The sequence below is a fragment of the Pavona decussata genome, unplaced genomic scaffold (assembly GCF_977016875.1).
Source record: "Pavona decussata unplaced genomic scaffold, jaPavDecu1.1 SCAFFOLD_49, whole genome shotgun sequence".
Classification (NCBI taxonomy): Eukaryota; Metazoa; Cnidaria; class Anthozoa; order Scleractinia; family Agariciidae; genus Pavona; species Pavona decussata.
The window spans coordinates 399602-471690 of record NW_028145471.1 but is presented as its reverse complement, the minus strand read 5'-3'; the positions used below and the strand labels follow the sequence as shown (position 1 = coordinate 471690).

General features: G+C 38.8%; 4 protein-coding genes across 5 annotated transcripts; 2 read left to right on the top strand and 2 right to left on the bottom strand.

Annotated features, from left to right (window-relative positions):
• The first annotated feature begins 1789 nt into the window (after positions 1–1789).
• LOC146481475 (uncharacterized) lies at positions 1790–19372 on the top strand. Its single transcript, XM_085108240.1, has 15 exons — positions 1790–2042; positions 3198–3773; positions 4790–4839; positions 4979–5464; positions 6116–6395; positions 7460–7640; positions 7982–8065; positions 8235–8459; positions 9266–9382; positions 10911–11190; positions 12283–12568; positions 13704–13926; positions 15674–15960; positions 16890–17070; positions 18065–19372. The coding sequence occupies exons 2-15, from the start codon at positions 3322–3324 to the stop codon at positions 18458–18460; spliced, it is 3528 nt and encodes a 1175-aa protein (XP_084964366.1). The 5' UTR covers positions 1790–2042; positions 3198–3321; the 3' UTR covers positions 18461–19372.
• A 4533-nt stretch (positions 19373–23905) lies between these two features.
• On the bottom strand, positions 23906–67692 carry LOC146481472 (ephrin type-B receptor 3-like). The gene is made up of 18 exons (XM_085108184.1): positions 67574–67692; positions 60166–60283; positions 58795–58868; positions 46814–47474; positions 43278–43427; positions 42350–42691; positions 33011–33307; positions 31916–32221; positions 30984–31325; positions 30221–30410; positions 29761–29963; positions 29287–29471; positions 28937–29029; positions 28421–28678; positions 27715–27926; positions 26817–26857; positions 26535–26631; positions 23906–24846 (listed from the first exon to the last, which is right to left on the bottom strand). The coding sequence occupies exons 2-18, from the start codon at positions 60233–60235 to the stop codon at positions 24645–24647; spliced, it is 3723 nt and encodes a 1240-aa protein (XP_084964310.1). The 5' UTR covers positions 60236–60283; positions 67574–67692; the 3' UTR covers positions 23906–24644.
• Positions 38095–39024, top strand: LOC146481474 (uncharacterized). Its single transcript, XM_085108281.1, has one exon. The coding sequence runs from the start codon at positions 38165–38167 to the stop codon at positions 38699–38701; it is 537 nt and encodes a 178-aa protein (XP_084964407.1). The 5' UTR covers positions 38095–38164; the 3' UTR covers positions 38702–39024.
• On the bottom strand, positions 51417–58372 carry LOC146481473 (uncharacterized). 2 transcript variants are annotated; one of them, XM_085108250.1, is made up of 8 exons: positions 58223–58372; positions 57757–57804; positions 57093–57334; positions 55928–56395; positions 55159–55383; positions 54326–54554; positions 53953–54005; positions 51417–53252 (listed from the first exon to the last, which is right to left on the bottom strand). In XM_085108250.1, the coding sequence occupies exons 1-8, from the start codon at positions 58269–58271 to the stop codon at positions 52290–52292; spliced, it is 2277 nt and encodes a 758-aa protein (XP_084964376.1). In that variant the 5' UTR covers positions 58272–58372; the 3' UTR covers positions 51417–52289. The 2 variants fall into 2 exon arrangements, with proteins under 2 accessions (XP_084964376.1, XP_084964375.1); XM_085108249.1 differs by lacking the exons at positions 57757–57804; positions 58223–58372 and having other exon boundaries at positions 57093–57675.
• Positions 67693–72089: the final 4397 nt, after the last annotated feature.

Here is a 72089-nt window from a genome sequence, read left to right as displayed (position 1 = left end):
TTAACTGCTTAATTTATTCTAGGGTAATCTTTTGGTATTTCAGTGAGAGTTGGGAAAATTTGCAGTTTTATAGACATTGTACTATAATTAAATCTGTTATTCTGTACAACTACAATTTAGCTTTTTATTGGACTTGATTAAATCCAGGTTGCAATTTTATTGATTGTGTGTAAACGAATGCTTCTAATATTACATGTTTCTGTATCATAATTTATTTTCTCAAGTCATTGTTGATAATTATTTATGAAGAGCAAACAAAGGAAATCACTGCCATGAAGGCAGTTTTGAGAAGTGAGGTTAATTATTAATTTTATTATAAAATTTAGTGAACTTTGCTCTGAATTTCTATAAGAGTAATTTTGAATGGTTTGAGAAGCTATATCACTGGAAAGAGTGTTTCATACAATTTCCAAATACCAAGAAGTAGGGAGGGGTTCAGAGCCACCTTAAATGTTCGAAAAATAAGGTGACTCTTAACCCCTAGGCTCGATTTCCACCGCTCCCTCGCGTCTCGTTTTCCTCCTCTTTGAGTGATGAGTGTGGGCTCATTTCCTGAACAGTGACTGGTAATTGAGCCTTTTCCTTTTTCGTTTTTCTGTGTATCCCCCACCTTTTGTTTTTTTAAATAATACGACTAAGTTCTTGAATGAACTGCCCAGCTGAGTTGCATGCCAAAACCTGAGAGTAATCCAGAAAATCTAAAATTTTGAATTTTAAATTTGTAGCTCAGTGATTTCTTTGGATTGTCCTAATTTTGTCATATGGTCTACGACAGTTCATTCTGGAAGCTGCGGCCTATTTTCTTGCAATTTCGTTGTATCTTCAATACAACCAAATGCCAACCTAAAATTCGACTTGAGCCTATGTGACGCCCCAATCTCCTTCATTTCATTTTTTTTTTTAATGATTCGTTTCTGCTCCTTAAGTGGTCTTAATTTTTACCCTGTAAACCCCAATAGCCAGATCAGTATTTGATTTCTTCTCACATTATCACTGGTTGATCAAATATGTTGGTCACGAGAATGTGGAAAATGGTCCACAAAGATCGGGGGAGGGAGGGGGGGGGGGGGGTGAGGTACTTCCTATAATTAACAATTATTCCACTCGCGCTTGTTGGATATGAGATGATAGATAGCCAACAAGGCGGGTAGCGCCGAGTTGGCTATAATCAGACCTCAAATCCAACAAACGCGAGAGGAATAATTGTTTTATTAAAAACAATCAGAAGTATCGCTAGCTCTTGCTGATTTCGCTTTGCAAGTACAACCAGAAGATAATTTAATGGCCGCTATTTCTCGGGCATTGTATAATGGCTCATATACCATGGCCGCTAAGCCAATCAAATGCCTTGAATTGCGTTATACAATGATCCAGTGTTTAATGATGGAGTATATATAATGGAGCCTCCAAGTATAAAATTTTCTTAGTTTGTTTTACTGATACAATTTTGTTAATAACTGCAATTTTTGGCAAAATGTGGCGTTTGAAGCTTCAGCCAATTCTAAAACAACTGTTCCAGGCCAGCATGCCCCTATTCGACCTAAACGGAAGGACTAGGTGACAATTCGGCGCTTGCAAGTTTCAGGTTTCAGCTGTGGACCAGATTTTCATCAGACTGGTCATACACTTCCGGCCTTTCGAACGTTGCCGAGCAACGTCAGGTTTCTGTGTAGGTGGACATCACTTCAGTTGATTAATTATCATATCTAAAAACTGAAAGCCGCAAAGCGGGAATATTGGCCTTGTCCGTGGCTTAATTGAATATTACGTCGTGAATTTCATAGGCTGTGATGATGAATTCATTTATTGTTATATACTAATAGGATCTTCGTTTAGTTAGAGAAGACGCAATTCATCTGTTTTGAGAACACCAAAAAGCGGTTGCATTTCGAGAAGCAACATGAATGGTTTGTATAAATGTGCATAATAGGTCGTCACCAGGAAGACATGAATCGACTTTCCGATTTGCATTTGTGGGCCAATATATGAGTCACACATTATCGGAGTTACAGCAAGTGGACCACGGCTGCATGTTGAATAAGGTAATCCTGAGCACTAAGGCTATGGAACTATGGGGTACAATTTATGCTTGCTAAATTAGCTCTGCTATTCTGCATTTGAATAGCTATGGATTCATTGCAGATTTCTAAATTGAATCACTATAGTGTTACTTCCCTTCCTCGAATTGATCAACACCATGGAGGTTTTCGTCCAGTTGTTTTTCCCACCGATTTCAGCGTTTAAACCATGTTTAGTGAACTTAATCTGTTAATAGCGGGGACGTTTCCAATCTAACGTCAAAGACCAATACGATTTTGGTCACTTTGCCATGAAATCGTGTTCTTCGAAATCAGCATTTGTCTGACGAACTTTTAGTTCCGGTTTTGCGATTTGAGTTCGTAACTGCAGAATTGACCACATAAGCCGCAAACAACGTCTGGTATGAGAGAAAAGGGGAACAAACCATCTAGAAGTCGGGAGAGTGGATGAACAGAATTAAAGAAGATAAACGTTTGCACACACTGCAAATTCACATCGATGAAGATTATTGATCAAGCGTGACCCCTCAACTTGAACTCTATACCATAAAAGTACGAAGTATTACCCTATGGATTATATTTGTTCAAACGACTATTTCAGCTTGCAGGGTGGACTTTTCCGATTTTTTTTTGTTGGGGAACTCCGCGATATTAAAGGGAATTTTAAGTTTCAAAATCAGTTCAGCTTGTTTATTTAAAGCAATGTGGAACACTGCATGTGAAGACAACGGTCTAAGAGAGCTATTTAATGCTCGCCAGTTAAGTCAATGACACTTTGCTTTTTTCATTCATTTATTTATTTTTACACTTTATTTTACCTCAACAGCATTAGCTAGCGTCTTTGCTTAACGTAATTTCCCTGGCACTTGTTCAATGATGTAGACACCATGCCGTAGCTTCGCCTTTGTTCATTAACATTGCAAGGGGGAGGGGATGAGTGAAAAAGCTTGAAAACTTGTCTAGATCGGCCGCAGCGAGGTCTCTGTCCTGAACAATTTGGCCAGTAGTGTTGGCTTAACAGTGTATGAACTTATATTTGGAAGTGCTTGTTATCTGAAGAATGTCTGTCTGGGATTCCGCAACATTTACACTATTCCTACAAAGTTGCAGCTATTGTGTACTTAAGAAACTGTATTTACTTTGTTTCCGACTCTACAGGACCTATAAACTCTCCAGCCGAGATACCTCTCTTGCATTTTAATTCCCTTGGGCTGCAAGCCTCAAATCAGCGCCATCGACAGAAGATCCAGAACTGGTTACAAACGGAAACTCCCCAAATGCAATGTCGGGGGCTCCAGCGAGAGAAGAAGAAGAGCCAAGAACCAGGCCTACTCTGGACGTTAGTGCCTCCGCTAGTTCTCCCATATTTTCATTCTCGTTCTCTGTTAAAATTACTGACAGGCTGTTGGCTGCAGGTGCCTTAGCTGGATTTGGCGTGGGTTTGGCAGTGCTTCTGTACCAGAAGCCGGACCTGGTTGGGAACGCAGTTAGGGGAGCCTTGGAAGGACCAGGGCTTCAAGTGGAGAGGATTATCCCTGGCTCGATTCTTGTCGAGTTACAGTGTGATAGAAAAGAGAGTTTTCTCTCATTCATCGAGGACTTTGAAACGATGAAAGTGAAGCAACGAATTGAAGAGGAATTTTACAAGGTTGGACTGATTGGAACAATCAAAGATCAATTGGTAGTGAGTATCGAAAATCAAGAGGAAGTGTATGAAAAGTTGGACCTCATAAGGTAACGATTCGAGGGAAAACAAAACTAACAGTTTTGCGAGGGAACCGGTAAAGGGAAAGTGTTTTGTTATATTGTTGGAGTTTCGTACGTGAACTAATCTATCTTATTTTAACGCGCATAGAATTTCTCTCTGTAAAATCGCCTGTCTGTCTTCTGTTCGCCTTCCTCACAAAATTCTGTGTGAGAACGAGTCATTTTACGGTTCAGTGTTATTCATATCCGCTTTTCATTGCTTTCACGCAAAATTTCTCAATTGTGAGGCTGCAAAACCGCTTCTTTTCCGACAACTCTATTTTGAGGAAAATTAACGTGAAGAAAAACAACGGCAAATGGGTTTTTCGCCTTTCAGAGACGTGAGACGTGTGTACAAAAAGTAGCGCATCATCTCGTCACGACGTAAACACGTGCTTTTCATACACACACCTGAAAGTCCACTAAAACCCAAAACGGAAAAGATTTTGGTTCCCTTTCATCCTACTTTGGGCTGAAGCGAACTATAATTTTCGTAATGTAGCCCGCGCAAACTACATTTGAATTTAGCTTTTTCCACGTCAGCAAAATTTCTTGATTGCAGTTTAAAGTAAAAGAATAATTCCACTCACGCTTGTTGGGTATTCGACGATTGTTGGCGTCTTCTGGGGCTCCTTCAACCTCGGCGCTACGCGCCTTGTTTGGCTATTTATCATCTCATATCCAACGCACACTCGTCATCTGGGCTGGACATATTCACTCTGAACACGACATACGGAGTCAAAATCGTGCATGATGGAGTGTTTTTTCTAGTGTATTTTTAGCTTTTAATAAGCAAAGGCTACAGGTGCTTAGTTTAAATTTCAGCACAGTTTTAAAACAGAAGAGTGCCAATGGACGATCCCACTAGGGTCCTCGTTAAGGAATAAAGCGACTAATGTCAGTGCTTTTTGAAGGATTGTAGTCAGCAAACATGTTAGGTTGTCTGAAACTGATTTCAAATTATGTAGCATACAAACTTTTCAAAAACTAACATTCATTTTCAGAAAAGAAACCAGCAAGAGCTGGGAGGAAACATCGGTCCTGGATGAGGATGGTAGGTGTTCTGTTCTGTTCTGTTCAAGTGACTTTCAGTGTATACCTATCAGGTTTTTTCATTTTACCTTTTGTTTGTTTGTTCTTTACATTTTTCCACAGTTTTCTTAAATAACATTTTCCATTGTTTGATTCTCAAGGTGTAAAATCCAAACGAGACTTATCAACGAGGCTTTGTGTTGGAGTAGACGTTGGCAGTACAAACACTGACGCGGTAATCTTAGGAATCATTCTAGAACAAAAGAAAGTGCTATGCTCGGCAAAACTTCTTACAACGGAAGACATCACCTCTGGAGTCGTTGAAGCCATCGGAGTGGCCCTGGGGAAGCTTCCGGATGAATTTCAACCTAGTCCAGCTCGATATGTTGCAAGAGTTAACATTGGCACCACTCATTTTGTAAACGCCATCGTCCAGAGAAAGGGATTGGCAAAAGTGGCGGTACTTAGGTTATGCGGACCAGCTACAAGAGCTATTCCACCTTTTAGCGAATTTCCTGCTGATCTCAAGAATGTGATAGGTGGAATGTACTTCTACCTGAATGGAGGATATCAATATGATGGCTCAAGCATAACTGATATCGATGAGGAGGAAGTAAAGAAAGTGATTGAGCAAGTACACGAAGCAGGTTGGTTACCAATTGCCACCTTTTTATGTTATAGATGTGGCTGCGTTTGGTCATTTTAAGTGGGTCCGTTGTTTTTAGTTTTAGATGTATCGTGGATATGAGAAATCCATTCCACCGTAGGATTTGAGAGTTAAACCTGAGACCACCAAAGGCAATACTGCCGAATAAATTGAACCTACATTTATTAAGACGTTTACTACCTTCTTTAACTTGGAACAAGTTCGGCGTTAATCCTGTAACATAATTCACCTCGACACACTTAATTAAGTACTCACGAATAGAGATTAAGAGGCCATTCTCTTTAATACTTCACCCCTAACCTTGCATTTTAACAGAGTAGGGAAAACGGAATTGCAATTCCAGTAACGTGAATGACTTTGAGGAAATAAAACATTAGCCGACTGGTACTACAGCGGACCACTGAGGGAACGGTCGCTAGTCAAACAATGGCAATTGGAATACTCAAAATACCAACAAAAACAAGGCAGTGATCGAAATGTGCCAATCTCTAACAGGCATATCATAACGTGAGCTGTCTTTAGATCGTTAAGCATCTTTTGTATTTTCCCCGCTAACGTAACATTTATATATTAACGGCATGTCACAAAAAATAACGCTATTGAATGACATTTTCATGTTCAATATGCTTAGGTATCAGAAACGTGGCGATTGTTGGAGTTTTCTCGCCTGCTTTTGGAAAACAGGAAAAACAAGTTGCAGATATCATCAAATCTACATGCCCAGACGTAAGTATGACGCTATCCCACGAGGTCGGCCTCATTGGACTTCTAGAGCGCGAGAATGCTGCTGTTCTTAATGAGAGTCTGAAGCCACTTTGTCATCGGACAGTCTCTGCGTTCTGTGTTGCTTTGAGTAAACTTGGCTTGATCTGTCCTTTGTATTTGACGCAAAATGATGGCACCATTATAAGGTATATATATAGGGAGACACTTGCTGTCGCAAACTCATTACACTCTTAACAAACCGTTTACTAAGTTGTTGTTAAGAAATATGTCTGCATCGAGGCGAAGAAACTGTGAACAAAAATAACAGTATTGAATAACGTCTTAATGCCAAGCAAACGTCTAACCTGAGAACAAAACCAGGACTTCGTAAATGATCCTAATGTGTTCAGAAGTAACCTCAGACCTGGCGAATTTGTGCCAAGGACAATTCAATCCTGAGTCTTCTTAGGGGGCCTGTCATCAAGTCTCAAAAGCACTTCTTGGGTTGGAAAGAATATTAGGACTGGTCTCAGGGTAAAACTTCATTCTTAAAAGACTGCTCTAAATCATAATAATATACCAGTATAAAACTCTTACCATCAAGCTGCGGCTTGGGGTTGTGGGCCAGGCGCCAGGGGTACGTTAAGATCCCTGTGTTTCGAAGGATACTTTTTGTGTTTCAATTGTTTGTAACATTCCAATCTGCAGCTTAGTTCTTACCAGTTATCATGAGAAATTGCTGGGGGTGAGGAGGGTTTTCAAACTGTTTCATTCACAGGGAAAGGGGCTTGTTAGGAAGGAGGCGTCAATAGGAAGGGAGTTTAATAGAACGTATACGGTTGATCCAAGAGCATACGACATCATGATCTCTACTTCGAACAAATTACAATGTTTGCAATTATTTTCCATTGGGTAGCTTCACTTATGGTTATCTTAAAGATAACTGTATTCAATAGGAACTCATAACAAGAAGCGTCCATCTGTATTAATTTCTTGAGTTAACTCTTTCCCGAGAATATTAATTTTTAAAACCTGTCTATTGCTATTCAGACATTATTACAATTTAACAGTCATCGCTCTTCTTTGATTCGGTAATTGAACTGTGTGCGTTGTAAAGGTCTCCTAAGACCCATTCTAAAAAGGAATCTACTCGGAAAAAGATTGACTCTAACATGAAGACTAAGCATGCGAGATAAAGGCTCGGGGTCTTGGGTTTCTGCATTTAGTTAGTCTCTTTCGATGCACAATCCTACTCATTTTTGTGTTCCAGTGCGGAGCAGAGTAAGCATCTTCCAGTGTACACGTTTGCATCAGGTCCAACCAATAGCATGCGAGGGGCATCCTTTCTCTCAGGAGCTCACCATGCGATAGTGATTGACATTGGTGGAACGACCACAGACGTTGGAGCGATAACAGGAGGATTTCCAAGGCAAGCGTCTACAAGGGTGAAGGTAAGTTTAACGTTATAACTCTAAAACGAGTGCGGTGAACCCCATCTTTTATTATCGAACTGTGATTAGCAAGTTCAGATACAACGTTTTGTAAAGTTAAAAAAGATGAAGGAAGGGGTTCAGAGCCACTTAAATTTTCGAGCTGAAGACCATGAACAATGGTAACTTTCACCCTGTTTGTTGCATGTATCACCATATCGCCATTGTTACATCTATTTTTCTAGCTTTTGTTTTCATTATATTTGTGGTGATCGTTATACATGATGTGCGTAGAAAAGCCATTTTCAGACATCTCTAACCCCTCAACTTGCTAAATTAGGTTCACTGAATTTATACCGTAGATTGGAGGAGTCACAACCAACCTGCGAATGCCTGATGTACTGAGCGTGGCTCTTGGAGGCGGATCAGTAGTAGTACAGTCAAATGTGAGTACCATTCAACCTAATCCGTCTAAAACGGGCTCTGAGTGTCCGCGCGATGCTTGTGAAGGAAGTTGGCACCACTATCGATCTCCACCACGGAGAATAATGGTCAATTATTAGCATGATTATTTTTTTAATTAAACTTTTGCTTTACGATCTTCCCAACACCAAGGGAGGAATTACAGTTGGTCCTGACAGTGTAGGCAAAAACCTGACTTCTGAAGCGATGGTGTTCGAGGGAGGAAAGACAATGACATCCACTGACATTGCTGTGGCTTCAGGGTTTTGTGAAAATATCGGGAACAAAGAACGAGTAAGGCACATTACAGAGGACGTTAGGATTGGATCACTGGAAGATATTAAAAGAAAGATTGAAGCAGCGGTAGATCGGATGAAGGTACGTTTTGAAAATTTGAAGTTCTTACGAATCGATTCAGAGGTTAACCCTTAACCATTCTATGGCTAACCACTTTACTTTGTTTGTCAGCTGTTGCCGTTTATTGTAAATTGACCTTCCTAGCTGACAAGGATCCAATAAGTAAAAACTCAAGTACACGCTGTTGCAATAAACAAACCACACTGTGGTTGTACGTACTTATGACATTACTCCTCGGTTCAAACCATTTACAAACCACACTGTACATGTTAACTCATGTATTCTACAAGCAATTGCAAAACGATTTGACACACCCCTGTTATTGGGTACATTTTAGAAACACACCATTGTCTTGTTTGTTTCCTCCCCTCTCCCCCCTCCCTTCCTTATCAATGTTGAACGAAATTCACAATGACATTCAACCAAGCAAGCCTCAACACTGAAAGTTGGGACGCCGGCTTCAAGGGTATTACATTGTTCATTGGCCTTTAAGAGTGTGTTATTTGCAGGAAATAGGGAAAATGCTCAACACCTTTTTGCAACTGCTTGTAGCACTTTGGGATCAACTGAATTATAAATTTAATCAGATCAACATCAAACTCATACAGTCATCATCCTTATCTAAGTCTCACTTGAACCTGGGAAAATTTTGTGCTAGGTGAATTTCCTTGTAATTTAATTTATTTCTGTTATACCATATATTGCTAGTTACCCCCAACGCCTTCCTGAGCACGTTAGAGGTGCTTTAACTCGTAGTTAATTTCTCTTACATAACATGAATCATAATACTTAATAAAATGCTTACTCGTCGCCTTTTCGGCATACAGCTCAGTGTTGAGGATCAGCTGGTTGTTCTCGTTGGAGGCGGTAGCATTCTCGTCAAGCCAGAAGGGTCAGAAACCCTGAAAGGAGCTTCTAATGTCATCTGTCCAAAATACTGTCAGGTGTGGGTTTTTTTTGCAGCGCTTTGATAGTATTATATATTGTAAAATTTGCTTAATGTGTTTTATAGTCTATATCGCTATCGATATATCATGGACTATAAACATATTGTTAAATCGTTTTCACAACTGGCATACAAGTTAAGATTAAGAATGACGCCATAAACCTGGTAACTGGTATCGATAGATACTGGGAATGAGGGCACTCGTCACCAGGGTCTTGGCGATATTTAAAATGGCGGACGCGGTTGCCACAGTAATATAGGGGAATACACAACTTTTTACATTCAATATTAGAAAACTAATCTTGCATCTTGCGTCCGGGTTTTCTCTTTCTCTATTTGCCTGAGGTATCCAGAGAGCGGGCCGATATCCAGTGATAGTGCGTTAGTCAATTCCAGCAGTGTCCATCCTCCGGGCATTTGTGTGGCATTTTTCCTCACTGTCTGTCCCAAGTGCCGGTAATTAGTCCACCCCAAGGCATTTGACGGCCTCATGCTCGAAATTGTTCTCTCAAAAAGTGTGGGGGTTGTCTATCTCTAAACACTCTTGACGTAGAGAGATGAAACTTTGACAGATACAGACATTATTGATTTGCGGTAATTTGGTACTTTTAAATTATGCAAATTAGGTCACGTGACTTCCATCGGCTGAAAAAGCTTTATCTTAAAATGGCAACACTTTTTCTTGTGTCTTTAATTTATTTATCATTTTAATAATGTTAAGGGCGTTTAATATATTAATTCTGTGCTAGGCCTTCTTAAGATTTTTCTAAGTGAAGGCCTAACGTAGGGGGATAATTGCCTTGGGGGACTGGGTACTAATCGAAAAATTCGTGTATTTCAAAAGTTAATTAAAAATTCAACAGGTTCCAGGCACAGTTTTGTAGATGCATTTATTGCAAGTTGTCTTGTACCAATCAGGTTAAATATCTCACAACGAAAAGTGTTGCCATTTTTGCTTTTATTATTTTTAGTAAATTGTGGCCGGGCAAAGTCACGTGACAACATTTACATAATTAAAAAACACCAAATTGACACAACTTGTCAATATATGTATCTGGCAAAGTTTCAATCTTCTACTGCCAAAGTGTTCTGAGATAGATCACCCCCTTCACTTTTTGAGTGATAAATGGGGGGCCCATGCCTTAATTTACCTGAGTGGTTTTCACGTCATGGCATTCTCATTACCTTTTAAATGATTACCAATGTCTAAGGAGGATACTGGAACGATAATGAGAAATGAAACTGATTTGTTTCGTAATTGATCCTGAATTGGCTTTCAGTAGAGTGAAGGTAATCTTAGAAACATCGAAATCAACTTAACTTTTTAGTTGTACCCCTGGGCATTTGGACGCCTTATTTATTCCCAGCCGTGGGGCATTTGCCAGTTTGCTTTCAAAATAGCCTAATGTCCGAGGGTAGGCCGTTTGGTGAATGCATGCTAAAGCGTAACCTATAAGGCCAATTAAAACTTAATGTGGAAATTACAAGATCTCAGTAATGCCTTTTGTACCGTGTCAATTTACTAGGTTGCGAATGCTGTTGGTGCTGCTTTGAGCAAGGTCAGCGGAACGTTTGATCAGGTCATTCCCATGGGTAAAACAACACGGGAAGAAGCTCGTCAACATGCTGAGAGAGAGGCGTGCAGAAAAGCAGTCGAGGCAGGAGCTGACGAACAAACCTTAGAAGTGATTGACGTGATGGAAGTCCCGCTTGCATACCTACCTGGAAATGCTGTGCGTTATTATCTGAAGGTCGTGGGAGACTTAGCAGAGTCTAAGAAGACTCCAGGAGAATTTTTTGAGCCAGGTATACATACAGTTGTTGTAGAATGATTTTTGATTGAGTGTGAAAATTCTGTGATTGGTTTTAAAAAATCAGTAGCCAGTTTGTGAACCGATGAAAAAGAAAGGCAAACCTAATCGTGACCTGTTCACCTGTGTCTTCCCACACATTGTCCTTGTATTTACTCTGAGTTATCGGGGCAGTGTCACCTATTTGCATTGTGACTTTGAATGGCTGCAAAACATACTTGCATCCATGGAACATTAAAATAATGGTTCAGTTTTGTGAATAGTTACCCCACTGGTACACAGAAACAAGTATTAATTATCTGTGGCTGTGGATGACCAGGATGGAAATGGATTATAACTTGAAAAAATTCGTTCTTCCAGTGCATTTTGGAGAAATCGAGGAAACACTTGTGTAGTGTGTTCCTCACCGAAGAAATCGTTAGCGTTTCCCTCACTGTGATTTAAAAACAATTTGATGTTAGAGAAAAGGTGCCTTGTCCAATGCTTGAGCAGTTTTGACCAAAAAGCAAAGAGATATCCGCAACGGTGCTCCCTTAAATCCCGATTGAAGGTAATTGTTTTGTCTCTGTTACATTAATCAAGCTCTTTTCTTTGTTCCTACATGTGAACAAAAAACTCAAGAACGAAGGCAATTTTTTGACAAAGCACCATTACTCAGACCTCACAAATTTGTTAAACCAAAAAGATATCATTTCTCTTTCATGGCAAATTGAGCTATTTGGAAAGGTTGGTGGCTACTTTAACTACAAAAATGTTGGGACTCATGATTTTCAGATGATAAGTTAGGTAACATAAGGAATTAAAGGTAAGATAAGATATTATGGACGTAGAAAACTAAAGGGGGCCTATTAGCTCGTTCGATTTTCCTACCCAGCTGACCTCCTATATTATTTTCTGGTTGTATCGTCTAGGGATGTGTTTTATATAGCCCGAAAAAGCCGTTCTTGTGTCCGAAGTGAGCTATGTGGATCATGTGTTGAGTGTAGGCGAAGTGAAACCAGACCGGCTTAAATTAAAGTTGATTAAATTAATTTTTTTTGTCCGTTTTTATTTCTTCTGACCCTTTGAAAAACTTTCGTTTATTAAGGTAAGGGAATAAGTGGTCGTGAATCAACCGACGAGCCTCCTTCTATCGAAGAAGCCCCTTCCTTGGCAGTTCGAGGCATTGTAGAAGAAGACAGGATTGTGTTCAGAGACCCTTATGTAGATCCATCTTCTGGGGACTGGATTCTGAATGAGTTTGATATCGAGTGTATCGCTATCGGAGCAGGTATTATGGGATGTGGTGGAGGAGGCAGTACCTACCTTGGTAGATTGAAAGCTCTAGAAATCATCAAGGCAGGAAAGGAAATCCGAGTTATTCACCCTAACAGGTGAGTTTCAGTCATAAGATAAATATGAAAACAGAGGGAGATGTCCATTTATGAGAACTGGTCAGCCAGTTCAATCCTTTCGCAAGTGGAATGCATAATTTAAACATACCACGGTGCCACTTTTTTCAATTGCTTCAAATTGGTGCACACTAGTCGCAGAATTTGCCATTTTTGAAGAATCCAAAGAATCATATAGTCCTTCAAATTGGTACACTCCATTTACAGACCAACCGGGTCTGGCCGGCCAGTTCTGACAAATGGATAGCGCCCAGAGATTCACACTATAATTTCTCACGTTGAGTAGTCTCTAACTGCAAAGAAAGTAACTCCACCTTGGTAATAAACTCTACAACAGAAGTTCATTTGTCCTTATTAATTAATTTTATTGTTTGAATTTTTCTTTGGTGTTTCTTTAAAACCAAATTGTGTAAATTTGTTACATTAGCTACATTACAAAACCAAATGTTACATTAAAAGCTATTCTCAGTAGAAATGTAGAAATTATATTCATAATCGCTATTCATTAGTAATTAGGCTGCAAGATACTTTTCTATGACAGAAAAGTCAACCATACGGTAAAGCCAACTTGACCATCGCTCATAATGAAAACTAACTGTTTGAGGAAATAAAGAAATCATTGACGTCGAGAAACAAGGATAGTTATTTCGTAATTAAAAATAGCTCAAATAATGTTACTTTCTTAGCTTTGGACTGGGCACGCGTGGTGGTCTTTGAGCGAATAGTAGAGACCTTCAGATTTAACTACGAGTACGAGATTGAGTTTTCAGACCTCGGTAGCTTGGTTCAGATAAGCGCTTGTCACACCAGCCTTGTTTCTAGGGTCTCCTTATCTGCTGGTAAACAACAGAAGAAGCGAGATCTAGAGTTCTTTGAGATGCGACTGATTTGAAATTTGAAAGTTGTACCCATGCTCAATCTCGTACTCTTACTCTGAAGGTCCCTAATGAATAACGGTTTAGGCAGTAAAATTCGATTAATTCACAATAAGGCAAGTCACGTTGAATATTTGCTAACAATGTATATTTAAATATAAAAGCTACTCTGTCCCAAGTGTGATGCTGGCCTCTGTAAGTGGAAATGTCGTAATTTACTTCGTGATTTATTTGATTTTCAGATTGGGTTCATCTCCAGAGCTGACCGGTCCAGTGGCAATGCCAGCTCTCATGGGCGCGCCTGTGATCGATCTCGAGAAACTGTTCAACGGTCAGGAGACCTCTTCTGCGCTTCAAGCAGTTCAAGCGATTCTATTCAATGGCAGTAAAATTAAGGAACGAGATGTTGCAGTTGGTATAAGGATTGCTGAAAATGTCCAAGACTTGATGTCTCAAGAAACTGAGGTATGGAAGGCGGGCGCTGCGTTACCCTAATGTTCAGAAAAATGATCAAAACTCAAGTCCGCATTGCAAATAAAGACTTTCATTTGCAATTGTATTTCGGTGAGGCCAGAGATGTTGTAATTATATGGAAATCATGTTTAATCTTTTCATTTTTTCCTGACTGTGTGGATATTGCAATTGAGTTCATATAAGTATGATGGTGGATCTCTTTAATGTCTCCCTAAAGCTAATTATAAATATGGAAGTATGGTCAGGTGACAAGAATTTAAAATAACATTCAGACTTGTAGCGAAGGATGACACTTTAGTCTTGGCTTAATTGCGAAGTGAGAGGCTCGAAACGAAAGGGATTTCAAGGGTTAATGAACACAAATTGTAAGTGTTTCAACTGTTTCGAATCCCGTCACTGATTAGCAAACTGACGTAAATAATAACTTGAATTGTTTTCTAAGTTCACTGCGATTGTACGGCTGACGCTTCCCAAACACACCGTTGAAGGAAGAAAGCGACAAATTCAGAACAAATAAAATCTTAAACTTCACAAATCCCTGGCTAACGTTGACTGAGAAGTAACGTCTTCACACATAGGTGCGAATTAGACGGTGCCTCCTTTTGCCACTGCGCATACGTTCTGCACATCTCTGTATGGCCCGTGAAACTCAGTATTTAAAGGGGCAGTGTCACCTATTTTTAGTGTCACTATGAATAGCCAAAAAAAAACATATTTGTTTCAATGGAATCGTTGAAATATTGGTTGAGGTTTGTTAATAATAACGCTACTAGAGCACAGAAACTGTTGTTAACTATGTCTGGCTGCTGATGGCTAGGATGGAAGTGGATTGCAACTTGAAAAAAGAGGCCAATTTGTTCTTCCTGTATATTTTAGAGAAGTCACTAAAAGTTAATTCTAGTTTGTTCTTAATTAGAGAAAAACCTTAATATTATCTTCCCAATGTTGTAAGAGCAATTTCATGTTACAAGACAGCTGGTTCGTTGTCAAATATTTGAGAATTTTTGACCAAAATACAGCAAAATCATCGTGACAGTGGCCCTTTAAGGACGGTTCCTCCTTATACAAGGTATGTTTGCGTGGCTTATGACTCTGCGGGAAAAGTAGATCTTAGCAAGGGCTACTGGAATCCCAGAGAAAATTGGGGGTAACCACGAATTAATAATTAAGCTTCAATTTTGGGACCAAAATGTCATACAGAAAATATATTTTTTATGTATTTCAAAGATTTTGAAGAATTATTGTTGCTTACTTATCTGAAATATGCGTGGTTATCCCCAATTTCATTTTTTGGATTCTAGCAGCCCTTGCTAAGATCCGTTTTTTTCCGCATAGTCAAAAACTGATACCTTTGAATTAGGAGACACCGTCATTAAGAAAAAGGCCTCCGCTAAACACTACTGATGAGCAAATCCCCTAAATAGTAGCCCTGCTAGGATTCAATAAGCACTTAATGACTGGCCCCAAGGGAGACAGTGAGTTTTGTTTCCCCGAGTCTAAAGTCCAAGTTGTTGCCTTCCTGGAGTTTGTGAGTGTTGCCCGCCCTAGGGAGTTTGTGAGTTTTGACCCATGGCACGTGACACGTTCTCTTCCAATCGGTAAACGTATTTGAGTTGGGAGGTATAACAGACCATAGTCTTGTGTTGTCTGTCAACTTGTCTGGTACCCAATTATTTTTTAACTAACCAAAACGTTGTGTCCCGTTATCAAAGTGTTTTCTCTTCAGTTCGTTCACCAGCAACATCAACTACACAAAAAGATTGTCGCTATTGTGTGCGCTGATATAGGAGGCATCAACTCCATGGAGCCTTTAATATCTGGGGCAACATTAGGCCTTCCCATCGTGGACGCGGATGGCATCGGGCGAGCCTTCCCTGAGCTGCAAATGACACTGCCGTTTGTTTATGGTAGTCCGTCATACCCTGCGGCGCTTGGAGACGAGAAAGGAAAGGTTGTAGCAGTGACGTTCGCTGAGTCGCCTAAGCACTTGGAGAATTTCTTCAGGCAGAAGACAGTTGACATGGGGTCTGTATTGGTTAATATAAAGAAAGTAACATATCAAAGACGCGAAGGGGTGTTAAATCCAATTTTCAAACATCGAATAAGAATACATCAGGTTGAAAATACGTGGTATTTTCTTTAACCAATTCCGAGGTGTTTGGAAATCGGATGAGGCGCTCTATGAAGTTTTTAATATAGCTTCCTAAATCATTTTAAAATAATTCTTGAAGAAATTCAAATGAAACGTTCACCAATTTTTCTGCCTATTACGGTCACATTTGGGAAAATCTTCTCCAAGATAATTATCTCCTTTGTTTTCTCTTCATAATGTCTTAATACTATGTATTGCTCATCAATGCGGTTTGGTGAGTGTTTGCCGATTGATTGGCTAACGCAAGTCAAAAGTGCTCCCTCTTGTTTTTGTAACTTGAATATGAGAACCTTTGCGCTACGTTACCTCTCTCTTTCGGGGTGTATGTGGGTATATCATCGAATCATTAGAGGAGTTTGGTAAGATTGTCGTTGTCACCCTACCTAGTTGAAGGTAGCAATACAAAAACATTTGCCCGTTTTTGTTGTTTCGAGTCGACTAGTAACTTATCAATCAATTCCATATGATCCGGAATATTGGTGTATAACAAGCCAGCGGATAGTGATTTTCGCGCGCTCTGATTGGCCACTTAAACTCAGGATAGTACTTGCCATTCACCTCCCGGTATTGTCCTGGATTTCGCGCGCTAGTTTTTTAATCAAGTCAGGATTAAAAAGACTTGTAAAATTGTTAGGGGTGGCTGTCCGTTGGTCTGTTATAAATTAAAACGCTAGATATCCACCTCCACTTCGGTTAATAACTATTAAGTATTGATAGGCGTTAAACTTGAAATTGAATGGCAGCATAATTCTCCAGTTCATTTAAATATTTTGATGTACCTCTTTTCTTCTCTCACTTACAGCTGTTCATCTGGCTTCGCTTTTGTTCTCGCCTGGAAGGATGTAAAACAAAGATGCATTTTATATTCCTTGAGTCGCACATGGCGGTTGGGTAACTCGGTGCTTCGTGCAAGACACAACAAAGCGTCCCCCCTGGATACCATCCTTGAACATGAGAATGGGAAAATCCTGATCACTGGGAAGGTTTGGAAATTTTGCTTTTTTCTGCAGCGTAATCTAGTCTTAGAACTTGTAGTCGAAACTTCTTTCCTTTCAAGGGATCCTCTAACCCCCCGCTATCTCTTGGCTAGTCGATCACATAAATCAATCCAATGGAAAGGTTTCCAATAATCTTTCAGCTTTATTGAGCGAAATTAAAAACGAGAGGGTACACAGCAAAAGGTCTTGATATCAGTTAAACATTCATTGAATCACGTTGCAGTCCCCGCAGTTGTATAAACATATCCTACGCTATGATTGGTTATCATTGTTAAAAGAAGTCTTCAAACCTAAAATGTCGCAAGTGTCTAAGCTCAATAGATATGTACACTGACCAAACAATGAAAATCGCAATTAGTTTGAGGCCTGGTATCATATAATCACCAATCACCAATTGACTGCACTTCAGTTGACGTTTTTTTTTTTTTAAAGTTCAAAACGGTTCTTGCTAAACGAACATTTAGTTAATATCTAGAATTTTCACAAGTTTGAACAATTTTGTTTCTGCATATTCTTATTACCCTTGGTTTTGTAATGAATTTTCCTCACTTTTGTAACGCACCTTAGAACTTTTGGATTTGGGCTCTATTTAAACAATTTTCATTGTAAATGTAATAAGCTTTATAGTTTCTCTTAGGTCTCCTCGCTACTTTTTCATTATTTGTATGTCCCGTGTCGCAACTTCTTTTGTCGGGCAAATAAATCTCGTACCCAGAGTCCTTGGGCTCTTTGGCCAGCGGTTGGTCGCCAGGAGAGACTCTGGGGTACTTGAATTTTATTACCACAGGATTTCTGCGGTAAAACAATGCAAGCTGTTACAGGGCAGCCAATCACAAAATTAAATGTTCTCGAATTCTACAGAGTTTCTCCTGGTAACCAACCACTGGTCAAAGATCCTGAGAACTCTGGGTACGAGATACGGGGCAAATAAAAATAAAATAAATAAAATAAAAATAAACAACAGAAATTTTGTTGACAGATCGCTGACACAAGCCGAGTGACTGAAGGCGCCTTCACTAGAGGAAGTTTAACAATTCACGGCTCTGGAAAATTCAGTGGCACAAATTTTGGCATTCAATTCCAGAATGAAAATTACGTGGCTTTTAAACTCAAACCTGATGACTCCAAAGATATTCTGGCCACAGTTCCTGATCTTATCACTATAGTGGATGAAGACACAGGGCAGCCAATCACAACAGAGGAAGTCCGTTACGGTCTGCGCGTAGTTGTCATTGCAATGCCCTGCTCTCCGCAGTGGGCCACCCCGCAGGGACTAGCGACTGTCGGGCCTACAGTGTTTGGGTATCAAGGTGTTGATTACAGACCCATCTCCGTTTACAAGGAACATTCTCCCGTTCCTTTACCAAGAGATTGAATAGTTGCCATGTTGCGAATTCAAACAGTTCATTATTAGAGAGATTTAGTAGGGACCTTAAGGTGCTTAAGATTAAGGGATTTCCACTTAAACCGCAAACCGCAAACGTCGGCCAGCCGTGTACAGTCCACGTGATTGTTCCACTTTCTCAATCTTAAACGAAACTGATTTGGGCGTACTTTATATTCTTCAAGTTAAAAGGAGGGTAGCCTTTTGCACCTTCCCCCTCCCAAGGAACTCAAGAAAAACCCAGACTCGCTAGGGTAAAATATTACATTCTAGTTTTATTTTATGTTCTCACAGTTACTGATAACGGATAACAGATTTTACTTGTATAGATATCAAGCTGAATTTTCGAAATATCAAAAGTTGTGTACAACTTTGATACTTTAAGATTGTCCGTAACATGTTCTTTCTAACCAGTACACTGTCACAGAATATATGAAAGAGATTGGTGCATTTGTCCACCGAATGTTTCATTTTGAGTATTGGACCTGCTAGCCATGGGTTTCAGTAACAATCCCACTCAATCTAGAGGTGATCGATGGAACATTGCATGAAATTTAATTCAAATTTATGCATTTAAACTCTTAAGTCAAGTTTAGTGCATTGAGCATTACTAGCATTAAGGTCTCTTTTAGTAGGGTGGGGCTGATCGATAAAAGTACTTTTTCAGTGGACGAAATAAAAATGAAATGACCAAATCAAGAAACAATGCTTGTCTTCATAAAAGTAAATAACAAGTATATGACGAAAGTAAGAAACCAATGCTTGCCATTACTCTTGAGCTCCAATGCTTTTTGTTGCTTTAAAACTCCATTCTAAACCTAATAAATTTTCGTGCATGTATTTACAGTAAGTAAGGACTTGGTCGTATATTTCCTAAAAGATTCATGTTTCTGTTTTTTTTTTCTTCTTGTAATCATGTCACTTTGCTTGATAAACCTTTGGGCAAGTAAGGTTAACGTTGTAGTCGCCAGGAGAGCCTTTTAAGCCCCGAGACAATTACGTCAATTACGTCTTCCCCTAGTCTATCCACCTTCAAAAGAAAGCTTCTTGATTTCCTCAGTTAATTGCATGAAACGTCCGACTCTGTTATGTCTTTATAGTCTTACCACCACCGTATGTTAAAAAATCTCAATACAATGTCTTTACTGGTCTTAAAGTCCCAACATATCTCCGAGGAGACCTCTCAGTATAAGCTCGGGGGTTTCTTGAGGTCTCCTCGCCACTTCTTACTTCTTTTACTATTATTATTTACTCTAAACTTATGTACTTGTAATCCTAGTCTATTATTCATTGTAACTTTCTATGTTTGTATGTCGTGGTGAATAAATAAATAAATAAACTGCATTCTGGTCTACAAGTGCCAGTCTAAGACTACCTGAGGTGTTTTACGGTAATTTTCCCTGTACTTTGGCCAACACTGCCCAAATATTTGCCAGAGAACCTTTTTTTAACATGAAATTGCTGTTAAAGCACCGGGAAGAAAAGATTACGGGATTTCTCCGAGGAAGAACAAAACTACAATCAGTTTTTACCGACTTCTCTACAATAAACAGGAAGGACTTCAAAAAAAATTGCCCATTTTTTTGCAAGTTGCATCTATTTCCATCCTAGCCATCCGCAGCCAAACATAAGTAACACTAGCTAGTTTCGATGCACTAGTTCAAAAACTGAAACACCGATTCAAATATATGTTTTGGCTATTCAATGTAATAGAAAAATTAGACGACACTAGTGCCTCTTTAAACCTCGGAGAAAAGTTTTCTAATAGCGCTATACCATTTATTGGTTAAACAACGTTTTAGTTTCGTTTAACCGCGTGTTTGACATTTTTATATGCAACATACAAATCTTGGATTTTGAGTGGTTAATTAATTAATTAATTAATTAACCTCTTTTCAGGCCTCAGGAAGGAAAAAGGAAGAGGGGGCTTATTTGAAATCACGAGTTTTCGAAAAACTTAATCAGCTTTTACGAGATTTTATCACACAACTTGCTAAAACATAGCAAAAAAGGTTATTTCACCTTTATTATTATTATTCTGCTGAACGTTTGCTTTTAGCATTTTTTATTTAACTGCTGAACACTCATCTTTTGAAGCAAAAGAAGAGACCACATGTTACCTAAAAGAATATTTCTACATGGAAAACAAAACTGGCTTTCAGGATCTAAAATCAATTAAAGCGTTACAAGCTTTCCATTTCTTCGCGGAATCTTTTTCAAGTAAGTGAGATGTTAGTTTATGTCACGTGACTTGAGGTGGTGTGAGTCACGTGACAAAATGTCCAAAACGACCGCTGGTAGTTCGTAAACACTGTCTTGATTGAGAGTTGGGCCCTGGCCAGGTATCTCATGGCGATCAATGGCCTCTTTGATCTTTCTTCTCAATATGATTGCGGTTGAAGACATGTCCAGGGAGTGTCCCAAGTTACCTCGCCGCCGTCAACTAGGCTCTACTGGTGTTGTTGTGCTCCTTGAGCCTCTGAAAAATTTCTACACATTGAAGACCAATTTTCATATAGACAACCCGGTGGAGGGGCTTGATAGAAAGTATTGAGAGGAGGAAGGGAGACTTATAAAAAAAAGCCTGGGAGGCTTAACAGCTTTTACGGTGAAGGTGAAACTACAGCCGTTGATCATCTCTCTGAGAATGCTGCTAAACGAGACAACAAGTTTTCGTCAGCTGCAAAGCCCGGAAAAAAGGGTTGTAGTGGACAAATGTTGGCATTATGTGTGCAATATTACAACATGGGTCCTGACCTCAACAGCAAAAATTTCTCTTTAAAAACAAGTGTCACGAAACAACTAAAACTTTCTTTTAAGGGAGCTTAAAATTAGTTTCTAATTGAGACGATAGATTTTTCCAACTCGGGAAAGAAGGTCGTCATAACTTCTGTGGTACGCGGAATCTGGCTAAATGGAACTCGGCGACAGCATTGAACAAATCAGACCTCAGACCAGTATAGATTTATTCTCACTCACAACATAACCAGGAACATAACCAATTTTCAAACGCCATTTGAGCCTGTTTTGAATCCTAAAGTGAATTAAAATTTGAATCCTAAAGTAAACTAAACCAATTAAATATTCTTTTCAAGAAACTCGAGCTATTGAAAAGGTGATGCACAAAGTTTAACTGTCCACGTGCACAAAGGACCTGGTTTGAATACACCTGTTGAATACACTTGTCGGTCTACAGCTTACATACTGACGTTTTGACGGATATCTCTTACTAACAGCCAATGTTGGCAAAACCCTCCTAACATACGCTCTTCCTTAAATCTCGACGTAACCTCGTCGTGCAAAATAAGTAACACTTTAAAGTTTTGCATAAAGGCGAACGGAGGAATAGCAAATCCCTAAAACATAAGGTAATTAGGCTAAGTATCAATAAATGTAACCGATTAGATGTGCAATGATAGACTGTGAATAAATGTGGTACCTCACGGAAGCTTAAACTAGTTAGTGACGTCTCTCTTAAGGTAAATTCCTCTGCTATTGATAGGTCTGGCTCGTTTGAGTACTTGGGAGTGGTTATTAACCAAACTATGTCTTGGTCCGAGCACATTGACACTATCAGTACAAAGATCAATCAAAAGATTGGAATGATAAAGAGAATACGACATCTTCTGCCTCTACATACTAAGCTAACACTATACAATTGCTTAACCATCCCACTGTTTGACTATGGAGATACAGTGTGCAAGGGCGGATCCAGGGGAGGTGAAATGGGTGAATTTTCACCCCCCCTTTTTCTGAGCCCACTTCTTTTTTTTTTTTTTTTCTTATCCCTCAAATATTGAAATAATATTTGATTTCTCTGATTGAGGTGGAGAATGTGCATAAGCGATGACTGGTTCTACCAATCAATTTATTTATTTTGAGCCTGTTTAAATGGGGTTGACAGACCTGCACGATTCCCGCTGTGTGCTCGTTGTGTTGATAAAGGCCTTTATAGTTTTGCTTTAACAAGCATGTCTTTCAGCGATTTCCTTTTTCTATAAGAGATCAAGGGAGGTTTCTTGTATATCTCTCTTAGCAGCGGCTGGTTTTGTACTAAATACCATTTGTCCATTAGAATATTTTTCGAGCATGGCAGTGATGGTTGAAATTGTGTCACGAAGGGTAGAATTTTCTTGTGCGCTTTTTGTTTTTGTGTAAGTGCGTTCTTCCTTTCTGCGAAGTTAACTTCGGAGAGGATTTTGTCCACCAGGTTACTAGGATAACCTCTTGATACCAGGCGTGTTTTAAAGTTTTAAATGTTTCCCTCAAACACTACTTTAGAAGAGTTTGTCCTCAGAAGTCTAAGAGCTTCTCCTTCAGCGAAGCCTTTTTTGACGCCTGCTGGGTGGCAACTGTTGTAGTTTGTGTACTGAAATGTTTCAGTAGGTTTGTAATGTGTGCGCACGTCGAGAATCGGTTCTTTCTCGAATCTCTCTCCCTTATAGACTGTTATATCCAAGAATGTTGTTTGTAATTGTGAGACTTCAGCGGTAAACTTTATGGTAGGGTGGTACGAATTTGCTTGCTCAATGAAATGTTCTATTTCTTCTTTGTTTGTATCCACAAGCAAAATACATCTTCAATGAATCTTTTCCACGTTAGTGGTTTGTTAACGCTCTGCCCTTAAGATCTCCTTTTCTATAGATGCCATAAAAATGTTGGAAAACGCTACTGCCATTTTAGTGTCCATGGCAGTTCCGTGTGTTTGGAGATAGTCTTTCCCGTTAAATTGGAAGGAGTTCTCCTTCAGTATAAGGCTGAGCATTTCTCTGAGGAAATTTGTAGCTATAGGAGGGTTATTGGCATGAAAGTTCTCGTATGCGTTGCATACTATAGTGATTGTTTCAGTCCTCCTGTGGGATATTCGTGTAAAGGCTAGTGACATCCATTGAGACTAGAAAAGCGTTTCTAGGCACCCTAGTGCTTTCAATAAACGTTATGAAATGTGTCGTATCTTTAAGATATGAGTCCTGTATTTGTGCTATTGGCTGAAGTAGTTTGTCTACGAATGATGATAGGCGTTCTGTTGGGCCAACACACCCAGATATGATAGGTCTTCCGACTAATGTCGGTCTGTGAATTTTTGTGAACACTGGGATTCGAGGCGGATTTGGTGTTAGGTTAAACCATTTAACCGTCATTTCGTCCATGTTTAACTCTCTCGCATGTATCTCTAACCATTATTTCGTCTAGTGGCTGATAGTTATTTCTATCATCCAATTGTTTCTGTCCCTCATTGATTCTGTTTTCTCTGTTCATAACGAAGGCTGTTGTGCCTTTATCTGCTTTTTTGAGAATAATTTCTTTGTTGTTAACAAGCTCCTTGAGAGCTCGTCGCTGCACAGACGTCAAACACCTCAACCAGGCTTTGGTTCTATTACATTATTACAAAAATTCACCCCCCATTTCAAAATCCTGGATCCGCGCCTGGTGTGGGGTGATAAAAATAACAACACGCTTATGGGTCAGCTGCAAGTTCTTCAAAACAAGGCAGCCAAGGTCCTGCTTAATTTACCACCAAGAAGTTCATCAACCGAGGCACTAGATCGTCTGGACCTAAAGCCCCTCTTAAAGAGACGACACTTCCATCACTGTATTATGATGCAAAAATATCTGTTGGGTAAAATTGATTTTAAATTTGACGTCAGACGCAATAGTAGTTTTCATTCTTATCTAACTCGTAGAAGTAATGAAGCGTGCGTACCAATCGGGGCAAGCAAACTGCAAACTTTTATTTATAAAGCCTCTAAGGACTGGAACAGCTTAGACAATGACTTTAAAAACATCAAATCATTGTCCCTTTTTAAGGCAAAGCTTAAAAGTTTGTGAATGATGATTGTTTAGCTATTTTTAAATTCGTTTGATCTTGTGAAATCATTTTTTAGGTAATTTTATTTTTTATTTTATTTCTAATTTGCAGGGCCCCACTGAAAACCGCCAAGGCGAGTGGGCTCCCTGGATAAATATTATTATTTTTATATTATTATTATAACCGTCGAACGACTATTGGATAAATGCAAGTAAATATGAATGGCTTAATATTAACCATGGCTAAATACGATTTGTTTTTATGCAAGAAAACGGTCAAAAAGCACAATTCGTTATTCTGTAACGGGACTCAAAAGCTACACAACTTCAACAAGTATTTGAGTTTCTCCCTAACATAATGTACATTTTATTGCTCGATTCTGCTCTCGCCGGTAATTTCTCCTGTCTTCGACTCCTGCACGTGATAATAATCTTTAGTTTCGTTCACTTTGTTGAAATCAAAGTATTCCACATTCTGCAGCATCAGCTGTTCCAGTCTTCCAACCAGTTCCTGAAAACTCGGCTTTTCATCAGGATTTTGTTTCCAGCATTCCATCATCAAGGAGTAACTGACGTGTGAGAAAAAAGGAACAGAATTTGGTTACTTTCTACACTACTATTGAAAACAAACGTATACTGGATAAACTCTTTCCAAAAACTTAGACTATGAGAGTCTTTTCGTGCAACGTGCAGTGTTTTCCTGTATCTCGTGTCGCTTACCTATTCATGATCAGTTTGTATGCGTGTTGTCTCCCCAGCTTATATTTGGCTGTCTGTCTTCCTATATCTCTTTCTGTCTATCCGTATATATATCAGACTACGTTCCTGCTTCTCTGTGAACTCAAGTTTGTTTTGTGTCTTTGATATTTTTTCAGACATACAGTCGACTCTCGATAACTCGAACCCTCGCTAACTCGAACCTCGCGCTAACTCGAACCAATTTTCCTTTCCTTTCAGGTCATTTTCTATATAATTTTACCCTCGATAACTCGAACTCCCGATAATTCGATAATTCGAACCTTTTTCAATCTCCCTTGAAGGTTCGAGTTATCGGGAGTCCACTGTATATAAGTTAGATAAATGTGATGAATGTGATGCGTGTGATATATATAAGTAAGTGGTGTGTCTTTCATTGGCTCTTATAGGACCTTAAAAAGCATCCAATTTGCACTCGGAAGGCTGAGGGTGGAAAGTTTAACACAATTTTGCCATTGTAAGCCTTTGCATTCCTCAAGTCTTTAGTCCCTGGAGTGAGTGGCAATCAAGTTAAACTAAACTTTGGGTCAATTCAATAAATCTTTCGCACTTGTTGTTTACACTGAGCTGGGCCGTTGGTTTTACTTGCAAATACAAAAACGAGCTCGATATTTGGTTTAAGAAACGAAGTCAACAATACTCGTTTAAAACTAGTCTTTTAATAATGTAATTGGTATAGCGACCCAGAGAGTAAGTTACAAGTGTAAAAGTTTCACTGAGTTGTCCCTTCAATAGCCCATTTATTGGGGTTTGTGCTGAATGACCTGGCTGGCAAAGTGGAAGTGAGGCTAGATCTGACTTTGCATTGATAAAAACCTTGCTGCTTTTCATATGGAAAAAACCCACCAGATAACACACAGCTGTTTAAAAACTCTAATTCCGTTGAAATTCGCGCAGCTCTATTGCTGAAATTCACATATCTCTATTGTCTCAGGGCTAGGATCCATTGTTTCTCTTGTTTGTTCATTGCCCCGTTATTTTTTTTTGCCAATCCTGTAAGCTGTGCTAAGAGCTGCGCGCTACTCGACAATTATGTTGCTCGTTTGCTAACTAGTTTCCATTTACGTATGCAAAGTACTGACTTCTTTATCATATCCTGCCTTGCCAGGTACTTAAGAAAGCAGCTGCAAAATGAGCTATTTAAGAACATTAACTTGTATGTATGAGAATGTACGTATTAATCAGTAAATGACGCAGGCATACGCGAGAAAAGGAAATCCGAGTGCTCCTATCAGAAGTCGAACCTAAGACCTTCCGATTACTAGTTCGGATGCTCTACCACTGAGCCACAGGAGACTTGTGGGAGCTAAGGCCATTAAACTAGGTTCATGGGACAAACATCCTACATACTGCTAGGATTGGAATGTCAATGAGTGGCAGATGCGCAGTGGAAATAAATGTGATGGAATATTTTAAGCCTGGTGAATAAATGACCATTTATTTCCATTATCTCTAAAAGAAAATATCATAAAATAGATAAAAAACGCCCACATCAACTTACAATTCCTCCGTGCACAAGTCTGGTTTTTCCATTCGGTAATCCGTCTTGAGGAGCCTCATGAGCTCCGTGTACCCTAAAAGCGGATATGGCGAACCACCTGCAAAGAATGCAAAAATTTTGTACGTAACGACTCGTTAAAAGAGTAAAAAATATACCATGATAATAAGGTTGTACATGGTGCAAACCAAACACAGTTAACAAGTGACGTTATGATCAGATCAATCCTTACAGCTCTTCGTCAATAATATATCAAAGTTTTGCAACAAAGTTTTATTATATTACCAAGAGTTCCAATTTCCCACATGACGATTCCGTATGACCAGCTGAAAAAAAAGAAAAGAAAGATCGAGTGAATGTTGGAAAGGCTGTCTTAACTTTTAACGGACAATAATTTCAGTTGTAATTTGATGGACACAAAACCTAAACCACAGTAATCAACCCCGCCAATCACAACAGGCGTAAACAGCACATTAAACCAATAAGAACTCGAAGCAAATACACATTGCCAGTGGCGAGTGCGGGAAAACATGTGCAAGCGAGTTACGATTTGGTCTTGGCTTAGTGATTGGTCATGAAAGTGGTGTGAGTTTTTCTAACCAATCACAGAGCGTGGTCACGCTAAAGTAAACATGCATTACTCTCGACACTCAATTTAAAATCGTTTATCATTTACAGTGCCGGTACTTGCATAAAAAATTCCTTTTCCAGAAAATTTCCACGCTTCCCAACAGATTGTTTTTGTTAAACTCTGATTCCCCTATTTTAATTCCAATTTAGCGACAACGAAGCCAGTCTTTTTCACTGCAGGCGGCATGCATGTGAAGTGCGATCCAGGGAATGCTTTTCCTAATTTTAGAAAAATAATCGCCAGTTTCCAATAAAACGGCCATTCTAGTGCACGAAAACTATTCATGAAAGTTTTTGATTACGGATGGCCAATTTGGAAATGGAGCGTTGTGTCGTTGATGAAAATTACATAAGAACTTTTATTTTTACTGGATCATTGGATGATTCAATTCCATAGTTTTTACTGAACACGAGTCCCATTGGTGTTCTCGAAGTATTTCAAGTATGCAGCAGCGTAAACTAGGAATTTAGGACTTTTAGCAACTATTTCCAAACCCTACAAATAAACTTCATTGTTTTCCGTTTCATATTGATTTGATGATTCAGTACATACACATCACTCTTGGAAGTGAATATCTGATCATAAAGTGATTCGGGCGCCATCCACTTGATTGGCAGCTTCTTGTGCTTTTGTACTTCGTACACCTCATGATACATTTTCCGCATCAAACCAAAGTCTGCGATCTTGAGTCTTTTCCCATGTCCCACGAGAATGTTTCTCGCTGCCAGATCTCTGTGAACAAGGCCCCTTTCGGAAAGGTAACTCTGTCAATGGTCAAAGCAGAATGGTATCAACAAAAGCGCAATAGACCACGAAAAATTGCTTTTACCTCGGTCTTTGAGCACTGTGAAGTATCTCAAAGGTTGTTTTTTATTTATTAAAATGCGCTGTTGAATCTAATCAAGGATAACCCTATAGTGTTTCCCACGTTGGCTTGATGTGTAGATAGATGTCTTTGATGAGTTTTTATGAACATCAACCATATAGAACTTTTGAAGCACGTCAAAGAATTTTTAAAGACGACGCTAAAATGCTACCGTTAAAGAATATGCACGATGATGAATGGTGCCAATTTCGCGCACTTTTGTGACGCCTTTGATACTAATCAAAGGTGATCAAATCCAAATTTTCGCGCAGAGAATAATCTATAGCTAGGGCGAGATTCCCTATCAAAAAATGTAGCTGGCTAGAGTTTAAATAGTAATAAGAATATGTCAGTCAGTGTCAGCAGAATAGCAAAAGAATTGTTTTGGCTTACCATGCCTCTTGCTATCTGCCAGGCAAATGTCAGCAGATCAGCTGGTTTGAATGACTCACAATCAGCATCGCATTCATCGTCAGTCTTCTTGGTTGGCACATCCTCTTCCTGGTTTGATGGCGAAAATAGGACCATTGGTATTTTACATTCATCGTTGTTATCAAAATCAGCCTCGTCATCTTCTGTAACATCAAGAGCACTTGAAGGCCCGGCAGGTTCAAACAACATCTCTGCTTCTGTGTTGTTTGTTTCGCCGCCCTGTGACACAAAATTATGAATTAGTTTTTCAACCGTTAGCGAATGTTAACAAAACGCTGGCGTTAACAAAGCGATGGCCTGGCGAAGGGTTAATTCGCAAGATATATACAGGTCTCCTATACACGAGTCTGATCTAAAACGGACTATACATATTCTAGCCGTTTCCCTATAAGAGAGTTTTTGACGCAAAGTATGAAAGGCACATTACCAACCCCAAACTGACTACGTTGACCGGCTTAAAAGGTCTCTTTTGCATACCTGCTCAGAAGTTGAACTCCGTTCTCTTGTTCCAGCATACAGCTCCTTTCCTTGGGGACCGACAACAGCGACTCCCAGAGTAGAACCACTTATCTATACAAATACAATCGTAGAATAGGTCAATTACTGGACGCCAGTCTCAGTAGAATTGGTTGATTAAATTGATGAATGTTAATGACTCAATGACTCATCCGAACCTAGTAAAAATTCCTTTTAAGGAGTTAACTCTTCAAAAACAATTAAGCTAAGTCGTGAAAGCTTAACAAACCGCCCACGGTTTTGATTTAGTCTGTGTTTATGTTATACGTAACCGTTTCCTTTGAGTTTCGACTGCAAATTATCAGCCATACCTGACTTCTCTTTCCTCGAATCCAGTGAAGCAAGTCTCCATGAGCAACGTACTCGATAATCAGAAGAAGCGGTTTAGTTGTGGTCCAACATCCAAGAAAACTCAACACATTCTGATGTTTTCCCACTTCTTTCATGAGCTCTATCTCAGCCATAAATTCCCTCTTCTCATCTTCGCTGGCATTATCTTGACAAACAAAAAGAAAGTTTCAAGTCTTATTGCATTGGTCGACGAGGCTGTGATAAACTCAGTTAACTCAGTTGTCTATCACTGACTCTGAGACAATAGCCCAGCGAAGTTGACAATTCCTAGCAGAAAACGACAGCTAGAAGTCAAAGTCTGAGATTTAAGTTGATGTTTAACAAAACAATATTTATAAGTAAGGAATATTTGCAACCGTTACAAAATATTCAAACCGAAAGTTATCTCAAGAGCAGCTTCAAAAAGATGCTTTTCATTAATTATTTCAACACACCATGCAATTCCTTGACAGCAACAATATTTTCCTTCCTCTTCGTTTTCAACGCCCTGTCTTGCTCAGTCTCAAAGAACTCCATACCATCCTTCAGTTTCGCTTTGTGAACCTTTCCAAATGCTCCCTCTCCCAATTCTTCGATAAACTCTGTTCTGATCGGAGAAATTTCGCAGTGATCCAATACTTGAAAGTCCTTGGCGGTCCTTTAAGTTGAAAGAATGAATTTTTTAAAATTCTACTTGAAAGGGATACTAAAGAATCTTTAAAGAAAAAGCTAAAAGGAACTTTTTGTTATTCTCTCATTTTCAAGTTTGTCAATTAATCATCTCGGAAGGTTTAGTTCCTCAATTGTACCATTAGGTTCTCACGAATTTGGCACAAACAAAAACCATGTTGACCCGACCGGCTGTTGGCTTAAGGCCTCAAATGCTAATTGATACGGACATTATCAAAATCCTACCTCTTTGTGCGACGTTGTTTCTTCTTCCTGTAGTACCTGGCACCAATAACAAAAAAGAAGACGACCAGGGCTGAGCCAAAAATGATAAGGAGTACTTGTAGGATGCTCGTCAGAGAACTCCCTGTAAAGTTACAAAAGATTATTACTATAGGACTTTGACATTGGGAGTGCACAATCCGCCGCCCCCGGTCTCAGAGGACAAAAAAAGGCCGGTCTAGATAGGGTTAAGTAACCCTCCTAATGGAATAGCATACACACAGTGGAGTGAGGGAACGGGAGTAGGTAAGCTTTTATTAGTTTAAGCCTTTCACATCGATCAAACGCAATAGTTGGTACCAATCCCATTGTCCCGTGCCTTTAAACATGTATCGGTGTGTAAAGTTTTACCAGCGCAAAGTTTTTGTGAAAACAATGTCAAATGCAAACGTCACAACGACGTGAGGAGCAGGACTAAAAGTGTTTCATCCCACTTCCAAGCACCCTTGAGGTGTTTGGAAATTGGATGAACCACTCTATTGAGTCTTGGATACAGCTTCTCGAACTATTAATAATTCTTGGAGAGTGCTTCATCCCTTTCCAAACACCTCCAAGTCGATTTAAAGAGACTCGCCCGCGTCTTTTTTGTTTTGTTTGTTTTTTAACCCACTTCTTGATGCCTGTGTTTGGAAATCGGATGAAACACATTTCTTTATGTTTCATGTATTGGTTTCTAAATTGTAATCCCTCTTAGTCACATGACCGTAGTTATAATATTTTTAAAAACGGCTAGGCCATTCGGTCATCTGGAAATACGCCAATACCTTTCTGTGTAGCATCGCTTCCTGTTGTTGCTCCCCCGTTGAAGAAAAAGGACTGGTCCCTAATTCGTTGGACGCCGTGACTTTAAACTGATAGGCCGTGTTGCAGTTCAACTTGAGAGTTTGCTGATGGACCTTTGGGTTTTTAACCTTTACTTCAGTCCACACCCTGTCAGTACCACGTGTACTACGGTAGTAGATCGTGTAGAAAATTATTGGGCAGCCTCTCGATATTGGTTTAGTCCACTCTAGGATAACACAACACCCTTGCTGTCTAACATCTTTAATGTCTGACCGGTCTGGGATTTCTGTCCAACAAAAAATAAATAAGTTAACAAGCTAAAATAAGTAAATAAGAGGTTACTTTCTAAAAGAAACTGCGATGCTGCGTCGGTGGGGGAGTGTGAAATACTATTTGGTTTCATCAGTTGAGTTAAATTGGCCACTGTGCGTTAGCCCAACGTCAGAGCGAATCAAAGGGATAACGCTCGAAACATACGCTCTCAAATCTCGTAAATAAATAGTAAATAAATAATCTTGTAAACAAAAGCCAGTTACGAATTTAAAGTAGGACCTATTGTGGACACGCCTCGCTATTCCCGAGAGACACTGTCACTGTCGAAGGACGTTTAGGTCTACACGAAGAAGAATTACTGAAAATCTTTTCTCCAATTTGGCCCAGTCTTGTGCGTTATAACTGGAGTTGGTTTAACTACGGAATGACTGAAGTCTTTTTCATCCTGTTGAAAGTTACTTAAGTTGTGCGAAAGGTACTCGCCTAGGCACTTCTCTTGTGCTCTCAAAACTTTCCGCTTGCTTATTGTAACTCAACAATGCACTACACGCGTTCTTACTTTCTTTAATATATTAAATTTACTGTCTACTGACTGTTTAATACCTGCTTGAGTTGTTGAAGCTTCCAAAATCTCTGATGGCCAACCATATCCGAGTTTGTTCTTCGCCATCACTTGCACATCGTACTTTGTATTTGGCTTTAGGTGTTTAAACAGACAGGAAGTTGACAGTGAATTATCAAATGCAGTGCAGTTGTACCATGGCTCTTTAGAACGTGCTCTTCTTATCTGTGCAAGATACCCGGTTACTAGTCCACCACGTGCCTCACGTGCGGGTCGACTCCAAGTTACACTGATAGAGCTGCAGCCTCGAGTGAAATTTGATTGCAAGATAGGTGGATATGGAACATCTGTCAAGCGCAAAGTGAATAAAATATTTCACAACCATAAGAGAATCATGGAAATGAATAACACTGAACGTAAAAAAAGAAAATAAAAAGAAACAGAGGGTTTAAAGTTGTTTTCAACTTTCAAAGGGGATGACTAACCTAACTGAATTACAAGTGTTTCAGAGGAAAGTGGCTAATCGTCATATCTTGGAAATCCTAACTTTCACAAATCGTCCTTTGAATTGGACCCCTTTTATATTAAATGGTTTTCATGATTTTGCATTCACAACCATATTTAGCAAGTCATGTTACCAGAGCATAGTAAAGCAGAGGATGACTAATAGTATCTGGGAAAACCCCCAAGAAATACCTCTTGATCTGTAATAAGTTATTCCTTCCTTAAGTCTGCATCCTTGGTTCATCTTCGCAAAGCAACTTGTTAAATTACGTAATCTGATCGCTGTGTCTGGTTAATGTTACCCAAAATTTAGAGGAAATTGAGATGGTTATGATAAAACGCAAGGCTGTAGCTCATCGTCATTTGTCTTGTGGTTTTTTTTGTCTGTCAAACTGACAAAGGGAAAATTTTAAAATAGGTTATCAAAATAAGTTTCCTACCAAATCAAGCACATCGGTAACATCGCGAATGACAACAACCGACATCATTGGGGCACCGATCGAAATTTGCGCATGTACACTGGCCTTTAAGCTATAAAGACTAATAATTAAGAATTGCACTGTGGTTGCTTGCTTCTGTGTCAAAAATGGTGAGTTTATTGTTGTGTGCGTTCAACCCAAAGCTTCACTTACATTGTGCCGTTCTTATATACCAAGGTTTACTTTCTTTACTGCGTCCCAGATCATTCCATGCAAACACAGTCACTCTGTAATTTTTACTATGTTGAAGATGCAGTTGGTGACTGATTGTGTTGGCGTCAGTGATGTTTATCTCTGTCCAATCTTCAGTTGTTGGTTTAATTATTCTGTAACGTAGTAAATACATGGTGGCCTTGCAATTTCTTTTCGGAGGGCGTGTCCACCAAACAGTGACAGTTCGTCCGGAAAGTTCTGTGTTGTTTTTTAGGATCCAAGGAGTGTCAGGTGGCCCTAACAAAATAAGTTAAACTGTTGAGAACCAATGCACAGTAAGATCTTCTGATGTTAAAATATAGGGGGTGGAGGGGAGAAGGGGAAGAGTGTGAAATTTAAAAAAGGAGGTTGTAATGGAGTAAAGGACTGGCGGAGGAGAGGAGGAGAGGACGGGGAGTAGGGGGGGGGGAGGAAGGAGCAAAGAAGAATTGGGGGAAGAAAGGAAGGGAGGGAGGAATACAGAGGGTTTGAGGAAGGAACGTGCGTACGGGTGAACCTCCAGAGGGAGGGAGACGTGGATGGAGAGATTGTGTTCCGGAGTGGATGGATAGGTCGAGGAATGGTTTGATGGAGAGAATAACGGAGAGAGGTAGAAGAAGGTTGCGAAGTAGATTCAAAGGAGGAAGGTAAGGATGGAAAAAAGACGAGCAGATGGACCAGTTAGTTTACTGCTTGTTGATTAATATTTGGGCTATTCTCATCACTCCATTGGGGGAAGTTGGTGATGTTTTGCTGACACTTATTCATCACATTAGAGGCGGATAAATATCTACTACTATTTATCCACTGAAACTGAAGAGAATACAATGTAAATGTAACTGCATGTTAAAATAATACCAGTCCAGAAAATTGCCAACGCAAACCAATTACTATATTTCTCACAAAACTGGCAAAGAAACTCAAGCAGAAAACGTATGACAACGCTAGGAAGTGAATAGTAAATAACTATCATCTGGAGTTTGCTCAGTCAATCAGAGCAAGCAAAACACTATCCACTAGTTTGGTATAGCCTTTATAAGATAACCAGTCTGTACGTCAAAACGGATCAAACTACCATTTTTTTTAACATTTTTTTTTTATTTTCACTTAAAGTACAAATACTAGAGTAATACAAACAAATACAAAGTTTAATTACACTAACGCTTACGCTACTCTCTAACACTAATTACAAAATAACATTACATTACATTCACAGTCAGCTAGATTTAATTTATGGTATGGTTATATAACTATTAATACCCAATACTCATCTATTGAGATGTTATAAAGATAGCATGTTTTCCCATTTTTTATTCTTTTTTGCAATTAATAATTCAAGTTTCCGAGTTTCAGATGTCTTAGCCTTCAGTAAGGATACAGACGGCTTGATATTTTTACAACGACATGAGTAAATGGTATGTTTTCCAAGAACGATTATGTGATTTAACAAACAATTCCCAAGGTTATTATCGGAAATACCAAAGAGGATTGCTACATCATCAAGCTTATCAATTCTCATATTGTAAGTATTTAACCAAGAAATAACCGAAAGCCAAAAGTTTCTAGTGCAGGTACAGCTGATTAAAAGATGCTCAATAGGTTCTTCGTGATCTCCACAAAAGGTGCACACCGGAGAAGGAACCAAATTCATTTTATATAGGATTTTATTGGTGTAGAGAATACGATTTAGGATTTTGTAATAAAAGACTCTCGTTCTGGTGTCAAGAGTGACTCGACCCGGCAATAGATAAATATTTTTCCAGTCTATAGTACCTGAAATATTATATACGGAATTAAACTTAGATTGGGCAGTCGGAGAAATCTGGATTCGTTTGACCAGGGTGGAATAGATTGATTTTGTTATTATTCTCTCCATCTTTAAGGGGCAGTTTCCAGCTAGGCGGAATGGCGGAAAAAATGCCTTGCAGGAGCAAGTAATCTGACAAGGAGAGATTTTTCTCTCTAAAAGCATCCCACCTTTTTAATTTTGAGTCGTTTGAGAGAATATCGCCAAGTTTCACAAAACCTGCTTCTTTTATTCTCTTGTTGTATATTGATTTCTTGTTAATCAAGAGGTTCTCGTTGTTCCAGATAATCACATTTAAAACGTCCTGTTTTGTAGTTATTATATCGTGATTGCCATTAAAGTCAGACCAAACTTCAAGACATTCTTTATAAAAAAAAAAGGTAGTTTACAGGGTAGGTGCGATGGATTGAAATTGCACTGAACCAGAAAACTGGTTCCTACATTCTTAAGATAGTGAGACAAGAAAACTTTCCACGGGCTACTATTGTCATCTAAATACCTTGCAAGACACACAATTCTTTGAGTTTTAATTAAAAATTCAGGGTGGGGCATTTTGAGGCCACCTCTTCGTATTCACTAATTAAGGCCAGTCTTTTGATTTTGTCTTTGCCTCTCCACACAAAATTGAATATCACAGATTTTATGCTTTTAATTATATCCTTATCAAAAGAGATAAGGGAGGCTCGATACATAAACTTAGGCATAGCAAATGTTTTGACTAATTGAATTTTACCAATTAATGTTAGTTTTCTCCATTGCCAGCAACTTAAAGACTTTCTTATTGACTTTAAAGTAAGGTCGAAGTTAAGCTCTCTACTTTTACGCTGATCATAAGTGAAAAATATACCTGGTATTTTAATTGGCGCATTCACCCTATTAATATCGAGAGCTTCGTGATTTAGATAGGAACTTCCTAACCAGTAGGCTTCTTTTTTTAGTCCTTATTTAGTTTAACCCTGAACATTCACCATATGTGTTCAATTAGGAACTAAGAGAGTCATAAGATTCCTTATCGCGTAAAAAGTTTGTGAAGTCATCGGCGAAAGCGATACATTTGATTTCTTTGTTTTCTACTCCCATACCTTTTATATCTCGAGTCGGTTTGATAACGGTAAGAAGGGTTTCCAAGGCTAAAATAAATAAATAGGGCGAAAGAGGGTCTCCCTGTCTAACCCCACTTCCGACTGAAAAAAGAGGAGTTGCTAAACCATTATTCATAATGCTGCTAGATATATTAGTATAGAAAAGACGTATCCACTTAATAAAGGATTCTCCAAAATTGAACTTTTCCAAGGTCTTGAAAAGGAAGTTCCAGCTTAAGGATTCAAACGCTTTCTCAAAGTGAATGGTCACCATGAGACCGGCGAGATTGTATAACTTTGTATAGTCCATGATATCACCTATAGTTCGTACTGCATCAAAGATGTTCCTTCCTTTCACATATTCGCACTGTTCAGCACTAATTAAATCGGAAATAACTTGCTCGAGTCTTAATGTTATAGCTTTGGACGCGATCTTAACATCCACGTTTAACAGAGAAATGGGTCTCCAATTCGCAACATATCTTTTATCCTTGTTTTTCTTCTCAATAAGTTTTATTATTCCTTGTTTTTGGGAGTTTGTCAATTCTCCTTTTCCATAAGAACTGTTTAAGGAGTCAACTAACAAATGTCCTAAGGTGGGCCAAAGTACTTGATAAAATTCTGCTGTCAGGCCATCGTTACCTGGGGATTTTCCGTTTTTAAACAAGAGCTTTAAAACACTCCGCCTTTGTAAGAACCTCTTCACAAATTTGTTTGGCATCTTCGTTTAAAGTTGGCAAACGACAGTGGTCAAGAAACGCATCGCTTACTTTGTTATGATTGGGTGGATCGCGGTTATAGTACAATTCAGTATAGAAGTCATACAATTCTGATAAAATTGATTTAGGATTAGTTATTGCTTTACCGCTTTTATCAAAAAGTTTGCGGACGCAAGAATTGCTCATCTTTCTACTTTCTAAATTTAAGAAATATTTGTTATTTTTCTCACCATGTTGACTTCATACCAATTGGCTCTAGAACGAATAACATTACCTTGAATAATATAATCGTACAGTGAGTTGTACTCAGATTTGATCGTTTCCAGCTGTACAACGTTATTTTCTGTCGGATTAGAGTCAAAAATCTCTTGGCATTCTTTCAATTTATTCTCCATTTCCTAAAGACGACTTCTCCTTTCTTTTGCCTTTGTTTTGCTATATTTCATTGTTACTTGTCTTATTTTGTATTTAATTAAATTCCGCAGAAGGCTTTGTCTAACACATCATTAAATTCTACTAGCCACGAGGGAACGTTGTCTTTTATAAGGTTGATATATTCTGGATCTTCTAACAGGCTAGAATTAAATTTCTTATCAATAAAGGGCAAAATTACCGAGCGCTGATTGGTTGAGAGAGAGGGCTTTTTTTCTTAATCGAGGGCATTTTTAGTAATCAAGAGAGGGCATGATTACCTGTTAATGATTGGTTAATCCGCTGCATAGCAACCGTTCGTCATCCTGAAATTTGTTGCCAAGTTTTTGTTGCAATAATGGCTTGTCGTTTTATTGAAGCGGACGACGAATTAATTGAGCTTTTGAAATGCGAAAAAGAAAACAAAAACACAAAACGAAGCACAGGCTATAGCCCACTTTGAAAAAGAGTGATGGCCTGGGTCGAGAGTAGCTGCCCAAGCGATTGTGGGAAGGTTTGGGGGGACGTTGGCTATTATCTTCGCATTTTTGCGTCCCCCCAAACAATCCCACAATCACTTGGGCAGTTACTCTCGACCCAGGCCATCACTCATTTTCAAAGTGGGCTATTGGAAAGGAATTTTTCAAAAGTGGGCGAAAACTAGGGGAAAGGAGGAACAGCTAGAAGGCTACGACATCCCAGAAGGAAGGTGAGAAAGTTGCGCGAACAAGAGATGGGAAAACGACCCAACAAAGCAAAAAGCCTGACGAAGGAAGAAGAGGAGATACTATGCCAAAACGGCCAGTTAGACAACTAAACCCCTCGCTCTTTGATAAACACAATGTGGTGGCTGCTAACAATGCATTTTGGTTTACGTGGTCGACAAGAGCATTACGACATGATGGTCGAAGATTTTTCCATCGAAAAGGATGATGATGGCGTCGGGTTCATCATTTTCTCCGAAGGGCCTACAAAGACTAGGCAAGGTGGTCTCCGAGTGAAACCTCGGCTAGCTACTCCCAAGATGTTCGCCACAGGCGAGAAGAGGTGCCCCGTTGCTCTGTTTAAATAATACCTGGAAAAGCGTCCAGAAGAAATGAAGAAAACAGGGCCATTTTACCTGGCTGTTATCGACAAGCCTCAAACCAGCGCCGTGTGGTACAAGAAAACACCGATGGGCAAGAATATAATCAATAACATAATGAAAACAATGAAAGAGGACTCACCGTTAAAAGATGTCTGCCCAGAAAAGAAGCTAACCAACCACAGTGCAAGAAAGACCGTTGTGAAGAAATTGAAAAGCTCCGGTGTTCCAAGATGCGAGATCAAAAACATAACGGGTCACAACTCAAAGCAAGGCCTAGATGACTACGACTCCGGTGATGAAAACGAGCAGAAAATCATGTCCAACATCATCGACAATGCCAAGCCTGCTTCCACTTCAAGACAAGTTCTCCATCCATTGTCATCAGTTCAAACTCAGTCCAGGTCAGCTTCCAGCCATGTCTACAATTTCAGCCATTGCAATGTAACGCTCAACGTCGCAGGAAACCATTCTTTGCAATCCAGTCTTAGCCAGAGCAAGCGGGCTTACAAGATCAGAATCATGCTCCAGGATTCGGACTCAGATTAAACTGTGTTTTGTTCAGTTAAAAGCACTTTGTTGTTTTTCTGTTGGCAGAAACGCTCTGTTGAAATGAGCTTTGTTCTCTAGACTTTTGGCAGTGTATTACGACACAGTTTTGGAGAATAAAATTTCATTGAATCGATTGGTCAGTTCAATTTGATTGATGATTTGTGCGCCGTAGCGCTAAACAGGCTTCCCAAATAAAAATAGACTGCGCGCGTGATTTTCCTTCGTATAAATTTTGCCCTTTATTGATAAACAAGTAATCCCATGAGACCTCGTACTATTAAGGATTAATTGCACTTGAGTTTTCAAAATTTTCCAATTTTGGAAAAATTTTGGAAAAATTTGAAAACTCTCGTGCAATTAAGAGTACTTGGCCTCATGTGATTACCTATACCAATATGACGGCCCAGTTGCTTGCTTTTTAACACTGTTAACCTGGAGCACAATAGCAGCGTGGTCTGTTTTGTGGCAGAAATTATACCTGTGTTGTCCACGTCATCTTGAAAATCATCGCTTATTAGCGAGTAGACTAGCCGACGTTGGACTAAAGGCTTATTTTGTTTCCACTGGTAACGCTTTTTATCCGGGTTCCTCAGTCTCCATATATCTACTAGGTTAAAGTCTAACATTAACTCGCGGATTTTGGTTACCACGTCTTTTTTTCTGTTTTACTTCCATAGCTATCAAGTTGAAGACTTAATCGGCACATTAAAATCACCTCCCATAATAAACCTGTAGTCCTGGTCATAGTCACTCTCAAGTAAAGTAGTCCTACGGTTTCCATAGAATTCAGCAGCGTCATGGGTATTGTTAGGAGGAACTAACGCTTCAACGATGACAAATGTGCCATGGCTATCTTTCTTGACCGACTTCAACTCAAATTGAAGGGTCTCACGCATTAACACCACAACGCCTTTGCTATGATTGGATCCGTGCGAATAATACATATCTCCCGGCCACTGAAATTTCCAACTATCAAAAACATCTGGCGTACTAAATGTCCCTTGCAAAAAAAAAATTTCCGCTTTCTGGTTCCTAGCCCATGTAAAGATCGATTTGCGTTTGTTGAGATCACGAATTCCTTTAACATTTAAAGATAGAACATTGAAGCAAACGTTATTCATAAGAGTAGGTTGATCGATATTTCATTCCTAAAATATGAAAATTAGCCGGGTATAAAAATCGAGTGCGGTTTGAATGAAATAAATTGGTATCTAACAGACTGCGATAAAACTACATGGACATAAAACGAAAACGAAGACTGAGGGCGAAAATAAGTTAACAAATCCCACATACCTCTTGCTCCAGAAGAACTGTTTACGAGCACGAACAAACGCCTTATACATAATTCAACCCGAAACCCTTTCACCCGGAATGTGAAAAAAAAAAATCAAACTGGGAGTGCCCATGAGGTGTGAAAAAGAATATGCATAACGGATAAGGTAGAAAGTGACAAATATATCAGGAATTTTCTACTACTTCTTAAATTAGCATTTTCTAGAGAAAAAGAATAATCATGATAGCAACGTTAACCCAAATAAACTTATTACATTTTACATTTTTACGTATTTACCGTTGATGTAAAGGTTGTCAGGCTCCGATCTACTAAAATAAGCACGTTTGCCATCCTTCCTGGCATTCTTTAACTTCTCCATTTGGAGCTTTCTTATCTCGCGGATTTCTTTCGGGAGGTCTTCATACATCTTGTATCCTGTTTCCTTGAGTTTACGTCCGCATTTGAGCACACGTTCTCGGTCTGAAAATCTTAGGAAACGCGCAATAATGATCCTTTCTCTTCCATTTTCCTTTCTCGGCTTGCCCATTCGGCGTACTCGTTGAAATTCGATGTTCTGTGCATCTTCTATTCCCAGAATTCTTTCTAAGAAAACAGTCAGCACCGCTTTTGTATTTTCAGTGAACACTTCGCCCAGCTGAATAGCTCCATCTTCTTCGCTCGATGAGAAAGTAGTTTCGGGGATGCCTTCAAATTTTAAGTTTTCGCGTCGACTGTAGGCCTCCAAGTATAACAGTTTTCTGCGTGTATCGCTGACGTCGTCATTGTTTTTATAAGTCTTAGCTATCAGGTCTTGTACTTGCTCGTCAACGAATGCAGAATTTTTCTATCTCTTCTATCTCCAAAGACGTTACCTTGCTTTGTAGACCTTTGACTGCTGCGTTCAGTTCTTCCATTTTTGTTTCCAGGTTAGAAAGCTTCGATAACACTAAGTCCGAGTGCTTCCATGACCTCGTCTTCGTCACACGATATCTTAGCCGGAGAATTTGACTCTTTCAGTCTTTTGTCTTCTGGTCACGTCTCCGAATCACTGCGATAGCTATTTTTCCGTTTTGGAGTGATAATAATTTTATCACGGGCGTTTAAACACGGTAGAAAATTGTCCGGTTTACGGAGCTTCGCAACACATGTCTGCATTCTGTGACGCTCTCCCCAATCCTCCCCATCAAACTACTATAACAAATTGAATTGCCATTGCACTCACAGTATTTAATTTTAGTAAATGAAGTGGGGGCACTTATTAGAAAGAGGGTGCATGGTGGGGATAAAGGTCTAATTTTCTTAATTTTTATTTATGGACCCTTGGAAAACTACATTGTAAAAACCAAGATTAAAACAGTGAGAATCATAAAAATCAAAAGGCTTTCAATACAGTGGCCGTTTCACAGTAGAAGGCGGACAAGTCGTCCCACGATTCGTGCGTCCAATGTGAATTCTAGAGTGACAATCCACCTTGTGTTAGTCATCGTAAATTCATACCGGGACGGACAAACAGACGATTTTGAAGCCAGGGGTCTGGCACTAACAGGCTTGGTTACCTTGCTTTTAGAAAAAAAAAATGGCTGCCAGCATCAAGTACATATGGAGTGGGCTTTTATTAAACGGAAATAAACGTCATTTGTATTTACGCCTCAACTGGTGTACAGATATAGCGGAATCATCTCGGTGTCCGGGACCTTCCACCACCAGCCATAGCTATTCACGAATCTCATTGAACACACTCCCGTTTGAACTTGTCTTCAGTGCCATGGTCGATCTCTATTCTCATTGGAAGCCAAAACACTGGCAAATACCTTAAATTGATGCTCAGACCATGACTTGTTGTTTTCGCTTTGCGTTTGTTTTGCTCTTTCTCTTGACAGAGGTCTTTCTGCCCGCCATTTTGAATTTCCCATAAGCCACAACTCTATTTGCTAGTTCCAGTTCCCTTACAGAGTACGGCGTGCAACCATTTGTTCGTCTGGTGTGAATTTAAGTCAGACTAGCGACAAATTTTCCGTCTAGACGAACAAATACTCGACGTAGAAAAATCGTCTTAACAGACGGACAAATATACGGACAGATAGATTAACACTCATTCAAAGAGGGAAGAGGGGAAGGAGTTGACATGTATGTAGAAAACAGAAAAGGCTTACTGGAAGGAACTACCAAATCAAACCATTTATAAAAAAACACGTGGATAAATTTGTATTTAAAAGGCCAAATCAAACACCGTGTCGCGAATGACGCCTTTCCACTAGCCTCCTATGCAGACAATATGAATGCGAGTGATGAGCTCAAAGAGCGTCTGTGTAGGAGACTACTTTTCCACCAAGCATTGATCTAAATGACATCGAAGAAAAGCATACTCTCACCTTTAGTACCCACAAATACTGTTGCATAGTTCCATTTTTCTCGATCCCTCTCGTGTTGGTTCAATTCATTTACAGAGTAAACTCGGAATAGATAGAAGCTGCAAGATTGCAAGCCATTCACTTCCACACTGTTAACAGTGATATTGTCTTTGCTGGGTTTATATTGCACACTCGGCCCACAAGGCTCCTTGCAGTCTTTATCTTTGGAATACTTGCATTTGAAGCAATCCACAGAATACCGAAGCTTTCCACTGATGTCATCGGGAACTTGGGTCCAGTTGATGGCAGCCTTTGTTGACTTGACAACAGTTAAGTTTGCTTTGAGTGGAGCTGGTGGTAATGCTAACAGGAAAATTAATAAATAAATACAAGGAATTACCAAAAACTGAATCATTGTATAACGCAACTCGAGGGATTTGATTGGCTTAGCGGACATGGTTTATGATCCATTATATCATGCCCAAAAACTAGCGACAAATAGATTGTCTTCTGATTGTTCTCACGTAGCGAAATCAGCGAGATCTCGCGTAATTTTCTCGATTGTTGATAATAAAACAATTATTGCGTTCGTGCTTGTTGGATATTAGATGATAATAGCCAATCGGCCGCGCTACAGGTCACGTTGGCCATCTATCCCCTCATATCAAAACGCACTCATTGAATAATTGTTAATTATAGTAACCATAATTATATATTACTTTTATAATGTCTACTACAGTTACAACAACAAAGACAGTACTACTAGCTACCGCTGCTTCTAAAAATGAAAAGAAGGTCATGTCATGCAGACTGTCTAACAGCACTCAAATTGTGCAATCCATGTAACCAGGACCAAATCTCCAGCCCTGGAAATGTATGCCACACACATTATTTTAAAGCATTCAATACCGATAATAAACAATGAAAAACCATTACAGACTTAACTTACCTTCACAAGGTGCTAAATGTGTGTCTGTTAATTTGTAGAATCCTTCATTGCACGTACACCCTGTTCTTTCTCTATCAGGTACCGAGTTTGCAGGGCATGTCAGGCATTTTGTGTTGCTTACTGTATTCTTGTATAAACCTTTTGGACACTCTGGATTAATGACAAAAACAATTCATTGATACAGATACCCATAACCCTCACCCACCCCCCACCACCACTACAGAAATTTCAGTGGGATAGAGGGGTGGGGGACCGTACACAATTACAGATACCTACATTTATCCCCTTTTCCTTTTTGAGGTGGGGTGGGTGGAAGCGTTACAAACAGAAATTAAAGACGATGTGGGGTAAAGAAGAGTTCACCATGCAGAGGGACATCTCTACACTGTACTTTACGGATACTTGCGCCAAGTGGAAGTCTAGATGAAATTATAGAAAAGTTTTTGAAATCGAACTTGGGAAAATGTGGAGTGGCCTGGCAAGTTGCAGGGCCACAAGGGTTAACAGCATTGATATTACTGAAGTTCATTGTACAACTCTACTTGTTTCAGTTGTGTTAGTAATAATTGTTGCTGTTTTTGTACCGTCAGCCCTTCCCCCCTCGCCCTCTAATTTCAAGTGAGTAAAATCATGGTAAGTGCTTGGGGTTTTTTTTTTGATCACCATGAGGGTGCTGTTGGTACATGTAGCTGCCATGGACACCCAGACACTAAACTTGCATGGTTCTACCATCCTAAAGTACCGCCTGAAAGTTTCGACCATTTACATACTCGCAACTTTCCCTCAGTATTCCCGCAGCAGACCGCATTTTTACCTGGGGAAATTTACGGCGTGGCTCCAAATTTGTCGCGGGAAAGTTTACCAAGGTACAACGTCTGTAATGAAAATGACGCCCTCCACTAAACACATTTGATAAATATGCTAAATGGCCCGATTTATAGGAGAGACGATAATCCGTGTGGACGAACTTGGGTAAGAATTTTTGAGTTTGTCTGATAATCCGTCCGTGTATAAATACGGGCAACAGATGGATTATCCGTCAAGACGAACTGTCTGCTTAGTTCGTCTTAGCAGACGAACAAAGGTGGATAATCCGTCAGGACGGATAATCCGTCTGTGTGTATAAATGCAGGGACAGACGAACTTAGATGCCAGAATCAACACCTCGTTACATAACGCCAGCGGTCTCTTAGCAGTAGGATACAAAATGTGTTTGCATAAGCGAAGTACCTGAACAAAGGCCAGAGAACAAAGATGGCGGGGAATCCATTCCTTTTCCTCGAGCCAGTTTCTCGCGACCTGCATAATACGTCTAGTACAAACTGGACGAACTATGAGACGAACTAATACTGTGTTTTATAGTTCATCCCGCATTTATACTAGACGGATTAAACGACCAGGCCCCAGTTGTTCGAAGAGCAGATAACTTTATCCACTCCGCCAATAAGTCACTATCCAGTGGAGCAAATATACTCCACCTAGCGCCTTCGGCAAGTTTTCCACACAATCCCATACTTAAATTTGATATATGCTTTTACCCTATCCACAAATTATAGGGCTATTAGGCCGGAAAATCTTGCACACATTTTATCTGCTGGGTAGCGACCTATCCAGTGGATAAAGTTATCCGCTCTTCGAACAACTGGGGCCAAATGGATAATTCGTCCAGACGGATTATCCGTCTCTAGTATAAAACGAGCCAATAATACCTAGAATTAAATAAAGATACCTACATGTACAATTAGTATGTGCAATCGCACGAGGCCGAGTAGAATTAAGGATTAATTTTCCCGCGTATTTCAAAGTTTTCGCAAATTGCCCTCGTCGCTGCGCGACTCGGGCAATTTGCAAAACTTTGAAAATACAAGTGAAAATTAATTTTTAATTCTACGAGGACTCATTGCGATTACGTGCTTATCAACATAAAGGGCAAAATTTTCTTAAAGCAAATATGGCATCCGCGGTACTCTCTTAGCTTGGTTTTCGAAATCTACTGGGAATTCTAACCATTGACAATGCATTCAAACTCAAGGTTGCCATTTTCACGTTCAAAATAATAAATGATCAAATATGTCCTGTTTTTGCAAACTCTATTTCCACAGCATCCTCTCGGCACTCGTACAATACCCGATTTTCATCTCGACAAAATTTTAGCAGACCAAAAATACGTACTAACTACGGTAAACACACTTTTCAATTCGCGGCATCACAAATATGGGAAACAATAGACTGTAACATTAAGCAATCAAACTCCGCTTCTTCGTTTAAAACCAAATATAGGAAAAATTTGCTTATAAACCAAAAGTAATGTAGAGTTCTTCACCGTCATCCGTTCGCTAAACGCGCTCTTTTTCTTTTTCAAACCTTTCCAAATAATTTTTTTTCTTCCACCGAAATAATTTTCTCTTCCATCGTAAGCAGTGCCCAACTCGAAAGTAGCATGCTCCTTTGGGTACTGCTCACACTAAACCAAACAAATCTATCCCAATTCTTTTTAATCCTCCTTTGTAATATAAATGTTTATTGTTTTTTATGTATTGTATTGAATCTCGTTGTACGTGTGAAAAATAAAATTGAATTGAATTGAATTCGTAAAACAGTTAGTCTCGGCCTGGAGTAAAAACACTCACCCGTAAACAAAACAAACAAACAAACAAACACACAATTCTGCTGTTTCTCAGCGTACAAAACAGACGAAACGAGAGAAGTTGATTGTCATCTAAATGTAATATCGATAAAATAAAAGTTTAATTCATGAGCAAACAAACGACAATAAAACCAGATGTTAGGCAAAAATAATTTTGATTCACCTGCACTGTAAAGCTTTCTACCGCGGCTTTTCACACGATTACAGATCAATAAAAATAGCAAACAGTGGTTCCAAAGAAGGAACTTGCAGAGTAATTTCTTCCACTGAATTAGAACTGCTCCTTCCTCCCATCAAAAGGGCACTGTTATTATATTGTTCAGTTATCGTTCGTTGGAAGAAGCGGTAGCGAGGTGGAAGCACTTTGTCGTGGCCATGAATGATTTCAGTTTTTCAACCAAACAAATCCGATCAGGTTTTTAGCTTTTGACACAAATAATCTCTTGCTGTTTCTTGTAAGAAACGGCAGTTCACCTTTGGGAATTTCCTTTCCTTTCCAATTATTTTTGGCACAAACAATCCGGCTTAAAACGTTAAACTCCAAAGAACCTGAAAGAAGTTGTTTTTGTGGAGGCACAAAATGAAGAAACCAACAAAATGTTATTTTTTATGTTATTTTCAGTTTGCATATTTATTTCACTGGTTTATAGTGTCCCCAATTAGCGCTACAGCGCTAAATACTTCGACACTTAATAAAGTCATTTATTTTATAATTTTTTTAAATGGCGTGTCTGGCCAATCAGGAGCAAGTATTTTCGCCGCTCGACCAATCAGGAGTAAGTAATTTTGCCTCGTTGAAAGTTAAATTAAGAAAAAATGCCCTCTGTTTCGACCAATCAGCATTCAGTAATTTTGCCCTCTATGTTATAAAAATAATAAAAATACACACCTTTACATTCCAGTGAATTAGGCACCATCTCAACAATCTGGTAGCCCTTCTTACAACGGCACTTCAATCCATTCGTGATATTCCATTTTCCACTACTAAGGCACACACCAGTCAGCTTTGTATCACTAACCGAGTTTTTGTCACTACACTCGCCTGCTTTCTCGTCTGGAAATAAGTCATTTGCAGGAGCAGCAGTTCTTGGAAACTTCACCAATTCACCACCTCTCTCTGGGCAGAATTTGTAGTCAATGGTGACGTTCTGTATCATTATGCACGCGCCTCTGTCTAAGAATCCCAGATATACACCTCGGGCCTTAGTTGCCATCTTTCCACGGTACAAGAAGGCCTTTCTCCGAGCAAGTTCAGGCAGTGCTGTGGTAGTTGTGATATAATCTATAAACTTATAACCTCCTTGAGTTGGATCGGGTGCAGGAAACAACTTCCTGTCACTATGGTAGGCATAAAAACCAAGATATGTTTTGCAGTATTGACCAGGAACAACTGGCTGTCGACAATTTACTAGTCTGTAACCAATTTCAATACCCAGCAACTGAGCATCTTTGAGATCGATGAAGCCTGACCTTAACCAGTTGTTTGGTTCGTGTTGGGTCAGAATATCACAGACAGAGTAGTACATCTTTGAAATTGACGGTGAATACCACTGAAAATAATCACAGGTTGTCATCTAATATGTCAAATATATATCTATTAACAATGAGGATGAAACATTATATAGAAGAAGCCAGAAAAAAAATCAGACTTGAACGAGATTTGAACCAATTACCGGTGCAGTGCTTTACCAACTGTAGCCTACAATGCAGGCAAACATGTATCCGCAATCTTGGATGTTAAAAGAAGAGGAGTATTGGGGAGAGTAGAAAATGCAATTGCCCCCTTTACCCAACTTCCTAAGATTTTGAAAATCTAACATGGTGGCTATGACTAACCAAGATTCGGGCTCTCGTACTCCGCATGTAAATGCCTGCATTGAAGTGTTCTAGCTACCAACTGAGCCATGAAGTCAAATGGGAGTTAGTCATGTTCTTAGTTCAAAATATACCCATGAAGAATGTGCAGTTCCAGAAAATATCCATACTCCTACAGAAGGGCTATTCTTTGCACCTTCGAATTTCCGATGATCTTCCGTAGGGTGGTTGAGGATTTTTTTCTGAAACTGCACAATAAATGAATACAAGAGAAAATGAGGGACAGAGAGGGAGGCTCCCAGTCCACGCCTTGGGATATGTCGATTCCACTATAGTTATAAATAGTTTTAGACGGAAAAGGAAGTTTGTTTTCCGAGACGTCCGCATGAAAGCTAACCTCGATCTGATGTGGTTAGTCAAAGCAAAATAATGGCGGACAGCGTTGAGATAAGTTTTGTCGATGAAAACGACTTCCGAAAAGTAGGGAAATGGTATTTCTGGAGCGAGAATTCACAGTGGGAAATATGCTCCACAATTTCTTCAGATTCAAACGACTCGCTGGCGGGCATACCAGATTTTAGCGAAGAAATTGGGTCCGAAACGGGCAGCGATTCAGGTGATATTTCTTCGCACGATGGTAGCAAAAGCGACACGGACAGTGATTATGTTGGGGAACCCTCGACATCAGCAGGCAGCAGGAGAGGAAAGACGTATAAAAATAAGAAACAAAAAGGAAAAGAGTGCTCTGGTGAAAGTGCCAATTCGAGCAATGCGCCCAAACAAAGCCAGAATCGAAGATCACAGCTTGGAAAGAAAAAACCAAAGGCGCTCACCAGGAACGAACTCGATGAGCTCGGTAAAAAACTAGAGGGCAAACGTCCCATGTGTTGGAAATTTGTATCAGAAAGACTTGCAAACCAGTACGTTATGAAGCATTACAAAACACATCGTCAGCTTATTGAGGAAATTCTTGATGATCGCTACAATGAACTTCGTGATCTAGTACACCATATGTTCTCATTTTACGTACAACTCGTTTCAGAAATTGCAAAGGCCGTTAAAAAAGACAGAAAGGCTCACTTGTCATTGCGCTGGATGAAAAGTTTGAACAGCTACCTGGATAGTTCATCCAATAATTCAAAGGTATGCAATGCAGTGTTCCACGATTTGGCAAATGAATATTCATCGAGTACGATTCGAGCAGTTACAGGCATTTTGCATTCCCTAGTTTATGATTTTGCACAGACAGAGTCTTACAATTTTTCTCAGCCGCTTGATATTCACCAGGATATTACACCTGAGGATGATGTCGCCTTATATCGAATGTCTGGTGCAGCTCTTTGCCAAATGATAAAACTGAGAAAAGATACTTTATCAGAAAAGAAAGGAAAAAGAAAAACGACACCTGACAGTAGAAGCCAAATGGAAATGGAGCTCGATTTTCTCATTAAGCTGAAAGAAACAGACAAAAGCCATGTTCCAGAGGCTCTCAATATTCTTGATGAAGGTCATTTGACCTTTGTCAAAAAAGAATTTCTAAACTTTGTAAGAGAGGCAGATTTGAATATCAGAGAATATGTGAATGAGCGAAGCTTAAAGAAACACAAGAGTAACTTTTTGGAAGTTGTACACTTCAATGTTTACAATGATGAACAATTGTTGAAATCATTCAAATGGTCAGCAGAGAAGTGTGGAGCATCAACTAAGGATGTCAAGTCTAATGTGATTGACAAGGTGTACAGTGACATGCTTCAGAAACTGTGCAACACCAGAACAAAGGAATTCTTCAGAGGGAAGTTTGAAAAGGACATGGCCACATCAGGTAAAGTTGTAGAAGCTGACCAATCCCTGAGAGATAATCTCAAAACATTTAGCGTTGCTAAAAAGAGATAGGATATACCTGTACATTTTGTCTAGAGAGGAAGTGTCAGTTATGCATACATGTGTACACGTCATCGGCTTTCTTCTTGGGTCAACTCCTAGTAAACCACAGGCCACCTATTTGGTGAAGGGGAAATCTTACGAGAGGAATTCCCCTGGATTCCATTTTCCAGTGCACACAGTTACTGACAATTTAACTCAATCAGTCCTGTAAATTTATCTTGTACCCTGTTAATCCTCCGATGAAGTTTTGAATTGTCCTACCCTTACAAACCCCTTATGTATGTTCGTTAACATGGCAGTTCCTGTGGTTCCCAAGGTCATTAACATATTCCTCATTAACATATTCCTTTGTTTCCCAAGCACCAATCCTAAGAGGAACCTGCCAGGTGATGTGCATAATTAACCTTTTAAGCCCTATGGTGGGGACAAAAATTCCCCATAACCCTTTAAGCCCCCAATAGTGATCAGCCTCTTGTTTCTCCTTACAATATCACTACATAATCTGACATACAGGTCATGAGAATAAAGGAAATGATCACCAAAGATAAATTGTCTTGATGTTGAAACAACTTCTCCTAACTTGTCTTAAAAAATAAACAAAGACCATTGAGGAGAATTTTCATGTTGATACTGGGGCTTAAAGGGTTAATTGTCTCCATACATTGCATATGTTACTAGACAGGATAAAATATTCAACTTCTAGACAAATTCCCAAATGGTTATCATTTTGGTCAATTTGCATGACTTGTTTGGTGGATTATGTATTGGTTAAGAAAGGAGAAACTTGATTTTGATCCATCTTGGGATTCAAAGACCCAAGGAAATATCTCAAACAAGCAATTTTAGATGTTCTCAGTTGTTTTGTTACATTGTAGAAGGTCAAGGTTTATTACCTTCTGATCATACATGTACATAATTTATATATTAAGTTGTGTAATATTTTCATTTTGTATGTACTCAACTCCTTTCTTTCCTGTTGTTCAATAAAAATCTGCCTAAATAAAATTTTGCACTTTATTCCTGTTCTACAGTACATCTATTACAACATTGGAGTATTTTGTACATTAAAATATTGGGTCTATGGATGGGGAATTAAAAGTGATACAGTAAACATCAACCATTGAAAAAACTCTTTAGTTAGCAAAACATGAAAAGTTTTTGGACATCATGTGTGTATGGTATAAAGTAGCATTCCTTACAGTGACAAGAGTAATCTATTATTTGTTACTTTCACATACTAAAACAAGTGCTGCTTGTTAAAAAACTTAAAGTTTATGGTACTTGACCTCTTCACTGTTATTGCAGAGACCCTATCATTTAAAATAATTAAGTATACCAGACTTGTAAAAGCAAAGACTGTAACTACATGTACATACATGTACTAGCCTGCGTAGGCTGGCGGTATTGTTAGCGCGCGCGAAAGAAAGTTTTGGCAGTCACTGAGGAGCCGCTAGAAGCGAGTGGCGAAGTCCCTCCCCATTCCCCTCATGGTTTCGCCGCTCGCTTTTAACGGCTCCAATGGTACCGCCAAGACTTTATTTTGCTCGTGCCTACAATACCGCCAGCTACGTAGGCTATACATATGTACACTTGTTTACCAATACATACTTTCTTGGTGTTTAATTCGTTCAAGTTTATTTTTTGACTGGACAATTCAGCTATTAGTGGTCCTTCAGTTGTCCGATATGCATTCTACACAAGGAATGATAGTGCCATACCATGGAAAAAATTCACAACAGTTACTGTACGTGCCACCAGAAAGGAACCAGTCTGAATTTCTCATATTTCTCAACTTGTGTGTTATAATATTACAAACCAGTTATATCAGAAGCAATTCTAACTATAACAAACTTTTCTGATACTAAATTAAACCTATAACAAAATGTAAAACAAAATGTTATGTACAATAAACCTTGGCCAACACCACTAACTATGCCTTAGGCAGTCATGAATTTTAAGCTGAACAAGAAGTCTATTTAGCCTGCATTTCCAATAATTGATGTTGGGTGAATAGTTACAAATGTACCAGGCAAAATCACCATTGACCACCAGCCCTCTTCTAGTGAAGACTGAATATTGCATGCTAGAACTATAAACATATGAACATGGATATTTGCTCCTTAGAGTTACATGTACCCCGACTTCTCCATGGACTTACTAAAAGGCACAAATAAATCAAAAGAAATAAGAATTGTTTAGTGAACCAGCTAGCATTTCAACCCTAGTAAGCACCATATCAATTAGAATCTACATGCATTGTTGGAAGCTAATTAAGCCCCCTATAACTGTGTGTTATGGTATTACAATTTTGACAACTACAAGTATAAGGGTTCGCACAGGAAACAAACAGTACTGTAAAATGTATACCCTAGAAACTAGAGATACAAAAATGCTGTGAACAAAAGTTTATATCCTTAGGCTAGCTTATGCGATTTATTTCCTCCACTTGTTTGGCTACTGTATCATGCACATGCACTGTCTGAAGTCACCTCTGCATCAAGGCAACCTCTATGAATATTTGTTTCTCCTAAAGCATGTATTTGACTTTGTGTGTTTCCCCCAGAGACCCTTATATTTTTTGTGATCCTATAAAACATACGTCTACAATGTGAGTTTTACAAATGACACCAGTTTTAAAAGCTGGCCCAACTGGCTCGGCAACCTAGTCATGTACAGTCATATGTAACAAATGTAAGGGTGCATAAACCTAAAGATCCATTAAAGTATTTCTGGACCATCTTGGAAAGCCATGTCACAATATCACTACTGCTAGTCTGCCCTGCTGGTGCATAGCAGATGATGGCTCCATACTGACCATGAGTATGAGAGTCAACAATGGCAAAGGCCCCAGTCTCCCAGATCAGAAGTGCCACACTTTCACAGCCTGAGATGAGAACAGCAACTTGCCTTTGATGACAGGCCGCTCGAGTTTGCAGTGACTGGACAAGGGGTGACAAATCTCCAGAGCGCAAATCAAACCCGATGGGTTGATCATAATGAGCAATGTGCAGATCATTTCCGCAGCTCTCAACGGCATCTTCAATGTCAAGGTTTCTGGCCTCCCCATCAAAAAGAAGGTCATGAAGAGCATTACCCTCAACCATTGAGTCAACAATAACTTCAAACCACTGACTTGGTAAGATGCTCAAGGTTGGCTCTGGCAGGACAAGTTTGACAAACTGGTATCCTACCAATGACGCAATGATGGTGCATGCGTTGCTTCCTAGACGTCCACCAATAGTTGACTGACTGAGGTTTGCTGAGAAGCAGAACTGCTTCATCTCATTAAGACCAAAAGGATCATAAATCAGTCGCACAGAGTATGACATTCTTGAGGCCTCACTACTTGATGTAACCGATCCAGACACCAGGATGACATCATCACGATAACCACGCTCTGAATTGCTGTTGGTGATAACCTCTCTGCCAGTAATGACTCTTCCACGAAAAGATCCATAGTTGCTCGCAGAAAGGTTTCCACCAGCAGTAAATTTCAGGACACTAAAAATTGATTCAATGGCACTCCCATTTATTTTGAGTGGGCTGATGAAATAATCAGGATAGGCTGCAATGAACCACTGACTGAAGTGCAGGAAGCCATAAACCATAAATCTCAAAAGGTCCCAGGTCTGCAAAAAAAGATCTGGATTACAAGTCTTGTTTATGTAAAAAATTATGGTAATTTTTTGGAATGAGCAACACATCTGAAAAGTAATATTTCTTGTAAGTGTTATCAGTTGTATTTCTGAATGTAGAACATGGGAACACCTTTTTAAGGAGTATTATCTAGAAATCATTTTGAATTTAACCGGGCCAAGATCTGCTGGTTTATTAAACTCTTAATTGTTGGGCAGATTAAAATAAATGGAAATGTGAGTCAGGTAAGAACATTCCACTCTGTCAACATAATGATCAACCACATGCATGCAGATGGTATCTAATTTCGGCAATGGGAGAACAGGGTTTTTGATTATCAATTTTGCAAAACGATTTTGATTTGTTTCATCCAATTACTTTTCTTAGTTTGGACTAATTTACACCCTCTTACTGTGTAGAACTATTTTAATATTATCTAATTTGGTCTGTTAATCGGTACAATGGTATGATTTGAATAATTGGATTTTTCTGTTGACTTAAGTAGATCGATGGGCGCTGCATGCTGAATACACAGTAAGGGTCTATGACATACAAATTGTATTCAAGAGTGGACAGTTTGAATGCCAGCACTGGCATTCAAACAAATATTGACTGCGAATTAAAGAAACAATGGGATTTCAAGAATTTTGTTGTCTTACAGTGTATGTACCATAATTTTTTACATCTTTCTACCTGCCAGGCTAAGAACTTGCTTTGTCTAGCTTGCTTGCTGTTATTGGGATACTCTGAAGAATGGAAAAAAAAAAAGGAAACTTAATTAATTTAATTAATGTTTAAATGTGAATTAATATTAAGATCTATATGTCATATGAATTATATGTACTACAAGTTTTCCCTACGCTAGCTGATACTATGACTGAATGACATATGCATCATACTTTACAAAACAAGTCTCTTCCTTCCTGTTATAAATCAACTGACTTTTTATGCATTGTCATCAAGCCAGCAAAAATACAGTCGGTTACGTACAGAGAGGACAGCAAGACATTAGTTGAAATCACTCCATGGGATTCCCTGAGAGAAAATTAAGTCTTAGTTCTCTCACCAGTGCCTTGATGACATGTGAACCAGTCTTTAAAGAAGCTGAAGCCCTTCTCGATGTTTTCAAGAACACGTTGGTATTTGGGTGAAATAGTCATATGGCTCAATATACCCTTCTCAAAGATGAGGTGGCAAGCCTCCAAGTAGTTACTGGTCATTTCCACCATTGATGTATCAGCAGGCAATGGAAGCTTCCTTGCATGTTCTTGGAGAGCACTGATCATGTATCGTTGCTAAGGGAACCGCCAAAAAAGTACATTGAAAGAGAATTGAATTAGTACATGCTAACAATACCAGTGAAGTCTCTGAATAAAGAATGTAATGGCTGTATAATTGAAGAGGTGCCTGGAAAAACGCCCTAAGTGACTTCTGATAAATTGCTAGATTCTCCTTCCAAATTTCCATGCATTCGCTTGAGAAACAAAAGGAGAATTTGACCTTATGTCAAAAGTCACTTAGGGCCTTATTTCACGCACCCCTTCAATTATACTTACATGTGTACAAAAACTATTAAGTACACAGTACAGTGACTGATTAGTTGCAAAGAGGCCAATTTCAATTAATAATTTTTAAAAAAATTATCTAACACAAGGCACATAGATTTGGGGGACTTAAACAAAGAAATTTTACAAAGAACTTCTGTTCATCCCTCTAAGTTCATTGGATTCCTAATTGTTTTATTCTCCCAAGCCTTGGTGTGACATTAGAATTTTTTTCATTATTTAATCGAAATGGCTTATTGTCACACTGCATTCTTTAATATCTTGATAAATATTTAAGTAAATTAAGTCTCACAAAAGCCATCATCAGACCCTTTTAAATATCTTCTAATTGTACCTGCATTATCTTTGCTGGCAGAACATTCAAGCGGGTCCAGCTATCTCGGTGTACAAAGCTGTACCGGAGTCCAGGAACTCTTCTGGCCAAATTCTGTTCAACTCTTTCCTGGTCACGCTCATACTGATCAAATATTGGTTGCCAGCCAAACTGGATACCATCTTTTTGGAAAGATTTGGTACCCCTGGGTCGAGAACTGTACAGGGCAGCAATATTGTTTTTGAGCTGTGAAATAATAACAATAGGACATTAATATTAAACTACATACCAAACAACAAAAAATGTGTTTTAGTCGCACGTTGCGATTGCCAACCATTACTTTCAAAAGTTTTCATTTCTTCATTCGCGAAGTCTAACTTAGAAATTGGTTCCATTGCAATGAATCCCTATGAAGTAATGTCACTGTACGTAATATTAGACTATCATAAAATTTTGTAGATAAGTCAGATGAAAGGCACTGATCCTGAAACACATCAACATTCACACACAGAGAATTAAGATGAATAGTATGAGGAATTCTCTGTATGCAATATGCATGCCATAGTCAAGTAATAATTTGCATTACATTACCCATGGGAGGGAAGCTGTTTATGTTAAAGAAATAGAGAAGGAGCAATAGAACATGTATATTAGACAAAAAACGACGTCATAGCTGATGAGCAACTGTGATGTTGACGAGGTGTGTATCTACATGTACAGTACTGTATTTTACCCAACAATAATTTATACAAATTAAGAATTAACACAAATGTTTCATTGTGTTAGTTACCTGGTGAGAAGGGCAGATTACCACAAATACTCGCTTGTCCTCACTATCCTCATATGGATTGTCAAATGATGCTGAAACAGCAAATGGGTCTTCTCCATCAGCAAGAGGCAGCTGCTCATGTTCATAGCCACAGAGAAGCTTTATAAGGGCTAGATTCGATGAGGCTCCATCACACACCAGCACCCGAACATGGAAATTGTACAGAGTGAAAGCCTGGATTGTCCTCATGACACACTCAAGTAAAAATTGGTGGTCCCATGAACTGGCACAAGTGAAATAGGGCCCAATGACATCAAATTGTGATGTTAGATCTCTCCACAAAAACTGCAAGATGTACGAGGTTTTCTGCTGATCGAAATCTTCACCCACACTCATGAACACATCATGTAGCCAAGGAAGTTCTTCTGGACTCATAGCATAACCTCTAATGGTTGAATTCATCGAATTCCAAACAATCTTGGACTGCACCTGTGTGATCAGAGTGTAAAGTGTCTTAAACAAAATGGTAGCCTACTCAGAAATAATGACAACCTGAAACAAAATTTTCATGGTACATATATGTATCAACAATTGAAGGCGTGGTACGTGGAATAAAGCCCTAAAAGGGACTCTTGATCTCCCCCCAACTTCTCCTTTATTAAAAGAAGGAAGAAGAAGGCAATTTGCTAAGACAATGTAACAGTCTACTTAGGGCTTATTTCCACGCACCAATTCAATTGGGTCACATATACATGGATACTTGCATGATTCTTGTTGAAAGCAATATAGCAAGATTGAATGCCATTATTCCAAAAAGGTGCCAGTTACTGACAATACATGTACATCTAAACAAGGTTGTAACACTTGAAGGAAAGAAAATTTGCCTTAACTTTTCACTGAATGACAATCACTCAATCAATCAATCAAGCAATCAATCACTCAATCAATCAATCACTCACTCACTCACTCAATCAATCAATCGACTCAGTAATGCAGTCAATCAATCAATCAATCAATCAATCAATCTTCCACCTAGAAAAGTAAACTTTTTTCATTTTTAATTGCCAACTTAAATTATTCTCTCTGGTATTCAAAAAACTTTTGATTATCTCTTTGACATTTCACCAGTCTGGAATCAATGCTTAACATTCTTTCTAATCATTTCAATCTCATGACATCTCCTGACCTTTGTCTCGTCGAAGATGAGAACTCCAACACCCAGTGGTCTCTTCCTTCCAGATTCAACTTTTTTAGCACAAAATTGTTCATACACTTGACTTTGATGGGCAATATAGCTCTCATGAATCCCTGGCCCATCTGCATTCTTACTGACAATTCGTTGCAGTTCTTTGCAACAAGGTAGCTGGAGGATGCCAAGACTTCTAACTGCACGAAATGCAGCAGGACTTCTGGTGTAAACAGCCAGAGCTACATGTAAACAAAGCACACAATAATAATTATAATTAAAAACAATGCAAAAACTCCAGGCAAAACTGTCCTTCGATTTTTTAGAGGGGTATAATTTAATCATTGATTTCATGAAGTAGTTGCCTGGGATTGCAGAAAATCAAAACACACCAAACATATCAGTATTATGATTTGTCAGGGATGAGAGAGTTGGTAAATCATGATCAAGTTTGCATCCAACAAGACCACTTGTAATAACTTTATGTTTAAAATAAATTACACAAATTATCATTTATTTTCTACCAGTTTCGTCATTTCGCCTTCAGTCAGATCTGCTGCGAAAATAAATCTTCATACAGCCATTTTAGGTCTGGTATCACTTCTTTTTAAGTTAGTTTTATTTCAAATGTTGTATATAAAAACTATTACTCCGGAAAACCCACCAATTCTGATAGTTGCTGATGACCACCTGTTGCCTTGTTTTCCAGTTTCTAAAAAACAATGGTTAGAGTATTAGTAATATGTTGCCAACGTATTTAACTAAGAATTACTCACTCACAGAAATTACTTACTAGTCAGTCTGTGGCAATTTCCAAAGAAAATGAACATTTTCTAATACCAAAATGAAATTTACACTAAACTTATGTAACACTTGATTTAAAACCTTTGCAAAGACGTGTGTTGTAAAAACTAATAAGATTTAGCCCTAACAGCTGCTTTTTTATGAATTTACACTAAGTCTTACGTCAAGATATCTAATAAAAAACGTATGATGTTGGAGAAAAATGAAGGACATCTTAAAAAGGAAAACACGAAGTTGTTCAGACCGAAATAAAACCTCTAACGCTCTCGCTGCTCTTGATATGTAATAAAAATAAAATGAATTATAGCAGTTATGTTTAAGCCTACCGTTCTTGCGCTGATCTTTGAAAAAAGCTGCTTTTTCCATTTGCCACATTTCACGAATAACAGCTCCGCTTCCAGGTTTGTGGCTGTCAGCTTCGTTGAACACTTTAGCGAGGCCTTCTTGGCCTTCCTTGCAGGATTCCAAACAGTTGATGAGTGTTATGGATGCTCCCTAACTAACCTGGCCCCGGTTGTTCAAAGAGCAGACAACTTTATCCGGTGGATAAAGCACTATCCAGCGCATAAAATGTATTGGTCGGATGATTCAGTCACTATCATTGTTGCTTGGGGGAGAGGAGGGGGGTCAATCGATTTTCCAATAACTGTCCCAACAATCTCCTAGTGACAGCTAATATGGATCCAGTTTGCAAATTGTCTCAAGAAATATTGGCCAGAATTGTGGACCTCAGCTTACATGTAGGGTTAATCTGCAGTCTGTATATTAATAACTGCAGCTAACGACTGGACACTATGACTCAGAAGATAATTGATATCAAGTCTGAAAAAGAGTTCCTCGTTACATACTATAGGATTGTGGTTAAGCCTTGCAGTTAATTGTGCTGTCATGTACTTACCCCTACTCCTTCTGAGTTCTTATAAGTATGCCAGACCCACATGCCTTGCTTTGGGGGTTCTTGTAGTAGGATTTCTGAAATGGAAAGTCACAACAAAAAACAAAAGAAAGCAATTACATGTATAAAAACAGGAAACAGTTACATGCACATGTAACACATTTACATGCAAATTCAAGCCTAATTTTCCTGGCCATATTATTGAAAAAGAGCAGAAAATTAACGCACAAACATTTTGTTAAGATAAGAAATTAAAACGTTAAATTTCTGTCTGCCATCTGGCCTTCAGTCCTGACTGCAGATGCAATCACCCTCAACATTTATCTCCTGATCGTCTGGGATTAACAAAGATTAATTAATTAGTTACATTTGTGTGATCATATGGAAACCAACTTGTCCTGCAATCATGCCAATGAAACTCATAAAGTGCTCCATTCAAGGTCCTGTTACATGGGACACTTTTACAGAGGTAAAAGACCTGTCACTGTCCCTTCAATTCCTGAGGTACAGTGCAAATGTACCATCAAGATTGTACAAGTTGTAAATAGCCATGGATACAAAGAAAAGAACGAAGGAAGGGCCCATGACATTTAACATGGTAAAAAATCAAATTGCAGTTTGGAAACAAGAGGCAAAATTACATGTACAGTGTAATTGTAAGCGCGCACATTCAACTTGGAAAATAAAAGAGTATGACTTATCATGTGGGTTAATTTAACACAGGAAATGCTATCTTCCATAGTGCAATGATTATGGGTGATTAGGCCAGAGAACAATTTCTGTGATCCAAAAGGATGATTTCAGGGGTTTTATTAGGGGGGAGAGTTAAGGCTTACTCATTACATTTGCCTGAGAAAAGAGTGGTCAAATACAATTGTTTTTATTTTCACTGCTGATTGCAAAGGCCCTTTTACCACAACTTGAAGGATTGTTACGACAATGACATCATTACTTTCGCTTTCCAACCACAATAATTAATCACGTGCCATATTTAGAAACAGATCACCATTCACATAGGCTCTCTAGCTGTAAATAAAAAAAATCATTTAAAGGGACCATTTACAAGCTCACCTCGGAAGATTTAATGGTTTCGAATAATTTATATTAATAAAGGAAAAATACACAGATAAACCATTGACGATTTGTTATCGCCTATCCAAGAAAAATGAAATCAAGGTAATGGTCCAATTTTAATACAAAGTTCAAAAAAAAAAAAAAACGGTGAAGCAGAACATGAAAAAAAATCTTGAATCCCACAGCGGGCGGTACATATTAAGCTTGCTACATCAGATTTCGAACAAATTCATTCTCGCAGCACGTACGTCATTTTATACTGTTTAGCTTAAATTTATGAATAGATATTAGTACACTCACCAGTATCTGCTAAGCCTTGATGTACCGCAGCAGCTAGCCAAAAGATAAACGTCCATTGAAAAGTCTTCATGTCGAAGGATATTTGTCTATTTTTCTCTTTTCTAACGCGTCAATATTTCTGAAAACCAAAATGGCAAGAACGACCCTCCATTAGTATTATGAGTGTTCAGGAAGGATACCTTTTAGAAAAGCCTAATTCTCAGGCCAACCTTGAATCGTAGAATTTCGAAAGTAACGGCCCCCGTTATTTTCAGATTTGGCAGGCCAAGGGAGCCGCTACTTTCGGGTAATCGTTACTTTCGGAATTCTACGGTATAGCCGGGCCCTTGTCAAAATGGGCCAAAATTGATACATTTCTTGATATCACAGTTAGATTGAGCATATGCGGACTAACAGAAACAATGGACTAACCACCTGCTAACATCATCGCTATCAAAATCATCATCAGCACCATCATTGCAATCATCATATACACATCCCAAAAGTAATGACAGCACAATTTTTGCCTTGAAAAGCAAAGTTTTCAACAGCATTCTTCTGCTCAGTCTTGGTGGGTCATTTTTAACAATAGGATGCTTTCACTTTTGGATTTAAAGTGTCGACACACCAGTATAATAATGGGTTTGTTAGAAATCGAGTGTTCCGAGCGGTTTCGTATAGGTACAAATTAAGAATGCGCATGAAGGAACTTTGTCTCCACAAGAATCCACAATGGGAACAAAGGCCACAAAATTAGGAACAAGGGGTTCCTTTCGTAGCAAACTGAAGCACAAAGTTCCTTTTATGCTATTCAAAAGAAAGAATTGGTTCCTCTTTTGTCCTTTCAGGAACAAAACGTGATCTTTCAAGAGTTCCTATTTTTCTATCTGTTCTCTTTAGATTAAAGGAGAACAAATGTTCCCAATGTAACTGCTCACTTAACACATGAAGGAACACTTTGTTCCTATCAACCAACTGGACAGAAAGGAACATTTTTTCCTGTTGGTCCTTCTCTGATAAACTGTTCGGAACTTGTTGTTCCCATACAGTTCAAACTGTTCCTATTCATGCCACACAAGGACCAATATTGTTCCTAATTGAACTTGTTCGTTATTTGCAAGATGGGAGTTTATCCGGACCTGTGACAGTTCTGTTATTGTTTTTCTAGTCTGTCAATCTATTTGCAGACCAGTTTTCTGTTTATCACATTTTAGAAACAAATTTAGATCGCAGCTTGCCTTCACACGTGTCTCTCTGTTCCTTTTCATCACGCGTGTACCAAATATGGATCAAGTGACAATGCGACAAAAATTTTCTAGTATGGGCAGTGTGATGTAGTATGGGATTGCCTAAATAACGAAGAATGACGGCAATAAACATCGAAATTCAAGGCGTGGCTCCGTTCGATTGCAAGGGTAATTTGTGGGCGTTAGCACCACGTTGGAAGATGTAGCTTCAATAATTTCAATATTTTTTGGTGGCCGAAGGAGTGGTGAACGACGCAAAAAAGAAGGCCTCAAGAGTTGATCGACAAGTTGAGAGACCAGGGCCGGGTGCAGGAGTCGAAAGAGATACGGCTACGGAATTCCAGAAACCACTGCGCACTTTGAATGCCTTTTGAAACTTAGCTTATTAACGAGCAGAACGAGAGACATGCGTTCAGGAATATCGTTCAGCAGGAGGGTGAGACAGTCGATCAATTTATCGTTTAACTCCGGAAAAAGGCACAGAATTGCAATTTTACTCTTCCAGATATCGACATCAGAGATCAAGTCATCGATGAATGCCGACCGTCAGCCTTGAAGAGAAAAAGCTTCAGTCAGTACAGAATGTCGCGGCTCGACTGATCACAGGCTCTCGCAAGTATGAACACATAACCGCTATTTTATTCGACCTCCACTGGCTTCCAGTTTCCGAGCGAATTAAATTCAAAATAATTCTGCTCACCCGCAAAGCTCTTCACCAACAGTCCTCTATCTACATACAAGACCTGACACGCCGCTATTCAACTTCAAGAACGCTCCGGTCGTTGTACGCATTTCGCCTGTGTCATGTCAACTATAATCTGAAGTCGTATGGCTCCAGAGCTTTTCCTGTTTCGGCCCCAGAACTCTGGAACAAACTACCTGTTGACATCCGTTCTTGTGACAATTTAAATTATTATTATTATTATTATTATTATTATTATTATTATTATTATTATTATTATTATTATTATTATTATTATTATTATTTCCTCTTCTTTTATGTAAGGTTAAGTTACTTCTTTTTTTTAAAATTTGTGAATGAATAGTGTTTCGATGAATTGATTAGATTTTTTGTAACAGGAAGTTGATTGTAAATAGGATTTTAATTGAGGTTTTGTAATAAAGATTTTATTATTCCTCGCGAAGCGAGGGCCGAAGGCCCGAGCGTAGCGAGGTTAATAAATTTGTCGGGCCGAGCCGGCCCGAGCGGAGCTAAGCCGCGCGAATTCGAGCGAAAAATATATTTATATATATATATGTATATATGTTTATGTGTTTATATCTTTGAAGGTGTCCGCACAAAGTACGATGACGTCAGACTGTCTGGTGTCGTCTGGAGCAAAATTTGCATACATCGGAAAAAATATGCGTGCATGATCAAATTTCAACTACAATGTTCATCAATATTCACTGGATACAGAACTATCTCTCCAGAATCTTTTTCCTTTCTTTTAGAAATCTTTTTTGTGAAAGATTGCATTGAAGAAATTACACGTTTTGTGGCCGCGGTAAAATAATTTTCCGTGGGAAATAAGTTCATCGAACACGACAGCGCTGCACGCCCGTTGTACATTACGTCGCGTCAGAAATAGATTTTCAACCGCAAACTAGCCTGTGGAACTACGGAAAGACCATGCTCATCAAAAAAAAATCCTATGCCCCTTTTAACCTCCTCATTTGATGCTGCAATACGAGTAAAGAGGGCTTTCCACCCAACCTTAGACTGCAAAACAGTCGTTTTTTCTCTTACAAAGGCGCAAAGCGCCGTAACCGTGGATTCGCTCGCCCGAAGCGCGAGCGCGAGCCTCACAGGGCGTGTGAGGCGAGAAAAAACTATTTTTCAGCGCCTCTCCCCAGTCCCACTCTCCGTTTTCACACTCGGTCCAGACCTTTCGATCGAAGACCGCGCGTACTCCTACGACAAACCAACGCAAAAAATACGACTGTTTTGCAGTCTAACCCAACCCCAGCTTCGCGAGGTTTTGCGAGTAACGTATTTCTAGTTATTTTATTATTATTATTATTATTATTATTATTATTATTATTATTATTATTATTATTATTATTATTATTACTATTATTATTATTATTACTATTATTATTATTATTATTTTGGAGACTCAGCGTCTGGCAGATGAGGAAACCGATCTCAAGAGAGCTTCATTGTGCTTACCAAGTACACCATCACCATTAAGTGTGGCTGAAGTTGTTCCGGAGCCAGTGTTACAACCTCAGACTCAGAAACCTGTTGCAGCAGAGAAAGTTACTCCTTCAGTTCAAGTTGCAGCTGAAGAGTCGGTTCCTAAGCTTCAGACAGCGCCAAACCCTGTCGTTGCATCAGATTTGGTTGTGCAGTCCCAGTCACGACAGCCAAGTGTTCCAGTTCCAACTTTTTCTTTTTCAACGAAGACCTGTGTCTCAATTAATAAATGAACTTTTCCGAGAACGAGTTACGAGGGAGAAACCGCACATCATCCTTCTTGGCATATGGTGAGGCAGGTAAGTGTGCGCTTGGGGTTCCAGCAAATTATAGCGAGAATTTCGAAGTGCTCTTCTCAAATGACGGGTCTGATTTACAAAGTACAGTGCTGCGCGTGGACCAGCCACTGAGAAATAAACCGCTCGAAACGGCTTGCGGGCGCTCTGAGAAGCTGTGAAAACACAGCAAAACACACCAGGTGAGCTTTTTCACAGTAGGTTTCCAAGGGAATATTGTTGTTTAATTTTCGATCGAATTTGAACACCATACAGACTCATATATTACGCTTTGGTGACTTGTGGGGAAAGCGACGTGTAAACTTTGACAATTTGCATATTAAAGCCACCAGAAATTTGATATAAACTTGCGCGACCAATTCTAACAATTGACGTTTTAAACAAATTTTACAATTTTAGAATTAAAGTCAAAAGGTCTGGATAGCAACAGGCAAGTAAAAATGTAAGAAAAACGAGAGTAGTTTTGATTTTAAAAGACATGTCTCGACAGCACTTCTGTCATCTTCAGTTTTGAATCGTGAAGTACAAAATTGAATTTATAATCATTTTAAATGTTGCTGATTAGTTTGTTCTCAGTTCCAGACTGGCCACTGTACTTGTTTTGTAATGCAAAGAATCAAATCTAGTTTACGTGTTGATTTGCAAGTCATAGTTGTCGTGTATTCTTTTTAAAGTTCAAGACAGTTGCCAAATAAAGTTCCCGATTACTAGTGTTTTCAATTTATTTCCATCACAGCAGCTGTAGCCACACGCACCTGTTAAGGCGCCTACTTTCTTTTGCTCCTTCTCTTCAATAGCTTTTTCCTTCGCTTTTATCGTGCTTCCTTGGAAAGGAAGCTGCAGTTGACTTATCAAAATGTTCACGTTGCTGTGATGTAACTAGTGTAAAACTCCGAAAACTCCAAATAAGAGACCATTCAATCCTCAGTTAAGTAAAGACCTATGGCACTTATAATTACCTGTGTGTGCAACAAATGGAATCAGAAAGGACCATCAGTCTATGTACGAAGGGAATTTAAATCCAGCCCATCTTGGTCAAACAAGGATAGGAAGACGACCTGGAAAATATGAATAATTGCAATAAACCTCTTTGAATGGCTTGTTTACCTAGGGATCTAACTTGAAAACTCGTTAAGGATAATGGCACGTCCTGCGTTCCCAAAAGTTAGTATCTAACGAGTCAGAGGCCATTTGTTTATTTTCCGGATAATCGTTAAAAAAGAAAACAACATTCCAAGATAATGCTAGCTTTTTAAACACAGTTAAACACTTTTCAAGGTCGCCAAAGAGCCTGAAATAATCACACTTGTTTGCCTGTGAAACCTGCTTAAGAACGGCAGCTTTACTTGATTATGTGACAATCGATTACCTGATCTATAAAAACATTGTAACTACCTTCCTCTAGGAAGCACTTCCCAAGTTGCCAAGAAGCTGAAATAAACACAGTTTGTTTCGCCTAAAAAACCTGGTGATGGCCGGTATAGCAAGAGTAAAGGATTACCGGTGTCGTTCCTTCACTATGCTGAGGTGACTTTTATCTTAAGAACTAGCTCATATTTTAATATGAGCTAAAATAATGCATTAAAACGAACTACACTCTGTTTTTTTTTATATATATATAAGAACGTCTAATTTTGGAGCTGAGGCTGAACGTTCTTATATTTTCGACGATTTGAGGCTGAAAACGTTCTTAAGATGTTCTTGAGTTACATGGTATACACTTAACATGCATTTCAGTAAATCAATGCGGACGTGACTAGGAACTGAAAATTATCAAAGTGCATTGCCTGCTAAAATATGGTATCAAGAACTGCTGATTATGACAAACTGTGATGTGTGTAACCATTTTTAATGGTATATTTACAAAACATGCCCTTAAGTATTTTGGTTAATTTACATTCGTGTCCTTGACTTTATACATGTATACAGATTAGCTAACTAAAAACGTTCTTCATCGACTCTCAGCCTGAGGAATGTTCTTAATACGTTCTTAAAATTTTGGTTAATCTCAGCATCGACGTTCTTATAAAAAAAGGTTCTTATAAAACAAAAACAACAGAGTGTACATCTGTTGCATAGTAATCCTTTATTGGCTATCAGACCACACGTTAACATTTCAGATGAATAGTCACCTGAACACTACAACCTATCCATTTGTTTCAGTTACTCGGATCTTTTAAAATATCAGTGTTATAATTTATAGCAACAAGCATAAGAACGAAACAATTTTCGCGAGTAAACGAAAACATCTTGGATTTCAATATGACAGATGTCATTTTTATCAGCGGCACCCAACGAGCACATTAACGAAAAACACTTCAAATGTTGTCTCGTGTGTTCCCTAATTATTTTTTGGCCTTTTAAACACATATTTATGTAAACGAATACAGATATTGATCTCTTCGAATGTTTCAGCTAAACTTTAAGAAGTTGAAGTTACAGAAAGTTTTAGGAAACAGAATTCAGTTATTTCCCGAATTAACTGGAAAACAATGCGACCAAGTGACGAGGTCTTTCGACGAAACCGGCTAGTTTTAATTGTGTGTTGAGAGTAAATGCAAATGAGTTTTTTCCTAATCAAGATGATATCAGCGGTAGTCGATTTTACGATAAAAGTTTAACGGGAAAATTTCCGTTAATACAATAATAATACAAGTTGACCTTTTTTCACATTTTTAAATACCATACTATTTTATAGCATTTGATGTGTGGCGTGACTTTTATTGTATAACACACCTATAACTGACACCCTCATTTCAACGCTCAATTCAAATTAGTTTACAAAGAAAGGCTTGAACATTTTACTCCTACGCCAAGTGGTATTCCGAAAGCTTCGGCTTCGGTGTTATACGTTTATTGCATTAAGGGACATTACGTTTGACTAAACTTCTGCGAAAGAGAATTAAATCGAATTAAAGGAATAGAAATCATTTTAATAATTCACCATTCAGCATGAGCCAGGGTAAGAATACTGAGGGTTGACGTGACACATTTTTGTGTGCATTTGCGTATTTAAAATTAATGGCCCCGTACATTAGCTGCGTATGCTTTCTCCATTTCACCAAAATTTATTATCATCCAGTATAAATAAAAGCTGATGAAAGGCAACGAAATCTTTTTCTTAATGCATCGCCTGTTGCTTAAAAAGCAACTTTTATAAAGTCGCAAGTAGAAACGATTTTACTAAACAATAGTGAAATGGGGAAAGACCGAAGAAAAATAAAGAGCCTTCATTAATTTTTCATAGCATTTAACAAATCGCCGGCAATTTTCTATTGTTTATATTCTCAAAAAGTTTTGAACATTTTATGGCGTCATTTTATGGTCTATAAGACTATACACCATAGAAAACTGTCGTTGGATTTATTTTGGCCAAACAAGGAAAGGTAGACGACTTGCAAAATCTAAATAACCGCAATAAACCTCTTTGAATGGCTTGTTTACCTATGGATCTGACATGAAAACTGGTTAAGGATAATGGAACGTCCTGCCTTCCCAAAAGTTAGTATCTTACGAGTCACAGGCCATTTGTTTATTATCCGGATAATCGTTAAAAAAAAACGTTCCAAGATAATGCTACCTTCCTGAAATAATCACAATTGTTTGCCTGTGAAACCTGCTTAAGAACGGCAGTTTTACTTGATTATGAGACAATCGATTAGGATATATAAAAACATTGTAACTACCTTCCTTTGGGAAGCACTTTCCAAGTTTGTCAAGAAGCTGAAATAAACAGAGTTTGTTTTCCTGAAACCCGGTGATGCCGGGTATATCAAGAGTAAGGGATTGCCCGTGTCGTTTCTTCACTATCCTGAGGCGAATTTCATTTAGAATCAGCTAATATTGATGCATTAATACGAACTACATCTGTTGCATAGTAATCCTTTATTGGCTACGACCATACGTTAACTTTTCAAATGAACTGTCACCTGAACACTACAACTTATCGATATTTTACTCGGTTCTTTTCATTTAAAATACTAGTGTTATTATTAATAGCAATAAGAATAAGAACGAAATATTTTTCGCGAGAAAGCAAAAGCATCCTGGATTTCAATATGTCAGATGTCGTATTATATCGTGTTCCGTATGTTTGGTGGCCTTTTAAAGACATCATTTGTGTAAATTAATACAAATTACTCCGTTCGGATGTTTTATCTGAATATTTTAGCTGACGAAAGGTCTAGGAAATGGGAAAACATTGCGGCCAAGCAAGTGACGAGTTCTTTGGACGAAACTAGTTTTAATTGTGTGCTGGGAGTAAATGCAAATGAGGTTTTTCCTAATCAAGATGATGTCAGCTGTAGATGATTTCACGAAAATACAAGTTACCTTTTCTCGCGTTTTTAAGGACCGTACTATTTGCCCGTTCGAGGACTAAATCCGAATTCATAATTTCCTGAGGCCATTCCTGAGGCCATTACGGTCTTTTATTTATTTAAACAGTAGTATTTGCAAGTATATATTTTATTCTGTTAAAGGAAATCGGCTGCACCTTGATGTAGCGGCGAGCGACTATCGATAATTATCAAAGGGTGTCGTGAGCCGGTGAGGACGAAAAACTATTTTGCGAGTAATAAAGCTTAGCAAATGGTGACCACGTGCGCGACTTGTACAAAACTAAAAACTTTCAAACAAACTTATTGAGAACTAGGGTATTTGAGCAGCCCCGATGGCTAAATAACCGCTTAATTGTAGAAGTATACTTTTAAAGACAAACCTAAAAATGATATAACAAAAGAAACACTAATTATGCAAATTGCATCACTGTAATAACTATTTAGGCGAAATAAGCGAAAACTTAAGAATAAAACTAACAATAAAAAGAAAGGTTGAACACTTACATATCAGTCCTTCACTTACCCCTAAAGAAAAATCTACTTGGAAACTTGTTGCTAGAATGGTAACTGAACTTGTAACCTGTGTTCGTGACGAGAGCACAGAGACTACTGAAAATCTAAATGATTACGTGCTCCTTTGATAGCGACCATAAACAGGCGTAATTGTCTCTTTGATCAAAACGGGAATACCTGATTCAGTTATTAGATTATAATGAATCAATGAGCGTTCATTACACTTGATGTGTGGCATGACTTTTATTGTATAACACACCTATAACTGACACCCTCATTTTAACGCTCAATTCAAATTAGTTTACAAAGAAAGGTTTGAACATTCTACTTATCTATACTTATTAAACTTGGACTCCTACGCCATGTGGTATTGCGAAAGCTTCGGCTTTGATGTTTTTTTTTTAACTAAGGGGAAAGTTTCATTGAGTTTCTGCGAAAGAGAATTAAATCGAAATAAGGGAATAGAAATAATTTTAATAATTCACCAGTCAGCATGAGCCAGAGCATCAAACTGGCTCGCACGTGAGAGTACTGAGGGTTAATGTGACACATCTTGGTGTCCATTTGTGTATTTAAAATTAATGGCCCCGTACATTAGTTGCCGTATGCTTTCTCAATTTCACCAAAATTTATTATCTTCCAGTATAAACAAAAAGTGGTGGAAGGCAACGAAATGCTTAAACGAAAAAGATTGTAATACTGCGCAGCGTAGTTAATAAATGTGAATTCAAAATATTTTAAAATAGACGCTGTAAGATCTATTTTCTAATATTCTAAATCCATAGCCTGTCGCTTGAAATTGGGGAATATCACTTAGGGAATATCATCGGATATTCCCCAGTTTTAGCTGTGGTATATTCGGTCACGTAAAGCATTTAGACCAATCGCGCGCGAGGGAAAATATTTGATGGATTATAATTATGATTATCCCACATTAGCATAGCTTGGTTTACCAAATATGTTGGACACATTTGACAGTTAAAAAAAGACACTGATCATTGTTTCCTTCTCGTAACATAACTCAATGGAATGATCTGGACGTCATGATTTTGATCTTTCTGGAGATGTACTATTACTTGGGCCCTTCAGGTAATTAAAACGCAGCAAGGAACGATGGGAAATTTGGGTGCGAATAGCCATTAACCTGAAGTAGAGTTTGGGGAGTCCAAAATTTCATCTTTGCAAGAGATCTATTGCAAACTAAATACAAGAAAAAAGTAAGGGACGACGAAAAGGTATCAGGGATAGATTGTGAAGAAACCCAGCTAGATAGAGCATTTAGAGAAATAACTGGGAAGAAGGCTGCTGAGCTGGGGAGGAATTATTATAACGAGGCAGCTGCTCTTACCAACAAAACTGAAAGTGAGAAAGCAAGTACAAAACAGATTAGGCAGTAAGTAATGGAGGAAGCTAGAGTAGGAGGAGAAGTTTTAATGCTGTTGAATAAATTCTCAAGAGGTTAAAATCAAAGTATTCCTCATCCTGCAGCTGTTCCAGTCTTCCAACCAGTTGCTGGAAACTCGGCCGTTCATCATTGTTTTGTTTCCAGCATTCCATCATCAAGGAGTAACTGACATGTGAGAAAGAGGAAGAGAATTTCGTTACGTTCTAGACGACTGAAAACAGAGTATGCTGGCTTAATACTCGTCAAAAACTTAGACTATGAGAGATAGTCTCTTCGTGCAACGTGCAGTGTTTGCTGTATCTCGTGTCGCTTACCTATTCTTGTTCAGTTTGAATGATGAATGTTACTGCTCAGTGTCTCATCTGAACCTAAAAATTCCTTTAAAGGAGTGAAAGCTTAACACAACGCCCACGGTTTTGTTTAAGTCTGTGCTGATGTTACCTATCAGGTCAAATACGTAACCGTTTCCTATGAGTTTCAACTGCAAATTATCAGCCATAGCTGACTTAATTTTCTTTCGTCAAATCCAGTGAAGCAAGTCTCCATGAGCAACGTACTCGATAATCAGGAGAAGCGGTTTAGTTGCGGTCCAACAGCCAAGAAAACTCAACACATTCTGATGTTTTCCCACTTCTTTCATGAGCTCTATCTCAGCCATAAATTTCCTCTCCTCATCTTCGCTGGCATTATCTTGACAAACAAAAAGAAAGTTTTAAGTCTCAGTCTTTAAAAGAGCATTGGTCGGTGAAGGTGCGATCAACTCAGTTGACTCAGTTGTCTATGACTGAATCTGAAACAATATTCCAACCAAGTAGACAAGCCTCGCAGAAAACGACAGCTAGAAGCCAAAGTCTGTGAGTTCCGTTGATGTTTAACAAAAAATATTTCTAAGGAATATTTGCAACCGTTAAAAAATGTTTAAACCGACAGTTATCTCAAGAACAGCTTCAGAAAGATGCTATTCATTAATTATTTTAACACGCCATGCAATTCCTTGACAGTAACAACCTTGTCCTTCCTCTTCGTTTTCAACGCCCTGTCTTGCCTTGCTCAGTTTCAAAGAACTTCATACCATCCTTCAGTTTCGCCTTGTGAACCTTTCCAATTGTTCCCTCTCCCAATTCTTCGATGAACTCTGTTCTGATCGGAGGAATACTTGAAAGTCCTTCGAGATACAAAGAAAAAACTTTTTTAAAAATTCATCTTGAAAGAGATACTGAAGAATCTTTAAAGAAACTTTTTAAAGGAACGTTTTGCTGCTCTCTCTCTTTCGAGTTTGTCAATGAATTTTCTCGGAGGGTTTAGTTGCTCAATTGCACCATCAGCGTCTCGTGAATTTGGCACAAACAAAAAACATGTTGACCCGACCGGCTGTTTGCTTAAGGCCTGAAATACGAACTGATACCGACATTATAAAAGGCCTACCTCCTTGTGCGAAGTTGTTTCTTCTTCCTGTAATACCTGGTACCAATAAAAAACAGGAAGACGACCAGGGCGGAGCCAAAGATGATACAGGCAACATTTAGAATACTCCCTGTGAAGTTAGAAAAAATTATTACCATAGGACTTTGACAGGTGAATTTGCGATCCGGTCTAGCCAAGATACTCGCCATTGGTTCTCCCTTCTTAAAATGTGCCTTTAATTAAGTAACCCTCCTAATGGAATAGCATACACTCAGTGGAGTGAGGGAACGGGAGTAGTAACGATTTTATTAGCTTAATCTCTTCACATCGTTCAAACGCAAAAGCTAGTACCAATCCTGGATTCCCATGCCTGAAACATGTATCAGTGTTAAGTTTTACCAGCGCAAGGTTTTTGTTGAAAAATGTTTTGTTTCTAAAATGCACAACGTCAGACGTGCAGGAGGAGCATGAGGAAGAATGTTTCATCCCACTTCCAAGCACCCTCGAGGTGTTTGGAAATCGAATGAAGCACTTTATTGA

Coding starts and splice junctions, on each gene's coding strand:
- LOC146481475 (XM_085108240.1), top strand. CDS start 3,322: ATGTCGGGGGCTCCAGCGAGAGAAGAAGAAGAGCCAAGAACCAGGCCT. Junction 4,840..4,978: donor ATCGGTCCTGGATGAGGATG/GTAGGTGTTCTG, acceptor TTGATTCTCAAG/GTGTAAAATCCAAACGAGAC. Junction 6,396..7,459: donor AATGATGGCACCATTATAAG/GTATATATATAG, acceptor TTTGTGTTCCAG/TGCGGAGCAGAGTAAGCATC.
- LOC146481473 (XM_085108249.1), bottom strand. CDS start 57,446: ATGAAATCAATGATTAAATTATACCCCTCTAAAAAATCGAAGGACAGT. Junction 55,384..55,927: donor TAATCTGCCCTTCTCACCAG/GTAACTAACACA, acceptor ATTATTTCACAG/CTCAAAAACAATATTGCTGC. Junction 53,253..53,952: donor GCAAGTTCTTAGCCTGGCAG/GTAGAAAGATGT, acceptor CTTTTTTTGCAG/ACCTGGGACCTTTTGAGATT.
- LOC146481472 (XM_085108184.1), bottom strand. CDS start 60,235: ATGAAGACTTTTCAATGGACGTTTATCTTTTGGCTAGCTGCTGCGGTA. Junction 42,692..43,277: donor ACATTTAGCACCTTGTGAAG/GTAAGTTAAGTC, acceptor TTTTCCTGTTAG/CATTACCACCAGCTCCACTC. Junction 26,858..27,714: donor TTCACTTCCAAGAGTGATGT/GTATGTACTGAA, acceptor CTTTTTTTTCAG/CTGGTCATACGGAATCGTCA.
- LOC146481474 (XM_085108281.1), top strand. CDS start 38,165: ATGAAGAAAACAGGGCCATTTTACCTGGCTGTTATCGACAAGCCTCAA.